Below are 72,089 nucleotides of genomic sequence, written 5' to 3' on the forward strand. Positions count from 1 at the left end.
ATCCAAGAGATCCAGAGGTTGGAATTGGGTAATTTGAAAAGAGGTGCTGCTCGTTTCTCTTTGAAGACATTGTTGGGTGATCTTGCTTTGTGTGAGGTGAAGAGGGCTTTCAAGCTGGGAGGATGGCGCTGGGTTAGACCAAGTGGTTGTAATCCTCTCTTCTATGACTTTTACTAATAAAGCTATTTGAGTTTTCCTCCATATTCTTGTGTATCTCTAAACATTGTGTTGTTATATGCATTTATATGGTTAATATATATCTGATCCTATATTGTTTACAGTGAAAGATCTCTATGCTTTGATGGTATTATGCTGCTGTGAATCTACAGGTCTCTTTGAAGCTGGACAAGTAAGGAAGTGATGGCGGGACTCTATCAAAGGGGAAAGGAAACAAGAAAGGAGCCAAGCGGAAGGCTGAGGTTGGTACTCTCTGCTTCTTTCTCTTCTCTCTCTCGTAAAGGAAAAACAAGTGACTTTAATCTGTTTGTTTCTAAGATAGCTATCCATCTTAGTGGGACTAGAAGCTCTGAATAGACACTAGTTTCCCGATAACACATGTGTACGACGCAAGTTATCTTTGTTTCTTTCATTTTCTTGCATGTCTGAGTAAAGAGTGTTCTTGTGCTTCAAAGCTACACGCAGTGTCACACAGCACCATGATAAGTCCACTGACTGCTCGTCATGCACTTGCACTCACTTAGGACTTATGGGCACTGTCAAACACGAAGTGTGGTTGTCCTCATTGTTATATCTTTTTTGTTTGCTAGTTCGCACAACTGGGTTGCTCGCAGACCAAGCCTTCACCAACATGGGTCTAATAGTGTGTCAGTGGCTGCATTGGAAATATCACTTCACGTGATCAGGCTCATGCACCATTAGTGTAGGAGTAGGAGTAGTGTTTGCTTTCAATCGGTTTTCTTGCATGCTTATTTGCTTATTCACTTTGTTCACTTTTTTGTCTACTTGCTTGTTTTCTTACTTGCTTCACTTTTGCTTTTGCTTCTACTTTTGCTTTTCTTTGATGTTTGTTAGTTCATTTGTTCTGTTCGTAGGTTAGTTTTGCATGAAATCATGTATGACTCTTGAAACGAGTTGGGTGAAGTACAAGAGGGCTTGTAGAACTATCACTACTTGGTTATTTGTCATCTTGCCTTTGTATGAAGAGCTTGTTACTTTCATTCCATGATACGGAGAAGGAAGATACGTACTGTTCGAAGCGAACCTTCGTGAAAACACAATGCTTGCACGCTAACTACTGTTACCTTCTCTAGTCGGTTGTTTTTGGGTTAACCCTTATCAGCTCAGACAAGTAGAGTAAGGTGAGGGGGAAAACCTTAACAGGCACGTCAGAGATACAATAAACCACTTCTCTGTTGGAAAAACCTCTTCTAATCTCAATAAGTCAGGATCCCTCTTCCGCCTCTAAAATGAATAAGTGTTATGAATAGTTGAAAAAATGAAAAATGAAAAAAAAATGAAAATGAATAAGGCGAAAGAAGAGAAAGGCTTCCTACACAAGGAGGTGATGCAAGTAACTCTTTCGGGGTACTCACCAGGCTCACTGGCAACAGAGCCATGCTTTTGTTCCTATTGACTCTGCCAGGGTACTAACTAGGCTTGCTGACAGTTGAGAAACACTAGAGATGAAACTAAGGCTCTGACGACTATACTGCTTATGCACCTATATACCTCTCAACCCCAATCGAAACAATGGTGTTTCCTTGGATTGGAATGTGTGTCAATCGACCAAGAGCTTGGCATATGCTACATCTTAAAATCAAGCTAGTGTGAAACCAAGATGAGCTGAGAGCTGAACAATACTTACGGAGGTGTAAGGCTTTCTTTTCACGAACAAGATACATTCGGAGGGCTGGAGTTCGACCAATGTGTCGCCAAGTGTTGTAGCGGCTACAAGCACCCTCCAAAATTTTTCCATAGCCCGTTTTGGAGCCTCCCTACCAACCTTACACAACACTTTGTCTTACTTCATCAAGTACACAAGATTCAAAAATTTTCATGAACAAAGGCAGCCTGTCGAGCATAGTTTGATCCATTCCCTTCACAGTTTGTTCACTTGAACTTAGTCCAGCTGCAGGCTGAGAAACTTCCCCTAGAAAATTGCACATTTCTGTAGGGAAACCAGCCTTCCCTCCAGAAATTTTGCAATCCTCTCTGGCAGCTTGTTGGGCTCTAGGATTGCGCAATCCAGCTAGTCAACACTCGCAGCAAGATTTGCGCAAATTTCCCCAATAGGGCTGCTCAACCCAGAATTTGTGCAAATCTAGGTAGCAGTCAGCTGCTTAGCAAGGAAATTGTGCAAACCTCTTGGGCAATTAGCCCATCTCCCAGCCAGAAATGCACATTTTCCTCAAGCAGTTGAGTAGTTGCATGCATGAGCCGTTTGGTTGACCAGTTCCACCCAAGACTGAAGAAACTTGACTTGCATGCATGCATGACTGGTTCTTCCTAGAATAGCAAAAGGAAACATGAAAAAGGCATCCCATGATTCATGGAGCTATTTTTAACAGTTGGGGGTTACATGCAAAGTTGTTTTAGAAGTTTCCCTCCAAGTGTCACTTTTTCCTAGATTTGTGGCATGTGCGTCATGAACCCAAACTTATTTATTCGACACATTAGAGGTCATTATTTCACATCGATCTTAGAGCTCTGACATCCCATAGAACGTCCAAGACTCTTCGACACATCTGGATCATCTATTCACGGGTAAGTGGCCTCAACTTGTCTTTCTTAGCATTTTTGTCACTTTTTGTGTATTTTCTTGTATGAGTGTTGTTTTCTTGATTTCTTTGAATGCTTGTTGTTGTTTACATGTATACTAGCTTATCCTAGCTATGTTTTAGTTTTCGTCGCTATCTCACTGTTGTCGCATGAATTGAACTGTTTTGCACAAATGTTCACCCAAACAGAGAACTGCTTCATCCACATGCATGTTGATCTATTTGTTGAATCTTTCATTCATATTTTGTATGCATTGTAAATCACTTCTGATATCACTTAGTGTCTCCATGCATTCACTGTCTTATTTTCTTTCAGTTTCCCGTCGGCGAGTCGGGTCAACCTTGGCCTTGAATCTGCCTCACTGAGACTACTTTGCGCAATTCGAGGAAGGAAGGTCCTGCCTTCCTCTCCATAAATGCAGATTTTTTCCCAGCATTAGCCTCCAGGACTGATTTTCACATTTATGGAGGAGAGTGACTATTAGCCCAGGAAACTGAGAAAATTTGTCCCTGGGCCTGTAGTCCTTCCCAGCTGGAATTGCGCATTGCACAATCCCAGCAACCAGCAATGAGTCCGGATTCCGCATTGCGCAGATCCATCAACCAGTCCTACCTCCTAGATAGCATAGACTTCCTTTCGCGCGGTTCTAGCAGCCAGTCACCTAGCCTCCCAAAAGAAATTGCACAATATTGCTCATCTGTTTTCCAGGTATGTGTTGTGTCATTCCCTAGAATTTTCTTTGTTTTTGCTGATAGATTTCTTGCCATGCATGTTGCTTGTCTCCAGATATTTCAGGTGTTCATCTGTCTCAATGGATTCCAAGAGAATAGGATCTCAGGACACTGATGGAAATGTAGTTGGAGCAACAACTGAGAAAATGTCCTTTTGTCTTTCGATCTATGAAGATAAAAAGTTGTATCTAGACAAGGACATCAAACTGGTGTGGCAAGAAGTCAATGAAAGCTTTGCGGGCACTTTTGGGGAACACCTAGAACACCATCGGGTGTACGCGAGCATTCACAAGTCTAGCTTATATCGGATTTCATGCATATATCCCGTGTTCCCATGCACGGACATGATACACTGGATCATCTCTCACACTGATCCCTAGACGATGACCTTGAGAAGTGCTAGTGGGACAAAACTTGCGACCTTCTGGGAACAGGATTATGATGAGATGTATCAGATGTCAAAGCTCGTGACTGTCATGGAGACTCCATTCATCTTATCCAACAATAGTGCTAACTCCAAAGACATTATGAAGGATTGGGTAAAGGATCTAGCTCGTTTCAGGATGACACCCAACCAAGTCTATAAGACAAAGATACTTAGGAAGGCGTACCAATACTTGATCATATTTTCTTGTCAATTGTATGGCCAAGAAAGCACAAAAACCTTCCCACAGATTTGGGTGGTTGCACTGGACCAAGTGGCTTGAGAAGGAAAACCATGTAACTGGTTTGGCATACTGGCTCATCAGCTGAAGGAGCAAGTCACGAAGGCTCTACAGTCACCCGGAGGTATGCATGCATAGATATACATGTCCACCTACATCCTAAATGCAGTTTGTGCCTGACATGAGTTCCCAAGCTTGGAGTGGGCATGGTCACCGGCGGAGACTGCTGTGAACACATATTTCAAGTTGTTGTCCGAATGCAGCTTCAAAGGAGTAATCACACAGCTGTCTGATCATTTTTTCGTCCCTTTGTACAAAATGATATTTGAACAAGATCCACCCTGCATGTCAAAGGAAGCAATGGAGGCATTGATAGGTATTGCATATTGGTATGCCTCACCATCCGACACTTTCATCTGAATGTTCAGTGCGGAGAAGCCTCCGCATGTTCTGCCAAAGTTTGCCTTGGACGTACTTGTCATGCAGGAAGTAGCCTATCACATCTCAGCAGGATTGATAGCTAGACTGCAGCGGAAGAAGAAGGCACCTTGGCCCACTCTTCCATTACGGATTGGGTTATATGAGATCCAGAGTATCAAGCAAGCGAATGTTGAAGTAGAACTGATGAAGAAATACCCATTCAACCTTCGAAGCTACAATCATATGACCCACATTGCATTGTGAAGGATCACAGCATGAGAGTTCAGTTCAATTGGATCTATGGGGCATTTCATTGTTCCGAGGAGGACACATGGAGATATTGCTACAATTTCTCCATACCCAATGAACCAGTCAAATTTGTTGTGGAGTGGTTAGCGAAGCAGTGTGAAGCAGCATCACAAAGAGCACCAACAGTAGCAGTAGTGGCAGCAAAGCCTAGCGTACTAGTGCATGAAAAAGGGAAGAGGAAGATTGTCGATCACATGGAGGAGGAGCAAAACTGCAAGTTTTGAGTAGATCCACCTATAGAGAAAGCAGCTATGGCTATAAAGGCAAAGAGGCAGCAACGTGACAAGTGAATCGCGTGAAGCAAGAAGGATAAGAAGAGAATGGAAGAAGAAGAGAAGGAGTTGCATGAGTTTAGAGAGGAACTCTAACAGGAACAAGAGATGTTCAAACAGGAGAGGGAAGCACAAAAGCAACAAATACAGCAGGGGAAGCAACACGTGCAAATAAACGAAGCAGCGCCTATACAAGAATTCGATTCATCTGAACAACTGGCATCAGGAGAACAAGGTGAACCATCGCAAGGGAAATACTTTGCTCATCAGATAGAACATGCACTTCAACAGTTGGATGCAGACATGGAGGAATAGGAGTTGGAACAGGACATCGACCTCATGCCTCACCACAAAGAGGTCGACTCACCCACTTCCATGCATCCAGAAGAAGAGAAAGTCTCGAACGACCAAGGAGGCACTGAGATCCTTGTTGATCAGTGAGAAGAAGAGATGGACAACATCTCATTTGATGAATCCGAACATAGATTTGTGCAGTCTCACAGAGTGTTAACTTCGAAGGATCAAATATCCCTTGTGCAAGTTGAAGAACGAGTGATCATTATTGATGTGCGCAAGCATCCAGCTACTTTGGCTGATGCAACCAGAGTGTATGTTGAAGCCACTAGCTCAAGTGTTTATCTTCTTATAGTTGAGAATTAGCGAATGGCGAAGGAACTACAGGTGGCCAAGAAAGCAGGAGACTTGGTGACAATGTCCGCCCGAGCTAAATTCAAGGAAGCAATACTAGATGAAGTATTTTCCCTTGACATAGTTGTGTGACCATTGTACTCCAAGTTTGGTACCGTGCACAAGGAAATCATCCATCTCAATAGATGGCAGTAACGATGTGCTAGCAGAGCACACATATTAATGAACATACATGCTGATGTTGACGACATGCAAACATGGATGATGAAGTACAAGGGACCCCCACTTCACTTGCCAAAGATGATGAGGCCAAATGCAGTCGAGCTGAAAGCACATATCTAGAGTCAGATCCAAAACTATGAGGACCTCCCGCAACTCATCACTAGCTTACAAGCTTTTCATGCATGAGTATTCAAGAGCATGGATGTTGTGGTGCACACACATGCGATCCCATCACTTAGGACTCTCACCCAGGTGAATACCAAGAAGCATGTCCAACTAGAGCTTGACTCGTACTTTGACAATTTGATGCGAATCGCCACCAGCCTAGACTTGCTTATCAGTGCAGACATCATGCACAAGCATGTTGTTGGCCCGGCCACATTCAAGACAATGATGCGAATGCTATCAGACGAGTTGGACATAGGAGCCCGAGAAGTGTACTCGGCTATTATGGAGGCGAAGGTCAAGTTTCAGATGGATGTCACTGTGGAACACACAGACACTATCAGAGACTACAGAGCTTGGCATCAATATGCTACTGTTGATCAGCATGAGGATGTTGAGAAGTTGGACTTCTATAGTTGTCTAAGTCAGAGTGATGTCTATTTTAGCTTGCTTGAGCCATTGTGCTCACATGGGTACATGTGCATTGTAATTTGAGTCATGTCAAGTGTAAGTCAAGTTTCAATAGTGAATGTAACAGTCATAGAGTTGGTGAAGAGTCATGAGGATAGTTGAAAAGTCACAAAGAGGAATGTCAAGGCCACCCCACCCTTTGCTATAAATAGTCCCTCATAACTCATTGTATAGGCTTTTCGTTAGCCAAGCTTATGTTAAGACTATCTTGAAGAAAGCTTGGATAATATTGTAATGCGCCTTGGCTTCTCCACTTCACAGAGCTATTACATCTCTTTGGAGGAGCAGGCAGATGTGGCTGTAACATTTCACTATTTAGGCTAGCAGGTTTACATGGATGTACTGTATGATTAGAACTCACACTTCTTTATATAATAAGAGCCAGCAAATTTTCATGCATATGTTGTTATTATAGTTGGACTATTCCATTTGCTTTAATTATGTATGTTGTTTAACTTACGTATTTTTGTATGAATTGCTTCGTATGCAATTACATGAATCTTGTTGCAGATGTGTTGTTGGTTTAACTATCACTTTGGATTTTCGACTGATCTGTTTTCCAGCTTGTGACGTATCTTCACTGATGTGTTCCCTTCCCAGCTGAGTATTGATACAGGTTGTCAAGGGGCACACTCATCCCAACACACTTGTGCTAGAACCTCTCATTCACCTTCCTTAACTCACTGCAGCAATCACACCTTTGCTACTGAAGGAGTTACCTTACTTGCCTCTATGCGACATTTCGGTCAAAGAATTACCTTCGAGCCACTACTGGGACTCCTACACCAAATGGTCTGAGGTCTAATTGGTATTCTTGGAGAAATTTTCACTGTAGATCAACAGTTTATGCAATAGACTAAAGTAAAATACAAGTTCTACTTCTACAAAAAACTCTGTGGAAGCTTAATCGAATTGATCAAGATCAATGAGAACACATATAACTGAGAATGAGAAATCAATCACACATAACACAGAAGAAATAACCCAGGGAAAGCCTCAGCCTAAAACCCCAATCTCTGTATTATCATACAAGTGGAAATCTTGTTCAAGTTACAAAAAGAATCAACTCTCAAGCTATCATACTCTCTCTGCAATCAAACAATACAGATCATAGACTGAATAGACACTGTATATGTCCTCCTCAAGCCCTCCAAGCCTCCTATTTCATTGTGTAGTTTTTCTTAGGGTCCAGTGAAGCCACATGTGTGAATTGGCCTCATCACACTCACAAAACCTGAAGAAGTATCTGTGCAATCCTCAAGGAAAGAATTCCTTATGCATGCAAGAAATATTCACAATGGAATATTCTAGCAACTAATAGTACACTGCCCCTCCTAATCTCAACTGGGTCTCTGTCTTAACTAACATGCATGAGTTATTTATGAGAGAATATTCAGTTATCTGAAGTGCAGTAGTTACATGCAAGCATGCATTAACTAACTGAACTCTCAATTAATTCAACGAACTGTTTGAATTAATCTAACTAGACTTGACTCAGTTAACTAAGTCAACTAATTACAACTCATCCTTATCTCTTTAACTGATGGATAAATTCCTCAATTAATGGAGAAACTGTTTCATGTCCCCACATAGACTTCATGTTTGATTTTATACAACTAATTAACTCATGTTGAATTAATTAATTATTTTACAAACAGCTACTAAGGTCAAATTCGAATTTTTACTTCTCTATTTTAGTTCAGTGACTAAATAAAATAGGAAGGTATCCCGAAATGCTATTTATAGTAGTACTAAATTTAGCACTTCTATATTTATCATTTCTTGCTTCTATTTTCAATAATTCTTACCGAGGATATCCCCTTGACATGTTGGCAGGTCCAGCACCGTCAACAGTTCCCAAACGTGAACCTCATGTTAGATGTTATCCTTTAAAGTCCCTATGAAGACATTACTCTTATACTCCCCTGGAATATCACTTGATATTCAATTTTTGGAAGTCCTCAATGTGCTCCGCCATTGAACCCTTTTGTTTGAGATTTATCAATTGGCTAAAGGCGGTGTTGCTCTTTGTATCTTCATAATGTTCTATCATTTCCTCCATAAAAATTGACCAAGTGAAAAGTGTTTTACAAGAACAAATTCGTTGATACCATACAAAATGATTGGGTTCTAAATATAAATATGCAATGCGTACCTTTCATGTGTGTTGCACATAATGTAGATCAAAATATTGCTCCATTTGTAGTATCCATGTTACCAAATCATTTCCATCAAACTTCTTCATATAGATCTTTCAAATATGTTTGATCTTCAACCCAAAGTTAAATTCTCTAAAATCATGATTAGCATTCCTTCTATTCCCATCATGAGTTTCACAGAATAGCTTGTTTCCATTAGGAAGTATTCCTTATAGCACCTTTGTCAAACCTTCCTTCAAACCTTCTATTTCTGCTTTTAAATCATTCTTCAAACCTTCCATACCTACTTTTATTTTTTATTCTAATCCATCCATCTTGACATTCATCATCACTTCCAATTCATTTTTGGTTACTCTTTGTCAAAGCAAAATTTGTTGCACTTGGACTTGTAATTTTGATATATCATGTTGCATTTCAACCTCTTATTCATGTGTCATAGTAGAGCTTGTCGGTTTCTTATTTGGAGTACCCATTTTTTTTTCGAGGCATATTGGAACCAAATAATGATATGTGTGCTTTAATATGCCCTTTGAATTACTTCAGATTGATTTTTCAAATAAAACTTATGCAAATTTTAAAAAATACACACTTTTAATTTCTTGATTTTTTGAGCTCAATATTGAAATTGTTGTACCTCTATAAATTCAGCCTCCTAAGGTCTGAAATTCGATCATAGGGTAGCCCTCTGAGTCTTCTTTTCAATGCCACAAGTCAAACCAAGATCGGATTCTTCCACGAGGGATTCACTCAATGAACCTCTCACATATCATGTGTGTTTGTGGCATACTAAACAATACCCCTAATTTGACTACATATTGGAAAAAATCTCTTAAAATAACATTATTTAACCCCCTACCAATGCAAACCCAATACACATTCCCAATTTAAAAAACACCTACTTTCACTAGATATTGTAGGTATCCATTTTTTCATTAACATTTTTTTATACCTCTTCATATTTTTTCATTAAATTTGAGCTCCATTTTTTATACCCGCCAATATAAAAACCCTTTACCCCAAATATATCCCCCAATATATTATGTCATTTTTTCCTCAATATATATTCCCCAATATGAACCCATGTGGTATGGTATTGCTCCCCAGTGAAGCCACCGTGGATTCTTCAAGATAAATTTATACCCCATGATGACTTGATTATGGAATGGTTCAGTAGAGAAAACTTGTACGGGATGCCATGTGTCACTGTTTCAAACTTCAACACTAAAATTGATTCACGAGAACTAAATTTCATGCAATTTTAGTTAGTTTTTACATATTTCAAATCCAATGCTTGAAATGAAATTTATGATTGAATTCTAGAGCATGCAAAAGCCCTAAATTATTTGGACCGAGTCTCAAAAAATATAGCGAACCAAGATCTGAAATTTTTACATGAAGTTCACCTAGACTTCAACTCCATTGGGTCGAAATTTCAACTTTGAAATCTCATAGAAAAAAATTTATAGTGAAAATTCCAATATGACCTGTTTGAAGCAACGAAACCCTAGAATCCAAAGCTCTAATAGCAAATGTTATGCGACCAGATCACAAAATAGAAGAAAAGATAGAACAATGACTTGAAAATTAACATCTTCGAGGGAGAAACCTCCTTTAAATCATATAAATTAACAATTCTTGGATGATACAAATGACAAGACCTCCTTGGTATATATAGGAGTCTAAGGGGTCAAAATATAATCAAAGCCTACATAACAATAATAATGTAAGGGCACATCAATAACAACAGTGGGCTTCTATGGGGCACAACAATAACAATATTACTAAGTTTTCTTAAGAGATCATACCAAAGGGAAGAACGAAGAGTGCTATTAATAAGGGAATCATTGAGATAGGTGGAAAACAACTTGCTTTTTTGGAAGCCTAATAATCTATAAATGTGATTTTGCATTGTCACAGGGGTGTTGAAGAAGAAAATATGGTATTCAGAGTTATTGATGTCCATGCCAAAATCTTGGGCAAAGTCCTCGAAGACTCTGTGGATTCCTTGAGCATCTTGAACGATGGGAGTATCCATGCACATTGTGTCGTCCAAAAATTGTTGGTGGGAAATGAGAAGGTCCTCTGAAAGGGCGAAAACCTTTAATAGTTTGGTTGGTTATAATAGTGGCTTTAAAAGCGTGACCAAGTCCTTTAGTTACCATAATGAAAAGGAAGGGTGAGAGGGGGTCTCCTTGATGAATCCCTTAAGAATAGGTGAAAGGTTGGGAGGGAGAGCGATTGAGGAGGATTCTGAAGAGGAAGGAGGATATGAGGGCTCTAACCTAAGCGAACTAGTCATAAGTGAAGCCAAAAGTGGAGAGAACGTTGAAAAGGTATGACCAATTAAGTTTATCAAAAATCCTAGAAAGGTCTAATTTGAGAATCATAAAAGTTTTTTGGAAATAAATTTGTCCTTAATTTACTTTTTTTTTTTCAAAATTTTAATAACATGACTCATCATAAAATGGACCAAAACTTTTAAGAACAAAGTTCCATAATCAAAATTCTCATTGATTAAATATAAATATATCTTTTGACAATTTTTTTATAAATTTAGAAAATAATTTCATTAAAAAAAATAAAATTATAAACTACCTACTCCGTTTATTATATACAGAGAGTTATGACATTATCACCATATTAACACAATGCAAGTTATATTTTCGTTATATATTAACGGGTTGTAAATCACCATATTAACACAATGCAAGTTATATTTTCGTTATATATTAACGGGTTTTAAAGGCAAATCTGCATCAAGATTAAATTAGTAAACCTTAATATTATGGGTCACAATTTTAATAAACTTTACCAATAATATGATAACAACCAACTCTAATATTGTGAATCACAATTTTAATAAACTTGACAAATAATATAATAACATTTTTCAATTTTCATAATTTTTAAAGAAAATATAAAAAAATAGAATCACAAACTTTTAGTATATAAATATTTTTATATTATTATCTAAAATTAACTTTATTTTATTAATACAAAATAATTATTTAATTTTTTTAATGAACAAAGGCAACTCTATACTCTTTATAATATTTTTTTCTTTTTCAAGCCATTTCATATTTTACTAATATAATATTACTATTCTAAGTACATTGTAAACATTAAAATAACAACACCAACAAAAAACCAAAGCACACAAGTTGTCCCATGATATCTTTGTTAATAAAAAAAAATCATCGGAATAATACATCAATAAGTGAGCCAATCTCGTCGAAGATAATAAATGTTATAATTCATTAATGTTAATGTATTTTATCAAGATAATACAATGAGGATATTTTATCATATGATGACGACCTATACACTTATATGTTATGTTTTGAAATTTTGGATACTCATGTTACCTATCATCGTGTTGGTAGTTGTTGTGTCTATACTTTGTACTAAATCTTGGTGGGCACTCACAATTTCTTAACCTCTCCTCCATGTTCCTAAGTTGTCCTATCATGGTCCCTACAAATAGTTGTTATTCTATCTCCCATTGTGCTTTTTAAAACACTTAAATTAGAGCATGTTCCACTCATTTCTTTGGTCAAAGTGATGTGTACCCCACAGTGTCCATAATATTTCCTCCCTCTTGTCTAAGTGGAAAATATTAATATTACAAAATACAATCACTCCACCTACTCGAGATAGCAACTAAATGCTAGCCAAGAACTCTCACAATCATGGGGTCTACATACTTTTTCAATCCTTAAGGATTAAACGTTTAATCAAGTGATAAAATATTGAAACAAATGTAACACCTATGATCCTATGATCATTTTCAATAACATAGGGTGTTTGGTATTTGTATAAAGTATGATTAAATGCATATAATTGATATTTTATTATAATTGAGATGAGTTAGAGGTTTATCTTTATATTAATAATAAATTAATAATAATTTAATGTTTAAATTATTATTGATTTTCAATAACCTACGGTATTTGGTATCGCAAAGAAGATTTAGAAAGTACGCTTAAATGCATATAACTGATATTTCATTATAGTTGAATTGAGTTAGATGCGAAATCTTATTTTTATATTAATAATAATTTAATGTTTAAATTATTATATTTTTTTATTTTGGTTAAAAAAAATTAAACTAAATTTATGAAGTTTATTAAAGTTTTGAAAAAAATTAAATTGAATATTTTAAAAATTAAAAAATAAATTTTAATTTTTTAGATGGAAAATATTTTTTTAATGGGTTGATGGTTATTTTATGTGGTTTTAAATTAAATTATAAAATATAAAAATTATATTAAAAATAATAAAAATATATAAAAAGAGTTGTTATTCAATGTCATAACTTGCACAACATAATGTCATATGGATAGTTGTCCACCATTTTTTATGCAAGAATGTCATGCCGATAGTTGCCCACCATATTTTAAATGTTTGCATAAAAATGGTGGGCAACTATCCACATCGCATTTGTTGTAAAGGAATTCCTAATTACATTTATTTTCACCATATGTCTACTAGTTGCAAAGGAGTTTCAAAATATGTTAAAGCTCTCATATAATAAAATGTTAATAACTAATAAACTTTCGATATTTCTATACTTTTAATAAAATCCATTAATTGCTCTATTGGTTTGGAATTAATAAAATTTTAAAAAGTGTTTTGAATACTAATTTCTTAAGTGTGTGTGTGTGTAACCTTTGTCATCAATAATTTTGGTTGTCAAATACTTTTTGCATAAGAGGCAGGTACTAAGAAGCAATATTGCATATTAGACGTGTTTAAACATTATATTCATATGAATCTTCCTTTCATGAAATAAAAATATTATAATGTAAACTTATTTGATAGTGAGGTTGTTACACAGCAAAAACACAAAGGCACATATCAAGAGCGTGGAGGTCATTGAAAGGTCGATCACAGATGAATGGGTCTTGTGGTATATTTTTGTGGTGGACAGACTCATTGAAGGCCTAGTCGACATGCTGAGGAGCCCTCTAACAATGACAGTGGGTTTGAAGGCCCTTTTGGTGGTCTATTCAATTGGGAAAAATCACGTTGAGGTCGTGGAGGTCGTGGCCATTGAGGGTCTGGTGGATATTCTCATGGAATGAGACACGAGTGTGGATGAGCGTTTCCTTTTCCCCCTCAAGTCACTTTGCCAATTCGCAGAGGGTTGGGCAATCGTTGCCAGTCACGCCCTGGTGGTTTTTGTTATTATGAATAAAATGTCGACATTGTCACCGTTGGCAACAAAGTATGCATTGGTGGCGTTGTCGTCTGTCTGTGGGCAATGTCGGAGTGATAATGTGTACTGCTACATTGCCAAATCAGGAGTTTTCTCCAAGTTGTTCAACTTCTACAGGTAGATTGCACCCCCAAGGACAAGCTAAAGGCCAAGAATCTTATCAGATTGAGACAAAACACTTGCATGGATTTCCCTTGCTGTTACACGAATTCCTTATTGCATAATGTAGCTTTGATCAGGATCTCAAAATTTGCCAAAAAATCAAAGTTGTCATAATAGTGTGGAACTTGAATGATCCCATAGATCCCATCGTCCTAATTCTGGCACAACTTGTTTTGCAAAAAACCGATATCATATGCTCAAGATATTGTGTTCTAATCATTTTGTCAAACAGGTGAATTTAAAAAAAAAGGAAAGCCCAGTCAGCAGTCCGTATTGCTAACATGGTGTTGACTAGGCAAGTGAGGTGGATGTTGACTTGGTCAATGCATTCTCTGGTGAATTGGGTGGTGCCAATTGGCACCTTGTTAGTGGTTCAAGTGGTAAGTTAATAGTGGTCCGCATGTTTTTGTGGTGGCCAACCACGGACTGACACGTGGCCCAGCCGAAGGTCGCCACGTAGTAGCCCGGGAGGCCACCAAAAGTTTTTTATCGATAGGGAGGACACAAAAAAATCCATTACCATTGCACCACATAAGAAGTTCCTAACTTATTATGGTTGCGCCCATTACTTAAACGTTATTGTCGCTCGATGTGGGAGGTTGGGCGGACTTAACCGCCCCCCATGTGAAAGTCGGCATGACCACCAGCCTTAAACACCATCGCTAACCATCGTCGTCTAACCGTCAACATCTAAACGTTGAAGTTATCCGCCATGTGAACACCCATCGCCGACGATTATGCTAACCACCAAATCTGGCGGTCTCCAAACCACCATTTGTTGGGTTGTGTTATATTCTTTCCACGACCAGCCCATGTAGTTAATTGGGGGCTAGAGGGGGGGACGGTTCACATGGGGTTTGAGGTGTACCCGTAACCCCACTTTATGGGGCCTGGGGCAGTGCCCCGGAAAATTTTGGTTTTGGACCCTATGTTAGGATGGGTGGACCCACCTATGGTTTTGTGCATGATTTTCGCACATGTTTTTGGACGCGATGGTTTTCGGTCCACGGTATAGATGCTTCGGCATGTATAAATATGTATTATAACATTGAAAGGAACATAATGAAAAATCAAGTTGGTAGTCCCGGTTTTGGGATCCAGGGGAAAATCTCTGTGTATATGTGTTTTATGTGTTATGCTCTCGCATTGTTTATTTTCTGCGTTTTAGAATTCGTATGCAGGTAATTTTTGTACGGGTTTAAAACCTACATTTGGTATCAGAGTTGTTTTGGCTTCAAGGGGATGCCTTTGTTGCTGAGGGGTTTCGCTTAGGCTTGTGGTCGACCCTGTTCAGTGGGAGATCTGCGAGATCAATTTTGGTGGTGAAAGAAGATGGCAAGCAGTGGAAAGATAGAGATTGAGAAATTTAATGGTCAAAGTTTTGAGTTGTGGAAACTCAAGATGGAGGATCTATTGGTGGATAAAGATCAGTGGATCGCGGTAGATCCAGTGATTCGAATCGGATCCATAAACGACTGTCATAGAACCATGACTAAATCAGGTCGAACAAATCCTTGAAGAATCAAAAACAGCAATCGAAAAACACCTTGAACCAGTGGCAATGGCAGCCGGCGTGGAACGACGAGGACCTCGGTCAAAGCACGCTGATCGAGGCCCATGGAGACTGTGCAGGAGGTCAAAATAGCCCCTGGGAGCCTCAGAATGGGAAAAGGAGTTGGTTTTCGATGTGCAAACAGGGCCAAAATGGTAGGGCTTAAGCACTCAGTCACATCGGGGAGCCAGAGGACCGCGGGCGGAAAAAGGAAAAAAGCGCCAATGTACGATGGTGGGACCCACGACCTGGAAACCGACGGTTTGATCGGGACGCCCTTGAACGGTAAGAGGTTTTGGAGAAAGCGGAGCGATCACAATCAGTGATCGACGCGTGGCAGCGGAGGAGAGAGAGAAACCGCTGCGATCGCGCATTATCGATCGAGCAAGTCAACTGTGCTCGACGTGGAGGAAGCAATGAATCGACAAGCAGGCTGGCGCAGTTCCGATGAAGACACGTGGCTACTTCCTGAGCATTATGCTGACACCGAACAAGGAATTCCAAGCACACAGGCGACAGGCGAATCGACGCAGGAAGAAGAGGAAATGAACAGGGCAAGGATCGAATGATTAAAACCATGAACGGAGGCAGTCGAATGGGAGATCAGAGATCAGAAGGGAGATTCAGATCGAAGAGTCCAAGTGACCAAGAGAGACAGTGAACAGTGAACCCTGAGAGGAGGACTGAGCACAGAGAGCAGTAAAGCCAAGAAGAGGAGACAGAAGGTCGAGCTGACCACAGGCAGCATCGAGCACCAGAGAGCTCGAAGAATCAAGCCTTCCCATAGAGGAATCTATCCGGATTGAGCATCACAGTTGGCCCTTTCCACTGTAGACCGAGGGTCACAGAGCTGGTAGGAAGAATAAGAATCTGTGTACTCCAAGTGGCTTGGGGAATCCAAGAATCACCCTGCCAAGCAGAATCTGCTTCAGGAGAACTCATATTGAGTCCCTGTATTGTAATTTCTCTACTCAAATACATAATAAAACAAGGCCACCACTGAAGCTGGACCGGAGATGTAGCCCTGGAGAATAGGGTGAACTCCTTATTAAAAAATTGCTTCTGTCTTTGTGTCTGCTTACTGCATTTAACTGTTGTCTTTCCATTCAAAATGTCTGTGTATTGACAATCTGATCGATCAGTTGTTTCAATAACACAGAACACACACACCAGCACATGAGTCTGTAATACCTTCTATTAAATAAATCTTTACTGAGGTCACTCATCGAGCGATTATCAGATCATCCAGGTACTAAACCAACGGGAGTGTCGAATGAAGAATGGAAGAATTTAGATCGGAAGGCAAAGAGTACAATACGATTGTGTGTCTCAGATTCAGTATTGCTGAATGTATCAGGGGAAGCTACGACGAAGGCTTTGTGGGACAAGTTAGGGACTTTTTACCAATCTAAGTCTCTGGTGAATAAATTGTTCTTGCGGAAAAAGTTGTATAACCTGAGGATGAAAGATGGAGACTTGGTGACAGAGCATCTAAACGCATTTAATACTGTGGTAAGTCAGTTAGCATCTGTTGATATTAAAATTTCAGATGAAGATAAGTGCATCAGTTTTTTGTGTTCTCTACCAAATTCGTGGGATAGTCTGGTTATTGCAATAGATAGCAATGCAACTGCCTTGCACTTTGATGAAATAGTCTCATCCTTTCTGACGGAGGAGATGAGATGGAAAAATATGGAGAGCCAGAATGGTGATGCCTTGTCTATACAAGGATGGTCCCAGAACAGAAACAAAAATAAGTCATCGAGTGGGAGATCTAAATCTCCAGGAAAACATGTAAAGGTGGTGTGCTGGAAATGCGGAAAGGAAGGGCACTTCAAAAGGGACTGTAAATCTAAAGCTCCTGATAAAGGAAAGGGATCTGATGATGCTCCTTCTGTAGAGGTGAAAACCACCTCAGATGAAGGTGGGGATGTGTATTAGGCTTCTTCAAGTACACATGTAGATCATGAGGCATGGTTGATTGACTTAGGTGCATCCTTTCACTTAACTCCCCATAGAGAGTGGTTTTGCGAGTACAAGAAATACGATGGTGGTGATTTCTTCTTAGGGGATGATAGGAAGGCTAGAATCATTGGTCGTGGAAAAGTAAAGTTGAAGTTGCAAGGTGGAAGAGTTAGAACACTTCCGGGTGTTTTGCATATTCCTGCATTGGCCAGAAATCTGATTTCTGTAAGAAAGTTGGATGATGCAGGTGTAAAAATAGTGTTTTGATAAGGGTTAACTCATTTTTCGCGCAGATTTGGTTGTGAGTCCTTCATCCATTCTGGGCTCTTCACTTGTTGTGAATGAGGAACAACCCATTGACGGAGTTGGTGTTGCACAACCGACATGCACTGTCATTCATGAAGAGTATGAGTGGGAGCTTGAGCATCAATACTCGGCAAAGGATGACCCCCTTCAGTCTGAGCCCCCTCTGTTCTTTCCTAACATCTTTGATGAACTTGCCATCCATGATTTCGCATGTGTGTCTTCATCCACGAATGCACCCATTGTTTATCAATCACAGGACTCACCGGATGTTGGTCCATAATTCGAAAACAGAGAGGATAAGCTATTCATTGAAAATCCGCTTGATCTTTCATCTGTCTTTTCCACAAACATAGAGGATGATTTTGTTCGCTTCTCATCTACCCCTCTGTTCCATTCATCTAATCATGAGGATGTCAATGAAATCATTGATTTTTCTGATCATGGCAATCATGATCCATTTACTCCCATATTTGATCATGATCATGAATCTATCACAGTTTGATCTTTCGAAGTTCCTAAGTTGTCACATCATAGTCCCTACAAACAGTTATTATTCAATCTCCCATTGTGCTTTTTAAAACAGTTAAATAGTTGTTACTCAATCTCCCATTGTGCATGTTCCACTCATTTCTGGTCAAAGTGATGTGTACCCCACATTGTCCATAATATTTCCTCCCTCTTGTCTAAGTGGAAAATATCAATATTACAAAATACAATGACTCCACCTACTCGAGATAGCCAAGAACTCTCACAATCATGGGGTTTACATACTTTTTCAATCCTTGAGGATTAAACGTTTAATTAAGTGATAAAATATTGAAACAAATGTCTCTCCATGATATACTTGTAACACCTATGATCCTATGATCATTTTCAATAACATAGCGTGTTTGTTATTTGTATAAAGTATGATTAAATGCATATAATTGATATTTTATTATAATTGAGATGAGTTAGAGGGTTATCTTTTTATTAATAATAATTTAATGTTTAAATTATTATTGATTTTCAATAACCTACGGTATTTGGTATCGCAAAGAAGATTTAGAAAGTATGATTAAATGCATATAATTGATATTTCATTATAATTGAATTGAGTTAGACGCGAAAATTGAGTTAGACGCGAAATCTTATTTTTATATTAATAATAATTTAATGTTTAAATTATTATATTTTTTTATTTTGGTTAAAAAAATTAAACTAAATTTATGAAGTTTATTAAAGTTTTGAAAAAAAATAAATTGAATATTTTAAAAATTAAAAAATAAATTTTAATTTTTTAGATGGAAAATATTTTTTTAATTGGTTGATGGTTATTTTATGTGGTTTTAAATTAAATTATAAAATATAAAAATTATATTAAAAATAATAAAAATATATAAAAATAGTTGTTATTCAATGTCATAACTTGCACAACATAATGTCATATGGATAGTTGTCCACCATTTTTTATGCAAGAATGTCATGCCGATAGTTGCCCACCATATTTTAAATGTTTGCATAAAAAATGGTGGGCAACTATCCACATCGCATTTGTTGTAAAGGAATTCCTAATTACATTTATTTTCACCATATGTCTACTAGTTGCAAAGGAGTTTCAAAATATGTTAAAGCTCTCATATAATAAAATGTTAATAACTAATAAACTTTCGATATTTCTATACTTTTAATAAAATCCATTAATTGCTCTATTGGTTTGGAATTAATAAAATTTTAAAAAGTGTTTTGAACACTGATTTCTTAAGTGTGTGTGTGTGTGTAACCTTTGTCATCAATAATTTTGGTTTTCAAATACTTTTTGCATAAGAGGCAGGTACTAAGAAGCAATATTGCATATTAGATGTGTTTAAACATTATATTCATATGAATCTTCCTTTCATGAAATAAAAATATTATAATGTAAACTTATTTGATAGTGGGGTTACTACACAGCAAAAACACGAAGGCACATATCAAGAGCGTGGAGGTCATTGAAAGGTCGATCACAGATGAATGGGTCTTGTGGTATATTTTTGTGGTGGATAGACTCATTGAAGGCCTAGTCGACATGTTGAGGGGCCCTCTAACAATGACGGTGGGTTTGAAGGCCCTTTTGGTGGTCTATTCAATTGGGAAAAATCACGTTGAGGTCGTGGAGGTCGCGGCCATTGAGGGTCTAGTGGATATTCTCATGGAATGAGACGTGAGTGTGGATGAGCGTTTCCTTTGCCCCCTCAAGTCGCTTTGCCGATTCGCAGAGGGTTGGGGAATCGTTGCCAGTCACGCCCTGGTGGTTTTTGTTATTATGAATAAAATGTCGAGATTGTCACCGTTGGAAACAAAGTATGCATTGGTGGCATTGTCGTCTGTCTGCGGGCAATGTCGGAGTGATAATGTGTATTGCTACATTGCCAAATCAGGCGTTTTCTCCAAGTTGTTCAACTTCTACAAGTAGATTGCACCCCCAAGGACAAGCTAAAGGCCAAGAATCTTATAATATTGAGACACACTACTTGCATGGATTTCCCTTGTTGTTACACGAATTCCTTATTGCATAATGTAGCTTTGATCAGGATCTCAAAATTTTCCAAAAAATCAAAGTTGTCATAATAGTGTGGAACCTGAATGATCCCGTAGATCCCATCGTCCTAATTCTGGCGCAACTTGTTTTGCAAAAAACCGATATCATATGCTCAAGATATTGCATTCTAATCGTTTTTTCAAACAGGTGAATTTAAGAAAAAGGAAAGCCCAGCCAACAGTCCGTACTGCTAACATGGTGTTGACTAGGCAAGTGAGGTGGATGTTGACTTGGTCAATGCATTCTCTGGTGAATTGGGTGGTGCCAATTGGCACCTTGTTAGTGGTTCAAGTGGTAAGTTAATAGTGGTCCGCATGTTTTTGTGGTGGCCAACCACAGACTGACACGTGGCCCAGCCAGAGGTCGCCACGTGGTAGCCCGGGAGGCCACCAAAATTTTGTTATCGATAGGGCAGACACAAAAAAATCCATTACCATTGCACCACATAAGAAGTTCCTAACTTATTATGGTTGCGCCCATTACTTAAACGTTATTGTCGCTCGATGTGGGAGGTTAGGCGGACTTAACCGCCCCCCATGTGAAAGTCGGCATGACCGCCAGCCTTAAACACCATCGCTAACCATCGTCACCTAACCGTCAACATCTAAACGTCGAAGTTATCTGCCATGTGAACACCCATCGCCGACGATTATGCTAACCACCAAATCTAGCGATCTCCAAACCACCATTTGTTGGGTTGTGTTATATTATTTCCACGACTAGCCCATGTAGTTAATCGGGGACTAGAGGGGGGGACGGTTCACATGGGGTTTGAGGTGTACCCGTAACCCCACTTTATGGGGCCTGGGGCAGTGCCCCGGAAAATTTTGGTTCTGGACCCTATGTTAGGTTGGGTGGACCCACCTATGGTTTTGTGCATGATTTTCGCACATGTTTTTGGACGTGATGGTTTTCGGTCCATGGTATAGACACTTCGGCATGTATAAATATGTATTATAACATTGAAAGGAACATAATGAAAAATCAAGCTGGTAGTCCCGGTTTTGGGATCCAGGGGAAAACCTCTATGTATATGTGTTTTATGTGTTATGCTCTCGCATTATTTATTTTCTACGTTTTAGAATTAGTATGCAGGTAATTTCTGTATGGGGTTAAAACCTACATTTGGTATCAAAGCTGTTTTGGCTTCAAGGGGATGCCTTTGTTGCTGAGGAGTTTTGCTTAGGCCTGTGATAGACCCTGTTCAGTGGGAGATCTGCGAGATCGATTCTGTTGGTGAAAGAAGATGGCAAGCAGTGGAAAGATAGAGATTGAGAAATTTAATGGTCAGAGTTTTGAGTTGTGGAAACTCAAGATGGAGGATCTTTTGGTGGATAAAGATCAGTTGATCGCGGTAGATCCAGTGATCTGAATCGGATCCATAAACAACTGTCAGAGAACCGTGAATAAATCAGGTCGAAAAAATCCTTGAAGAATCCAAAACAGCAATCGAAAAACACCCTGAACCAGTGGCCATGGCAGACGGCGTGGAACGACGAGGACCTCGGTTAAAGCACGCTGATCGAGGCCCATGGAGACTGCGCAGGAGGTCAAAATAGCCCCTGGGAGCCCTGGAATGGGAAAAGGAGCTGGTTTTCGATGTGAAAACAGGGCCGAAATGGTAGGGCTTAAGCACTCAATCACATCGGGGAGCGAGAGGACCACGGGGGGAAAAAGGAAAAAAGCGCCAATGTACGATGGCAGGACCCACGACCTGGAAACCGGAGGTTTGATCGGGACGCCCTTGAATGGTAAGAGGTTTTGGAGAAACCGGAGCGATCACAATCAGTGATCGACGCATGGCAGCGGAGGAGAGAAACCGCTGCGATCGCGCATTATCGGTCGAGCAAGTCAACCGTGCTCGACGTGGAGGAAGCAATGAATCGACAAGAAGGCTGGCACAGTTCCGATGAAGACACGTGGCTACTTCCTGAGCATTATGTTGACACCAAACAAGGAATTCCAAGAACACAGGCGACAGGCGAATCGACGCAGGAAGAAGAGGAAACGAACAGGGCGAGGATCGAATGACTAAAACCATGAACGGAGGCAGTCGAATGGGAGATCAGAGATCAGAAGGGAGATTCAGATCGAAGAGTCCAAGTGACCAAGAGAGACAGTGAACCCTGAGAGGAGGATTGAGCACAGAGAGAAGTAAAGCCAAGCAGAGGAGACAGAAGGCCGAGCTGACCACAGGTAGCATCGAGCACCAGAGAGCTTGAAGAATCAAGCCTTCCCGTAGAGGAATCTATCCGGATTGAGCATCACAGTTGGCCCTTTCCACTGTAGACCGAGGGTCATAGAGCTAGTAGGAAGAATAAGAGTCTGTGTACTCCAAGTGGCTTGGGGAATCCAAGAATCACCCTGCCAAGCAGAATCTGCTTCAGGAGAACTCATATTGAGTCCCTGTATTGTAATTTCTCTACTCAAATACATAATAAACAAGGCCACCACTGAAGCTGGACCGGAGACGTATCCCTGGAGAATAGGGTGAACTCCTTATTAAAAAATTGCTTGTGTCTTTGTGTCTGCTTACTGCATTTATCTGTTGTCTTTCCATTCAAAATGTCTGTGTATTGACAATCTGATCGATCAGTTGTTTCAATAACACAGAACACACACACCAGCACATGAGTCTGTAATACCTTCTATTAAATAAATCTTTACTGAGGTCACTCATCGGGTGATTATCAGATCATCCAGGTACTAAACCAACGGGAGTGTCGGATGAAGAATGGAAGAAGTTGGATCGGAAGGCAAAGAGTACAATACGAGTGTGTGTCTCAGATTCAGTATTGCTGAATGCATCAGGGGAAGCTACGGCGAAGGCTTTGTGGGACAAGTTAGGGACTTTGTACCAATCTAAGTCTCTGGTGAATAAATTGTTCTTGCGGAAAAAGTTGTATAACCTGAGGATGAAAGATGGAGACTTGGTGACAGAGCATCTAAACGCATTTAATACTGTGGTAAGTCAGTTAGCATCTGTTGATATTAAAATTTCAGATGAAGATAAGTGCATCAGTTTTTTGTGTTCTCTACCAAATTCGTGGGATAGTCTGGTTATTGCAATAGGTAGCAATGCAACTGCCTTTCATTTTGATGAAATAGTCTCATCCTTTCTGACGGAGGAGATGAGATGGAAAAATATGGAGAGCCAGAATGGTGATGCCTTGTCTATACAAGGATGGTCCCAGAACAGAAACAAAAATAAGTCATCGAGTGGGAGATCTAAATCTCCAGGAAAACATGTAAAGGTGGTGTGCTGGAAATGCGGAAAGGAAGGGCACTTCAAAAGGGACTGTAAATCTAAAGCTCCTGATAAAGAAAAGGGATTTGATGATGCTCCTTCTGTAGAGGCAAAAACCACCTCAGATGAAGGTGGGGATGTGTATTAGGCTTCTTCAAGTACACATGTAGATCATGAGGCATGGTTGATTGACACAGGTGCATCCTTTCACTTAACTCCCCATAGAGAGTGGTTTTGTGAGTACAAGAAATACGATGGTGGTGATGTCTTCTTAGGGGATGATAGGAAGGCTAGAATCATTGGTCGTGGAAAAGTAAAGTTGAAGTTGCAAGGTGGAAGGGTTAGAACACTTCCGGGTGTTTTGCATATTCCTGCATAGGCCAGAAATCTGATTTCTGTAAGAAAGTTGGATGATGCAGGTGTAAAAATAGTGTTTTGATAAGGGTTAACTCAATTTTCGCGCAGATTTGGTTGTGAGTCCTTCATCCATTCTGGGCTCTTCACTTGTTGTGAATGAGGAACAACCCATTGACGGAGTTGGTGTTGCACAACCGACATGCATTGTCATTCATGAAGAGTATGAGTGGGAGCTTGAGCATCAATACTCGGCAAAAGATGACCCCCTTCAGTCTGAGCCCCCTCTGTTCTTTCCTAACATCTTTGATGAACTTGCCATCCATGATTTCGCATGTGTGTCTTCATCCACGAATGCACCCATTGTTTATCACTCACAGGACTCACTGGATGTTGGTCCATAATTCGAAAACAGAGAGGATAAGCTATTCCTTGAAAATCCGCTTGATCTTTCATCTGTCTTTTCCACAAACATAGAGGATGATTTTGTTCGCTTCTCATCTACCCCTCTGTTCCATTCATTTAATCATGAGGATGTCAATGAAATCATTGATTTTTCTGATCATGGCAATCATGATCCATTTACTCCCATATTTGATCATGATCATGAATCTATCACAGTTGATCTTTCGAAGCCACCGATTTATGATGATCTACCTGATGATGAAGTCAAGACACCCAAGACTGTCGAGGCACTGCAATCTGAGCTGATGGTTATGTCAGGTCCTCACTCTCTTGGGGTGAGTCTCATTTCCGATCATGAAAATATTCAATCACCCAAGGATCCTCATCACTCATATGTTTGCATTGAAGATCCATCTCGCACACAAATCACATCTCCTCCACTCGAACTGCACGATCCCATCGCTCATGCATTGGAGGAACCTTACATTGCAAGCACATGTGTTATAGACATATTTGGGCACTGCAATCCCAATCACATATGTCTATAAACCAAGGGCTTCTAAGTTCCTAAAAGTGTTGCTTCATACCCTAAAGGAGCAAGGTCAGCTGATTACATCATCTCTCGAAAGTTCTCCATGAAAAGCTACTCAGAACTGGTCAAAGCAGGACCATACAGACTACCCAGTGCTAAAGGTGCGATGCATCTCACCTACCACATGAAAAAAGTGCGATGTATATTGGAAAGCCCTTCTATAGGGTGCGATTAGCGAGAGTAGAAAAATGGCACAAGCAGTTTGCTAGGTGGAAACCTAGAAAATATTCTAGAAACTACTCATTTAACACTTGCCTCTCTGATTTCGCCTAAGGATGAGTAAGAGATTTAAAATCTCCACGTGGAACTAAGAACTATCCAAGAGAAGACACTAATAAAAATCCCAGAAGCTGACTCACCCCCTGCAAATATCTATAAATGGATCCCTCTTCCAAGAGATCCAAAGGTTGGAATTGGGTAATTTGCAAAGAGGTGTTGTTGGTTTCTCTTTGAAGACATTGTTGGGTGATCTTGCTTTGTGTGAGGTGAAGAGGGCTTTCAAGCTGGGAGGATGGCGTTGGGTCAGACCAAGTGGTTGTAATCCTCTCTTCTATGACTTTTACTAATAAAGCTATTTGAGTTTTCCTCCATATTCTTGTGTATCTCTGAACATTGTGTTGTTATATGCATTTATATGGTCAATATATATATTTGATCCTATATTGTTTACAGTGAAAGATCTTTATGCTTTGATGGTATTATGTTGCTGTGAATCTACAGGTGCTCTTTGAAGCTGGACAAGTAAGGAAACGGTGGCGGGATTCTTTCAAAGGGGAAAGGAAACAAGCAAGGATCCAAGCGGAAGACTGAGGTTGGTACTCTTTGCTTCTTTCTCATCTCTCTCTCGTAAAGGAAAAACAAGTGACTTTAATCTGTTTGTTTCTAAGATAGCTGCCCGTCTTAATGGAACTAGTAGCTCTGAATAGACACTAGATTTCCCGATAACAAAATGGCGACTCTGCTGGGGAGCGATTAGTTTGATTGATTGTCACTATTTTTTTGATTCATAAACCACAGACAGAGCCTGAAGTTAAGCCAGCTAGCCTTCGAACTGCATTTGCTATGCAAGTGCAAAGTAGATCAACGTCGCTTCAGTCAATCTCTGGGTTTGTTTATGAACTGAACAATTGACTTGCAAACATCCTAAGTGCCCTAGAGGTAGCTTGAGTAACCTCATTAGATCAGCCCCTATACTTTGTAGTTACAGACTATCATTTGCTCCGCCTAAATTCCTAAACTAAACGGCAAATTGTGACCAAAAACCAAGTTAAAGTCTCATTCCTTGACCATCGCACCCTCTCCTTTAGGAAATCTGGATGCATCACACCTCCCTTGCGTAGTGGGTGAGATGCATCCCTGTTTCCCTGTGTTACAAGTGCGATGATCAGACAAGACTAGATCTGCCTCCAGATTTTGATTTTTTCTTCATTGTCTTCAGTTTTATTGAGGAGTTTTTTTGTTTGTGATCAGTAGACCACTGTTGAAACCCCCTTATTTGCATCATCCAACCTCTATTGTACAAAGAATTGTGAATGTTTTAATGTATTGTGTGCCATTTACAGTTCTCTTTTATAAAGAAGTAGCTTAATCGAACTGTCGTCTTTTGATTTGGAAGTGTTGCAAGTGTCATTTTTAGTCAAAGAAAAGAATCCCATTGTTCTTGATAGTCGATTATACTGTTACTCTTGTATTTGATCTGAATTAGTAGTATTTCAAGTGTCGACAGCATTTTTCAATTCAAAATTGTAAAAGTGTCATCTTGTCTCCTTTTCGTTTTTTGAAAAGAAAACCATTAGTATTGTCGCTTTGAAAGAAGGAATAGTTCAAATTTGTGCTTAGCATTCTTTTTGTCATTCACACATTAAGAAAGCGGAAAAAAAATACATGCACGTGCATTTGCATTTAGACTTCTTGTTGATTTTGATTTAGGAAAGTTTATCGTCTTAGATTGCATTTTAGGAATTGTATATCTACATCACGCGGTGAACCTGAAAGGCAAATTTCTTAAGAAAGATCAACTGTAAATAAATTTAATGAACATAAAAACACTTTGGAACCTAACGCACAACATCTAGAAGTCTAGGCTAGAGACGTATTCCGGCGTCGTAAATCCTGGTAACTGTCACTTTCATCGTAGGTTGGGTGATTCCTCCTCTTTGAGACGAAAAGTGCCAATACGGACTTGTGCTCCCACATACCGTCGAGTATATATTGGGAGACCACAATAGGCTATATCCTTTATCCTTAGAAAGCCATGTCTGCCACCCTATCGATCACAATGCACTGAACACAACATTCGGGATGATTGACTGCCGTACCATAAAAAGTATTCTGCAGTTTTGCGATTGGTTTGGTAATCCCTCTGTCTAGATTTCTAGAGTAGTCTCTTTCATTCCTTTTTAGACTCCTTAAAGGAAAAGGTCCATCTGAGCTCTTGTCACTTCAGGCTCATTAAAAATAGAAGGCAACTAGAGTCATCTTTAGCTTTTTCTTGACTCTTAAAAATTGAAAAAGCAAGTTGTGTCAAAGCGTCTAAAATTCATTTAATATGGAATAACATTTTCCCCTATTATTTTGAGTTGATCAAATAATCCGCAATCGTGGAAGAAAGTCAATCAAAACCCTGTCGTTCGCGGAGACTAACGAGTCAACCATCTTTGACTCCGGAAACCAAACCATTTCGGGTCAAGCGAACTCGTTTAACTGGGTCAAAGTCTCCTGGTTTGTTTGAAACTTGTGTTTCAACATCCTCTGAGACTCTAGTTACTCCAACCATTTCTGGTATCCCTGCCTCTACAGAAGAAGTTCCACAGTTACAAGAGGACATTAGAACTGATCCTAGTGTAACAGTAAACACTTCTATTCCTGAACCAGCTCCATCCAGGGTTGATTCAGAAGGTGTTACCTCTCCAACATCTGTCGCTGCAGAATCTATACCTTCTACGGCACCAGAAATATTTTACGGACCTGACGGTCTGCCTCTTCCACCTGGATTGATTGCTATAGAAGAGATTATAGAGGATCTTCCATCCAGTACTCCATCGCATTTTGGGACTAAGATCCACCTATATCCTTCTATTTCAGAAGTTAATACCCCTTCATCGCAAGTTCCTGTAGAAGCACTAGGAAGTCTTTTGGATAGACTCAATATGTCTGGACAACCATCAACATCTAGGATTGTCTTGTCCGATACAGCAGTAGTAGAACTTCCTGCCACCACTCCAACGATGTTCGCTAGTATACCATCTGTCCCAACTAGCTCTCAACCGCTAGAAGGAGTCCACCCAGGGACTATTTCGACAGTATGGTTTGTTCCCGTTTGTTCATCCAAAATAGTATCTGGAATATCTTATGTTGAATCTCAACAAATCGATCCTTCACAACAATGTCAATTTGGGCAGTCTAGTCTCCAAAGGCCGATCATTCCCTTGAGCACTGGATTGCCGCGATATGAGAGTTCACAACTAAATTCAGGTCAAATTGGAATCACATCCAGCGGTTGGGTGCCAATACTGCCTCAACAACCAAGAGTTGTATACTCAATGCAACCGAGTCTCCCTGTGTCAAACATCCCCACTACACCAGCTATTGTGATGGTGTCGCAAGTACAAACATTTCTTGTTATATGCCAACCTCAAGTTTCTCAGGTCGTTGTACAACAGCCTCTTGTCTCCACGACACAACCACAATTGCCAGTTAGTGGCTCCTTAACTGGAGCGACTCAAGCTCAAACGGGTACTATTACCCCTCATCTTGGTCAAATGTCTAGTATTGGACAACAACAAATGGTTTCACAACCATGGCTGGTGCAATATCAACAAGTGCAATTCCAACAAGCTTACCAAGGACATGAGCAGCAAAACTTTGCAAGTAATTGGCAGCCGTATATTCAAAACGGTTATAACCAATGGTCTCAAATTGGTTATTCCCAACCACCTTATCAAATTTATCAGCATCAAATTCATTATGCTGGTATGCAAAGACCCACTGCTCAGGTGATCCCATCTTATCCTGGGTACACTTCACCGAACCTGAATCAACAGTTTCCCTTCGTGGCGCTCTAGAGTTATAAGATCTAAATCGACTAACAAACGATCCAATTGCTTATGCCCCTTGGTGGCCGGTGATTCCTCATAAACTTCCGTCATATATTCCTAAATTTAATGGAAATCAGGATGAAGACCCGTCGAATCATGTGATGACATTTCATCTATGGTGTCCGTCCAACACTCTCAATGATGATTCGATTCGGCTTCCCCTTTTCCAGCGAACGTTAACTTGTCCGGCAGCAAAATGCTATATCGAGTTGCCTAGAGCTTCATTTGATAACTTCAGCGCCCTTGCCACAACCTTTTTAACCCATTTTCAATTACCAATAAGGTATGAAACAGGAACAGAGCTTCTTACCAATTTCAAGCAAACGACGGCCACTCACATATCCAATCATATTCATGAATGGCAACGTCGTCGTAGAATGGTGAAAACATATGTTCCTGATCAGCTGCTAGCTGAATGGTTTATTAAGTCATTGTTACCTTCTATTACAGAAGATGTGGCAAAGGGAGGGGTCGTCACTGAAGAGCAGGTTATTGCTCATGCGCAATATCTAGACTTGATCTATACTCAGTCTGGAACGCTCTACAACAAAATCCTCGATGCTCCCAGACCGGATTTTTTCGTTCCTCCTCCTCCTAAATTAAACAAAGACTCTCACGCCGGCAACGGCGTGATAGGTACGACGAGCACAAAATCGACAAAGGCTACATCTAAGAAAGCCCGTAAGATTTCTGATCAAAATGCAAATGAAGAAATTCTAGCCTCGAAGGTTAATGTCGTGTCGACTGACAAAGGCAAAGAACCGAAGCAACCAGGGGGCAAGAAGAAAGGGAAGAGAAAAAAGAAGAAATAGGATGATTCGTCTCCTAAAAAATCTTCTGCAAACCCTTTTGGGAAAAAGAAACCTACTCAGCCATGCCTCATATGTGATGAGGATCATTGGACAAGGGATTGTCCATATAAAGCTGAATTTAAGAAATTCTTTAAGAATTCAAAAACCTCAGCAATATTTACTGATCCATTTCCAAACCCAGGAACCAATCTGGTTGCTAGTGACAATGCTTCCCCATCCCAATTCCTTATGTTTTCCATTTCAAAATAGCAAAATGATGCTTTGATATCGACAAGGAATAAAGATTATGGGAATCCACAGCTGTCGAACAACAAGGCTACTAATCAACCTAGTAGTTCGACAACAACTTCGACCGAAGTTGTGCCACCCATCATTCCTGAGCTAACGATAAAGCTGCCAAAGGGAGTAGTACACAAATTGACATTTAATCCTCGTGCCAGAGCGGCACAGAATTATAATATAGTAGAGGACCTGGCCCAATCGCCGTCCGCTATGTCGACACTTGAGGTACTGCAAAATTTCCCCTCCCAAAAGCAAGCTTTATTATCAGCAATAGGTGGGATTGACCCAGCGGATTCCAATCTTGTGGCCTTTAATCATAAAGGATATGACCCACAGTTACCAGCTCAGCTCGCTTTCCTCATTCAAGTGAAATCCCTCAACAAAACTGTTCATCGAACAATTATCGATGAGGGGGCATCTACATGCATTATGTCGATGAGATGCTGGAAAACTTTAGGCTCACCACACTTGTCGCGATCGTCGATGACGTTAAAAGCATTTGATGGACGAACATACACTCCATACAGGACTTTAAGTAACTTGCAAGTCAAACTAGTGGGAAAAACAATAGAAATAGATGTGGAAGTTATCGATGGAAACCTCGATTACAACATCCTATTTGGAAGGCCCTGGATTTATGCTATGGCTACCATTGTTTCGACATACTTCAAAAAGATTGCATTTCCCTTCCAAGGGGAATTACAATCATCGATCAACAAACATTCCTCCCCAACAATTTGCAAGTTACAGGAAGCATTCTGATGATCCACGGAAGCTCTCAGTTGCTTCGAAATATCAGAGTAGGCCTACTAAAAGACCCTACATTGATGGGTACTTTTCCCCTACCACCTCCAAATGACATGGCAGAAGTGGCAACGATGGGAACCTGCAATATGGTATCTTTCATTCAGAAGATGTCTGAAAACGATATTAGCATGGATCATCACCAGGTGTTGCCTCCAAGCCCAATAGAAATATTGTATCAATCAATGTTCTCGACATGGGAGGAAAACCCTAATGAATGCTCATCAAGCGTTTGGGTAGATAGGTCTAAGGAGTATGGTACCTCTTCAGATCCTTGGTCGCATGTACATTCTATAGACGAAGGAATTGTTCAGTCAATGAACATACAGGGGGCACCATGGGAAGATTACCACCATCGTTCCCATCTTCTGGATTACAACGAAGATTACTCCAGTGACCTTAATCATCCATTAGTTTTTTATTTTCTATCAAATACTATAAATACGGTGGATTCTGAGCGAAATCTGTCCAATATTGAAGAAACTATCACCATAAATATCTCGACAAAACCAGATGTTGTAGAAAATATTCATGTTGGCAAATCTTGTTCTTCTTCAGAACTGGAAATATATTACGCTCTCTTTCGCAATTTTAGAGATGTCTTTGCATGGTCATATGAATAAATGCCAGACATTGACTCGAGCATAGTTGAACATGAAACTAAGATGTATCCAGATGTCAAACCAGTAAGACAACGGCTTCAACAGGTGCAACCAAAGAAAGCCACTGCCATTAAAACAGAAGTTGAAAAACTTCTCCATGCTGGTTTCATTTACCCAGTTCCACTAACTGATTGGGTATCGAACATTGTTCCTGTGATGAAAAAGCAAGGAACAATTAGAGTGTGTGTCAATTACAGGGATGTAAACCAAGATTTTCTAAAGGACAACTACCCTATACCCTTCATCGACCAGATAATTTATGAATGTGCCGAATGCGAAATATTTTCGTTTATGGATGGATTTTCTGGGTATAATCAAATAAATATCCACCCAACGGACCAGTCAAAGACTGCATTTATCTGTCCGTGGGGCACATTCACGTACCGTAAGCTACCTTTTGGGTTAAAGAACGCAGGGGCAACTTTTCAGAGGGCAATGAATTATGCCTTCCATGACATCTAGAACATCGTTCAACCATACCTCGACGATCTTCCGGCTCACTCGCGAAACCAGCCAGTAGTTGTTGTTGGTCCATTTGCCAAATGGGGCATCGATTTCATGTAATGTAACCCCACCTAGGCTGGGGGGCATGGGTATATCATAGTCACAGTTGACTATTTTACGAAATGGGCCGAGACGCTGCCTACATTAAACAACAGCGGCGGAACGACTTCTCTTTTCTTTTTTAATCATGTAGTCGCCAGGTTCGGCGTCCCACAAGCTATAGTCACAAATCATGGATCGCATTTCCACAATCACATGATGGTTGAATTGGCCGCCAAATTAGGACTATCCCACGACAACTCTACTCCGTATTATCCGCAAGTGAACGGGCAAGTTGAAGCAATCAACAAAGTCTTGAAACACATGCTGCAAAGGATGATTGGAGCCCATAAATGGAATTGGAACCTAATCCTATACTCAACCTTGTGAGCATACCAGACATCGGTGAGAAATGCGACTGGGTTTACACCCTTTCAACTGGTGTATGGCTTGGAAGCGATCTTACCAGTTCAGTGTGAGATTTCGTCTCTCAAGCTTGCAGTTGACCTCCACCCTGGGACTTCAGAGGAAGAAGCTCGTTTATTAGAATTAATCCAACTGGATGAAACTCATCGTGACGCCACCTTGGCTAACGAAGCGCATAAGAAACGAGTCAAAGCACAATTTGACAAGAACGTCAAACCCCGCGTTTTCTCACAAGGTGACCTGGTCTTGATCTATGATCAGGAATTCGATAAATTGGGAGCAGGTAAGTTCTAGTCTTTATGGATGGGTCCCTATATTTTTAAGCATGTATTAGAAAAAGGAGCCTACGAGCTAGTAGATTATGACGGGATTCCACTGTCGCAACCCCGAAATGGGTTTTACCTTAAACGTTACTATGCTTGACTCAGCATGGTAACCTCTTCATATGCTTTTTCTACATTTTTTGTTTTAGTTAAGAGTGATCGTTTTGGTTATGTAATCCACTTTTTCATTTTGTTGTAGATGTCGAACCCATTGGAATCATTTGTTGGATATGCTGACGGGGCGAGTCGTAGTACGCGGAACCTATCTTCTGCAGCTTGGGCCATCTTTGATCCAAGCGGTGAGTTAATGAGTTTCAGAGGGGTATGTATTGGTCAATCAATGAACAACATTGTTGAATATAGCGCGTTGATAGAACTCCTCTCCGATGCCATCACGCGTGGCATACGCCGACTTGTCGTCAGGCTAGACTCACAACTCATCATTCTACAACTTAAAGGCATCTATTCCGTTCAGAATCCATCCATCTATCATATGTTCCTAAGGTTCAAGATTTTGGAAAGGCAGTTCGATTCTATTCAATATCAACACATTAACCGATTCATTAGCAAATTATGTGTTAGATAGACATTTACAACATTTGTAAAAGAAAAGCATTTTATCAATAAACTGCATCAGGATAATATAACTTAACCAAAATAAAGCTCCGAAAATAATATATATATATATATATATATATATATATATATATATATATATATATATATATATAATTGTTTATAGTTTGTACATAGTGTTCTGTGTCCAAGAAAAAATCGGTCATATGACCCAAAAACTCAAAATGCAAGGGGGCACCCTAGTCTAATGGTGCTCGTGATAACTAGTCACCGCATATGCAATCATGCGTAAGAGCCTGGTCCATCGGCTCGAAACACCAGTGGTATGGCGTTGTAATCTCAGAGGAAGCTCATCGGTCCTCACATCCGGAATACCAAGGGTGAGACCCTCGATCTGATCCTGCAACATTGCAAGGGTCTCAGATACATCCAGGTCGCGAAGAATGGCCCTCCCTACAACCTCTCCTGCTGGAACGACAACTGCTCCTCTCAGACGCGCTGCTGGTCGCACTGGCCCAATATCTGCATAATCACATGAGTTTTGATTAGTCTTGATAAACATTTAAAAAACACAAGAACATTATGAAAACAATAAACAAAGATGTGGTCAGAGATTTTTACCTATGACACCCCACTGCTCGCCAGCCGGCAGCACCAAATCCGGGTCACCCCAGAAATCCATCCCAGCATATGGATACTCGGCATAAACCATTTGCTGACAGTTGAACCACTCAAAGAAGGCATCAGAGAATGAAACCTGCGGTTGACCAGCATGTCTAGCCATAAGGTCGACCCATCTCTGCATCCGTGGCTCAATCGGTGGTGGTAGGCCAAGTGAAATGTATTGTGGCTGCATCAGTGGGATCTTCTCCAAGGCGAAAGCAGTCAGAATAGAACCATAGCCAAAGTTCTTGGATCTTCCATTTTTCACCTTGGTGAGTTGTTCTTTGATAACTGGAAGTACTACATCACACCAGTTGAATACCTTGGGTTCAAGGCATTCCAAGGCATACTACATATAGGACCTGTTGGCCAAGTGAAGGGTTGCACTGCTAGCCAATCTAGAAAAGGTGAATAAAATAGTCCTCAAAGGCCAGTCGGTGACATCTCAGATGTTGATCTTACCATCCCTGCTCGGCTGAGATCCTTCCCTACAGTATCGGCGAATATAATCCCTCACAGATTCACCCCCACGGGCAGAACCTGAAAGTGAGAGAGGGGCACCATGCCTCGATAAACTGGTCAAAAAGTAGATGTCCTCAACAGTCATGGGGATGGATTTTCCTCTTATCTGGAACACTTGGTTGGTAGGATCCCATGCATCGAGGAAATATTGCAACAAATTGATTTGTTGCCTCATGCTAGAAATGCGGAAGAACTTGAGCAAGCCACAGTTCCGCAATGCAGTTACTGTACCCGAATCATGTAGGGAAACCATGTCCTCTTCTTCATGCTCATGTTCATGCCATGTAACGACCATTTTTCTCCGATGAATCTCTGAAAAACAAACAAGAGAAGAATCAGGATCCTGATTTGGCAAAATTTCATTGAAAAATCAGTGCAAAATTTTTCCTCCTTGTGCCCATCGCACTCTAGCTAAGTACACAGTGCGATGCATATATTCTGGCTAGTCGATAGCTTAAGATGCATCGCACATTTTGATATGCACTAAGTGTGATGGGGGCAGAACGAAATGTTGAAACCCTAGGGGCCCAGAAAAGCAGGAAAACATGCTCAGAATTCAAAAAGGAAAGAATGCAATTGAAGAGCTCAGGTTTAGCTCCTACCTGGTCCAGATAGCGCCGAAAATCGTCCATAGAATCTCCCAGAATCAGCTAGTGAAAATCAAAGGGGGAAACACCTCCAGAGCTCCAATAGTCACAACTCTGAATGAAATGGTAAAATGAGGGGTAAAAAACTATTTTTAAGTTACTTTTCACGTAATTTAAGTAGGGTATTAGGTTTTTAACTCATTTTTCAAGCATATGTCCTCATTTCTAATCAGTTTGATGGAGCAATTGAACAGGTAGTATGACCGTCAAAAGAACATAGTGTCAACGGTGAATCAAATATCAATGACCACTAGCACGAGCAGTTTTACGCGAAGTTCAAGCTCGTTAAAAATTAAACCTAGAAATGAGCATATGTTCCACCAGATTTTAAGCTCATTAAAAAATGAACCCACATTTGGTAAATAACCATTGTGAATGCATTATCATCAACTTTTGAGCCTTGGTCGTGTTCTTACCATCACCTCCACTCCGTTGTTTCCGATCATTCACCTCCATTTGATTGTTTACCCCTCTTAAGGAATAGCTGCGACGAGTGATCCTATTAGCCACCTTTTTACACTGTCGTGATTGGAAAGTTCCAAACCTTACCTGGAACCAAATGGTATCTAAAAACATCACTCGTTCCTAAAAAAATGAGTCTCCTTTAAGCTCTTTTCATCTGACTCATAAAATATGAAAATATTGCCGAGCAATTGGCCTCTCCAGCTCGTTAAAGTGATTGAAAGTGCTATCCCTCCTCTAGATTTTAATCTTTTTGGACCTAAGGGATTATTACACAAAAAGATCGAGTGTTTGTCTTAAAACTATCGAAAAGTCATCCCTTTCGCATTGTTTTATACTTTTTTAGACTTAGGGGATTATGTTACAAAAAAGGAATGTTGGAGTCTTCTTTCCGTCTCTTTTCAGACTCTCTAAAATTGAAAAGGACCGAGTTATCCTTGTCATTAAACTCGTTAAAACAGTAGCGACAAACTTGTCCATTCAGACAAGAACGAGTTTCACTGTCACTAGGCTCGTTAAAACATAGTGACGGGTTTGCCCGAAGGGCAAATTATAGAACAAGCATATGTTATCCTCCTCAAGCTTGACAAAAATAAAGAGGTACTGGTCAGAAATGATTGGGGAAAATTGGGAAGAAAACTTGAAGAAACTTTATTGGTAGCAGGTCGCTCTTGAACATGACACTTTCACTCCATCACAATGATTAAGTCGGGTTGGGTTATTCCGTTCACCGGTCATATCACCATTGGTCCACCGTACCATCCATTTTTGGGGTTAATGCTACCAATCCATTTCAGTGTCACTGATATGTTCAAGAGAAGTCGCTCAGAGAATTCACCTACCCAGCTTGTGTCTCATCTATTGCAATACCTTCACGCTTCATTCTTTCATGACCACCATCCTGAACCTTGTATCATCAAATCATTTTCACCTCTACAAACTCATTTTCTCCGTTCCGTGTCGTAGATGTGAGATCCATTAATTCCCTCCTACGACGGGTCACTTCTTGTCGACATCAGCTCATTATCCAAGAAGCTGACCTAAGGACAACCCTTCCAGTACTTTGAAGCGTGCATGCCTCAATGGCAAGTTTCTCACTTTCGGCGATAGGTTCACACTAATGGCCTTCGACCGAAATATTTTGCGTGGTGTTCGACATCAACTCATGTATTCACATCACGTGAATTGTACTGCAGTACCTTTAGGGTCATCATCATCATCGGTGATTCCTCTCACGTCTATTAACAACTTACATCATTGGCTGGTAATTAGGCGATGTCCTTCCATGTTCGACATCAGAACATCTTTTCACATGGATCGACTTGTACTTTTGGGCGAAGATCAAACGAGTTTTGAAGACCCCAGATCTAGTTTCATCCATTCGGGCTGCAATATAATCAGGAAAATAAAGACATCAAATGTACATCATTGCTGCACAGATAATCATCCAAACTAAGGGATGATGGCTCTACCAGAATCATCAGTCTGCACACAGACAGTTGTCTGTCCTATGTACATGAAAATGAATTTATCAAGCTGAGCATGGGAATGCCCGCCTCAGATATATCATGAAAATATTATGAAGATAATGTATTGTATTGTATATTATTACAGGTCACCTTCCAGTGCAAAAAACCTCGGATCCTCATTTTAAAGAATTTCACCCCACATTAAAAGATTTAGGACCTCATGCTTTAGGGGACAACTGTTATAGACATATTTGGGCACTGCAACCCCAATCATGTATGTCCATAAACCAAGGGCTTCTAAGTCCCTTAAAGTGTTTCTTCATACCCTAAAGGAGCAAAGTCAGCTGATTACATCATCTCCCAGAAGTTCTCCATGAAAAGCTACTCAGAACTGGTCAAAGCAAGACCATACAGACTGCCTGTGCTAAAGGTGCGATGCATCTCACCTACCACATTTAAAAAATGTGATGCATACTGGAAAGCCCTTATATAGGGTGCGATGACCGAGAGAAGACAAATGGCACAAGCAGTTTGCTAGGTGGAAACCCAGAGAATCTTCTAGAAACTGCTCATTTGACACTTGCCTCTCTGAGTTCGCCCAGGGATGAGTAAGAGCTCTAAAATCTCCATGTGGAACTAAGAACTATCAAAGAGAAGACATTAATCAAAATCCCAGAAGCTTACTCACCCCCTGCAAATATCTATAAATTGATCCCTCATCCAAGAGATCCAGAGGTTGGAATTGGGTAATTTGAAAAGAGGTGTTGCTCGTTTCTCTTTGAAGACATTGTTGGGTGATCTTGCTTTGTGTGAGGTGAAGAGGGATTTCAAGCTAGGAGGATGGCGCTGGGTCAGACCAAGTGGTTGTAATCCTCTCTTCTATGACTTTTACTAATAAAGCTATTTGAGTTTTCCTCCATATTCTTGTGTATCTCTAAACATTGTGTTGTTATATGCATTGATATGGTCAATATATATCTGATCCTATATTGTTTACAATGAAAGATCTCTATGCTTTGATGGTATTATGCTGTTGTGAATCTACAGGTTCTCTTTGAAGTTGGACAAGTAAGGAAGTGATGGCGCGACTCTATCAAAGGGGAAAGGAAACAAGAAAGGAGCCAAGCGGAAGACTGAGGTTGGTACTCTCTGCTTCTTTCTCGTCTCTCTCTCGTAAAGGAAAAACAAGCGATTTTAATCTGTTTGTTTCTAAGATAGCTACCCATCTTAGTGGGACTAGCAGCTCTTAATAGACACTAGTTTCCCAATAACACATGTGTACGACGCAAGTTATCTTTGTTTCTTTCGTTTGCTTGCATGTCTCAGTAAAGAGTGTTCTTATGCTTCAAAGCTACACGCAGTGTCACACAGCACCATGATAAGTCCACTGGCTGCTCGTCATACACTTGCACTCACTTAGGACTTATGGGCACTGTCAAACACGAAGTGTGGTTGTCCTCATTGTTATATATATATTTTTTTGCTAGTTCGCACAACTGGGTTGCTCGCGGACCAAGCCTTCACCAACATGGGTCTAATAGTGTGTCAATGGCTGCATTGGAAATATCACTTCACGTGATTAGGCTCATGCACCATTAGTGTAGGAGTAGGAGTAGTGTTTTCTTTCAGCCGGTTTTCTTGCATGCTTATTTGCTTATTCACTTTGTTCACTTTTTTGTCTACTTGCTTTTTTTCTTACTTGCTTCACTTTGGCTTTTGCTTCTACTTTTGCTTTTCTTTGATGTTTGTTAGTTCATTTGTTCTGTTCGTAGGTTAGTTTTGCATGAAATCATGTATGACTCTTGAAACGAGCTGGGTGAAGTACAAGAGGGCTTGTACAACTATCACTACTTGGTTATCTGTCATCTTGCCTTTGTATGAAGAGCTTGTTACTTTCAGTCCATGATACGTAGAAGGAAGATACGTACTGCTCGAAGTGAACCTTGGTGAAAACACAATGCTTGCACGCTAACTACTGTTACCTTCTCTAGTCGGTTGTTTTTGGGTTAACCCTTATCAGCTCAGACAAGTAGAGTAAGGTGAGGGGGAAAACGTTAACAGGCACGTCAGAGATACAATAAACCACTTCTCTGTTGGAAAAACCTCTTCTAATCTCAATAAGTCAGGATCCCTCTTCTGCCTCTAAAATGAATAAGTGTTATGAATAGTTGAAAAAATAAAAAATGAAAAAAAAATGAAAATGAATAAGGCGAAAGAAGAGAAAGGCTTCCTACACAAGGAGGTGATGCAAGTAACTCTTCTGGGGTACTCACCAGGCTCACTGGTAGCAGAGCCATGCTTGTGTTCCTATTGACTCCACCAGGGTACTAACTAGGCTTGCTGACAGTGGAGAAACACTAGAGATGAAACTAAGGCTCTGACGACTATACTGCTTATGCACCTATATACCTCTCAACCCCAATCGAAACAATGGTGTTTCCTTGGATTGGAATGTGTGTCAATCGACCAAGAGCTTGGCATATGCTACATCTTAAAATCAAGCTAGTGTGAAACCAAGATGAGCTGAGAGCTGAACAATACTTACAGAGGTGTAAGACTTTCTTTTCACGAACAAGATACATTCGGAGAGCTGGAGTTCGACCAATGTGTCGCCAAGTGTTGTAGCGGCTACAAACACCCTCCAAAATTTTTCCATAGCCTGTTTTGGAGCCTCCCTACCAACCTTACACAACACTTTGTCTTACTTCATCAAGTACACAAGATTCAAATTTTTTCATGAACAAAGGCAGCCTGTCGAGCATAGTTTGATCCATTCCCTTCACGAGTTGTTCACTCGAACTTAGTCCAGTTGCAGGCTGAGAAAATTCCCCTAGAAAATTGCACATTTCTGTAGTGAAACCAGCCTTCCCTCCAGAAATTATGCAATCCTCTCTGGCATCTTGTTGGGCTCTAGGATTGCGCAATCCGGCTAGTCAACACTCGCAGCAAGATTTGCGCAAATTTCCCCAATAGGGCTGCTCAACCCAGAATTTGTGCAAATCTAGGTAGCAGTCAGCTGCTTAGCCAAGAAATTGTGAAAACCTCTTGGGCAATTAGCCCATCTCCCAGCCAGAAATACGCATTTTCCTCAAGCAGTTGAGTAGTTGCATGCATGAGCCGTCTGGTTGACCAGTTCCACCCAGGACTGAAGAAACTTGACTTGCATGCATGCATGACTGGTTCTTCCTAGAATAGCAAAAGGAAACATGAAAAAGGCATCCCATGATTCATGGAGCTATTTTTAACAGTTGGGGGTTACATGCAAAGTTGTTTTAGAAGTTTCCCTCCAAGTGTCACTTTTTCCTAGATTTGTGGCATGCACTTCATGAACCCAAACTTATTTATTCGACACATTATAGGTCATTATTTCACATCGATCTTAGAGCTCTGACATCCCATAGCACATCCAGGACTCTTCGACACATCTGGATCATCTATTCACGGGTAAGTGGCCTCAACTTGTCTTTCTTAGCATTTTTGTCACTTTTTGTGTATTTTCTTGTATGAGTGTTGTTTTCTTGATTTCTTTGAATGCTTGTTGTTGTTTACATGTATACCAGCTTATCCTAGCTATGTTTTAGTTTTTGTCGCTATCTCACTGTTGTCGCATGCATTGAATTGTTTTGCACAAATGTTCACCCAACCGGAGCACTGCTTCACCCACATGCATGTTGATCTATTTCTTGAATCTTTCATTCATATTTTGTATGCATTGTAAATCACTTCTGATATCACTTAGTGTCTCCATGCATTCACTGTCTTATTTTCTTTCAGTTTCACGTCGGCGAGTCAGGTCAACCTTGGCCCTGACTCTGCCTCACTGAGACTACTTTGCACAATTCGAGGAAGGAAGGCCCTGCCTTCCTCTCCAGAAATGCAGATTTTTTCCCAGCATTAGCCTCCAGGACTGATTTGTGCATTTATGGAGGAGAGTGACTACTAGCCCAGGAAACTGAGAAAATTTGTCCCTGGGCCTGTAGTCCTTCCCAGCTGGAATTGCGCATTGCACAATCCTAGCAACCAGCAATTAGTCTGGATTCTGCATTGCGCAGATCCGTCAGCCAGTCCTACCTCCTAGATAGCATAGACTTCCTTTCACGCAGTTCTAGCAGCCAGTCACCTAGCCTCTCAGAAGAAATTGCACAATATTGCTCATCTGTTTTCTAGGTATGTGTTGTGTCATTCCCTAGAATTTTCTTTGTTTTTGTTGATAGATTTCTTGCCATGCATGTTGCTTGTCTCCAGATATTTCAGGTGTTCATCTGTCTCAATAGATTCCAAGAGAATAGGATCTCAGGACACTGATGGAAATGTAGTTGGAGCAACAACTGAGAAAATTTCCTTTAGTCATTCGATCTATGAAGATACAAAGTTGTATCTAGACAAGGACATCAAACTGGTGTGGCAAGAAGTCAATGAAACCTTTGCGGGCACTTTTTGGGAACACCTAGAACACCATCAGGTGTACGTGATCATTCACAAGTCTAGCTTATATCGGATTTCATGCATATATCCTGTGTTCCCATGCGCGGACATGATACACTGGATCATCTCTCACACTAATCCCTAGACGATGACCTTGAGAAGTGCTAGTGGGACAAAGCTTGCGACCTTCTGGGAACAGGATTATGATGAGATGTATCAGATGTCAAAGCTCGTGACTGTCATGGAGACTCCATTCATCTTATCCAACAATAGTGCTAACTTCAAAGACATTCTGAAGGATTGGGTAAAGGAGCTAGCTCGTTTCAGGATGACACCCAAGCAGGTCTATAAGACAAAGATACTTAGGAAGGCGTACCAATACTTGATCATATTTTCTTGTCAATTGCATGGCCAAGAAAGCACAAAAAACTTCCCACAGATTTGGGTGGTTGCACTGGACCAAGTGGCTTAAGAAGGAAAACCATGTAACTGGTTTGGCATACTGGCTCATCAGCTGAAGGAGCAAGTCACAAAGGCTCTACAGTCACCCGGAGGTATGCATGCATAGATATACATGTCCACCTACATCCGAAATGCAGTTTGTACCTGACATGAGTTCCCAAGCTTGGATTGGGCATGGTCACCGGTGGAGACTGATGTGAACACATATTTCAAGTTGTTATCCAAATGCAGCTTCAAAGGAGTAATCACACAGCTGTGTGATCATTTTTTCGTCCCTTTGTACAAAATGATATTTGAACAAGATCCACCCTGCATGTCAAAGGAAACAATGGAGGCATTGATAGGTATTGCATATTGGTATGCCTCACCATCCGACACTTTCATCTGAATGTTCAGAGCGGAGAATCCTCCGCATGTTCTGCCAAAGTGTGCCTTGGACTTACTTGTCATGCAGGAAGTAGCCTATCACATCTCAGCAGGATTGATAGCTAGACTGCAGCGGAAGAAGAAGGCACCTTAGCTTACTCTTCCGTTACGGATTGGGTTATATGAGATCAGGAGTATCAAGCAAGCGAATGTTGAAGCAGAACTGATGAAGAAATACCCATTCAACCTTCGAAGCTACAATCATATGACCCACATTGCATTGTGAAGGATCACAGCATGAGAGTTTAGTTCAATTGGATCTATGGGGCATTTCATTGTTCCAAGGAGGACACATGGAGATATTGCTACAATTTCTCCACACCCAATGAACCAGTCATATTTGTTGTGGAGTGCTTAGCGAAGCAGCGTGAAGCAGCATCACAAAGAGCACCAACAGTAGTAGTAGTGGCAGCAAAGCCTAGCGTACTAGTGCATGAAAAAGGGAAGAGGAAGATTGTCGATCACATGGAGGAGGAGAAAAGCTGCAAGTTTCGAGTAGATCCACCTATAGAGAAAGCAGTTATGGCTATAAAGGCAAAGAGGCAGCAACGTGACAAGTGAATCGCGTGAAGCAAGAAGGATAAGAAGAGAATGGAAGAAGAAGAGAAGGAGTTGCATGAGTTTAGAGAGAAACTCTAACAGGAACAAGAGATGTTCAAACAGGAGAGGGAAGCATAGAAGCAACAAATACAGCAGGGGAAGCAACACCTATACAAGAATTCGATTCATCTGAACAACTGGCATCAGGAGAACAAGGTGAACCATCGCAAGGGAAATACTTTGCTCATCAGATAGAACATGCACTTCAACAGTTGGATGCAGACATGGAGCAATAGGAGTTGGAACAGGACATCGACCTCATGCCTCACCACAAAGAGGTCGACTCACCCACTTCCATGCATCCAGAAGAAGAGAAATTCTCGAACGACCAAGGAGGCACTGAGATCCTTGTTGATCAGTGAGAATAAGAGATGGACAACATCTCATTTGATGAATCCGAACATAGATTTGTGCAGTCTCATAGAGTGTTAACTCCGAAGGATCAAATATCCCTTGTGCAACTTGAAGAACGAGTGATCATTAATGATGTGCGCAAGCATCTAGCTACTTTGGTTGATGCAACCAGAGTGTATGTTGAAGCCACTAGCTCAATTGTTTATCTTCTTATAGTTGAGAAATAGCGAATGGCGAAGGAACTACAAGTGGCCAAGAGAGGAGGAGACTTGGTGACAACGTCCGCCCGAGCTGAATTCAAGGAAGCAATACTAGATGAAGTATTTTCCCTTGACACAGTTGTGTGACCATTGTACTCCAAGTTTGGTACCGTGCACAAGGCAATCATCCATCTCAATAGATGGCAGCATCGATGTGCTAGAAGAGCACACATATTGATGAACATACATGCTGATGTTGACGACATGCAAACATGGATGATGAAGTACAAGGGACCCCCACTTCACTTGCCAAAGATGATGAGGGCAAATGCAGTCGAGCTGAAAGCACATATCTAGAGTCAGATCTAAAACTATGAGGACCTCCCGCAACTCATCACTAGCTTACAAGCTTTTCATGCATGAGTATTCAAGAGCATGGATGTTGTGGTGCACACACATGCGATCCCATCACTTAGGACTCTCACCCAGGTGAATACCAAGAAGTAGGTCCAACTAGAGCTTGAATCGTACTTTGACAAGTTGATGTGAATCGCCACCAGCCTAGACTTGCTTATCAGTGCAAACATCATGCACAAGTATGTTGTTGGTCCGGCCACATTCAAGACAACGATGCGAATGCTATCAGACGAGTTGGACATAGGAGCCCGAGAAGTGTACTCGGCTATTATGGAGGCGAAGGTCAAGTTTCAGATGGATGTCACTGTGGAACACACAGACACTATCAGAGACTACAAAGCTTGGCATCAATATGTTACTGTTGATCAGCATGAGGATGTTGAGCAGTTGGACTTCTATAGTTGTCTAAGTCAGAGTGATGTCTATTTTAGCCTGCTTGAGCCATTGTGCTCACATGGGTACATGTGCATTGTAATTTGAGTAATGTCAAGTGTAAGTCAAGTTTCAATAGTGAATGTAATAGTCATAGAGTTGGTGAAGAGTCATGAGGATAGTTGAACAGTCACAAAGAGGAATGTCAAGGGCCACCCCACCCTTTGCTATAATAGTCCCTCATAACTCATTGTATAGGATTTTGGTTAGCCAAGCTTATGTTAAGACTATCTTGAAGAAAGCTTGGATAGTATTGTAATGCGCCTTGGCTTCTCCACTTCACAAAGCTATTACATCTCTTTGGAGGAGCAGGCAGATGTGGCTATAACATTTCACTGTTTGGGCTAGCAGGTTTACATGGATGTACTGTATGATTGGAACTTACACTTCTTTATATAATAAGAGCCAGCAAATTTTCATGCATATGTTGTTATTATAGTTGGACTGCTCCATTTGCTTTAATTATGTATGTTGTTTAACTTACGTATTTGTGTATGAATTGCTTCGTATGCAATTACATGAATCTTGTTGCAGATGTGTTGTTGGTTTAACCATCACTTTGGATTTTCGACTGATCTGTTTTCCAGCTTGTGACGTATCTTCACTGATGTGTTCCCTTCCCAGCTGAGTATTGATACAGGTTGTCAAGGGACGCACTCATCCCAACACACTTGTGCTAGAACCTCTCATTCACCTTCCTTAACTCACTGTAGCAATCACACCTTTGCTACTGAAGGAGTTACCTTACTTGCCTCTATGCGACATTGCGGTCAAAGAATTACCTTCGAGCCACTGCTGGGACTCCTACACCAAATGGTCTGAGATCTAATTGGTATTCTTGGAGAAATTTTCACTGTAGATCAACAGGTTATGCAATAGACTAAAGTAAAATAGAAGTTCTACTTCTACAAAAAACTCTGTGGAAGCTTAATCGAGTTGATCAAGATCAATGAGAACACATATAACTGAGAATGAGAAATCAATCACACATAACACAGAAGAAATAACTCGGGGAAAGCCTCAGCCTAAAACCCCAATCTTTGTATTATCATACAAGTGGAAATCTTATTCAAGTTACAAAAATAATCAACTCTCAAGCTATCCTACTCTCTCTGCAATCAAACAATACAGGTCATAGACTGAATAGACACTGTATATGTCCTCCTCAAGCCCTCCAAGCCTCCTATTTCATTGTGCAGTTTTTCTTAGGGTCTAGTGAAGCCACATGTGTGAATTGACCTCATCACACTCACAAAACCTGAAGAAGTATCTGTGCAATCCTCAAGGAAAGAATTCCTTATGCATGCAAGAAATATTCACAATGGAATATTCTAGCAACTAATAGTACACTGCCCCTCCTAATCTCAACTGGGTCTCTGTCTTAACTGACATGCATGAGTTATTTATGAGAGAATATTCAGTTATCTGAAGTGCAGTAGTTACATGCAAGCATGCATTAACTAACTGAACTCTCAATTAATTCAACGAACTGGTGAATTAATCTAACTAGACTTGACTTAGTTAACTAAGTCAACTAATTACAACTCATCCTTATCTCTTTAACTGATGGATAAATTCCTCAATTAATGGAGAAATTGTTGCATGTCCCCACATAGACTTCATGTTTGATTTTATACAACTAATTAACTCATGTTGAATTAATTAATTATTTTACAAACAGCTGCTAAGGTCAAATTCAAATTTTTACTTCTCTATTTTAGTTCAGGGACTAAATAAAATAGGAAGGTATCCCGAAATGCTATTTATAGCAGTACTAAATTTAGCACTTCTATATTTAGCATTTCTTGCTTCTATTTTCAACAATTCTTACCGAGGATATCCCCTTGACATGTTGGCAGGTCCAGCACCGTCAACAGTTCCCAAACGTGAACCTCATGTTAGATGTTATCCTTTAAAGTCCCTATGAAGACATTAATCTTATACTCCCCTGGAATATCACTTACTTGATATTCAATTTTTGGAAGTCCTCAATGTGCTCCGCCATTGAACCATTTTGTTTGAGATTTATCAATTGGCTAAAGACGGTGTTGCTCTTTGTATCTTCATAATGTTCTATCATTTCCTCCATAAAAATTGACCAAGTGAAAAGTGTTTTACAAGAACAAATTCGTCGATACCATACAAAATGATTGGGTTCTAAATATAAATATGCAATGCGTACCTTTCATGTGTGTTGCACATAATGCAGATCAAAATATTGCTCCATTTGTAGTATCCATGTTACCAAATCATTGCCATCAAACTTCTTCATATAGATCTTTCAAATATGTTTGATCTTCAACCCAAAGTTAAATTCTCTAAAATCATGATTAGCATTCCTTCTATTCCCATCATGAGTTTCACAGAATACCTTGTTTCCATTAGGAAGTATTCCTTATAGCACCTTTGTCAAACCTTCCTTCAAATCTTATATTTCTGCTTTTAAATTATTCTTCGAACCTTCCATACCTACTTTTATTTTTTATTCTAATCCATCCATCTTGAAATTCATCATCACTTCCAATTCATTTTTGGTTACTCTTTGTCAAAGCAAAATTTGTTGCACTTGGACTTGTAATTTTGATATATCATGTTGCATTTCAACCTCTTTTGCATGTGTCATAGTAGAGCTTGTCGGTTTCTTATTTGGAATACCCATTTTTTTTTTCGAGGCATATTGGAACCAATTAATGATATGTGTGCTTTAATATGCCCTTTGAATTACTTCAGATTGAGTTTTCAAATAAAACTTATGCAAATTTTAAAAAATACACACTTTTAATTTCTTGATTTTTTGAGCTCAATATTGAAATTGTTGTACCTCTATAAATTCAGCCTCCTAAGGTCTGAAATTCGATCATAGGGTAGCCTCTGAGTCTTCTTTTCAATGCCACAAGTCAAAACAAGATCGGATTCTTCCACGAGGGATTCACTCAATGAACCTCTCACATATCATGTGTGTTTGTGGCATACTAAACAATACCCGTAATTTGACTACATATTGGAAAAAATCTCTTAAAATAACATTATTTAACCCCCTACCAATGCAAACCCAATACACATTCCCAATTTAAAAACCCCTACTTTCACTAGATATTGTAGGCATCCATTTTTTCATTAACATTTTTTATACCTCTTTATATTTTTTCATTAAATTTGAGCTCCATTATTTATACCTGCCAATGTAAAAACCCTTTACCCCCAATCTATTATGTCATTTTTTCCTCAATATATATTCCCCAATATGAACCCATGTGGTATAGTATTGCTCCCCAATGAAGCCACCATGGATTCTTCAAGATAAATTTATACCAAATCTCCCATGATGACTTGATTATGGAATGGTTCAGTAGAGAAAACTTGTACGGGATGCCATCTGTCACTATTTCAAACTTCAACACTAAAATTGATTCACGAGAACTAAATTTCATGCAATTTTAGTCAGTTTTTACATATTTCAAATCCAATGCTTGAAAAGAAATTTATGATTGAATTCTAGAGCATGCAGAAGCCCTAAATTCTTTGGACCAAGTCTCAAAAAATATAGCAAACCAAGATCTGAAATTTTTACATGAATTTCACCTAGATTTCAACTCCATGTGGTCGAAATTTCAACTTTGAAATCTCATAGAAAAAAAGTTATAGTGAAAATTCCAATATAACCTGTTTGAAGTAGCGAAACCCTAGAATCCAAAGCTCTAATAGCAAATGTTATGCGACCAGATCACAAAATAGAAGAAAAGATAGAACAATGACTTGAAAATTAACATCTTCGAGGGAGAAACCTCCTTTAAATCATATAAAATAACAATTCTTGGATGATACAAATGACAAGACCTCCTTGGTATATATAGGAGTCTAAGGGGTCAAAATATAATCAAAGCCTACATAACAATAATAATGTAAGGGCACATCAATAACAACAGTGAGCTTCTACGGGGCAAAACAATAACAATATTACTAAGTTTTCTTAAGAGATCATACGAAAGGGAAGAACGAAGAGAGCTATTAATAAGGGAATCATTGAGATAGGTGGAAAACAACTTGCTTTTTTGGAAGTCTAATAATCTATAAATGTGATTTTGCATTGTCACAGGGGTGTTGAAGAAGAAAATATGGTATTCAGAGTTATTGATGTCCATGCCAAAATCTTGGGCAAAGTCCTCGAAGACTCTGTGGATTCCTTGAGCATCTTGAACGGTGGGAGTATCCATGCACATCGTGTCGTCCAAAAATTGCTGGTGGGAAATGAGAAGGTCCTCTCTGAAAGGGCGAAAACCTTTAATAGTTTGGTTGGTTATAATAGTGGCTTTAAAAGCGTGACCAAGTCCTTTAGTTACCATAATGAAAAGGAAGGGTGAGAGGGGGTCTCCTTGATGAATCCCTTAAGAATAGGTGAAAGGTTGGGAGGGAGAGCAATTGAGGGGGATTCTGAAGAGGAAGGAGGATATGAGGGCTCTAACCTAAGCAAACTAGTCATAAGTGAAGCCAAAAGTGGAGAGAATGTTGAAAAGGTATGACCAATTAAGTTTATCAAAGATCCTAGAAAGGTCTAATTTGAAAATCGTAAGAGTTTTTTGAAATAAATTTGTCCTTGATTTACTCATTTTTTTTCAAAATTTTAATAACATGACTCATCTTAAAATGGGCCAAAACTTTTAAAAACAAAGTTCCCATTAATTAAATATAAATATATCTTTCAACAATTTTTTATAAATTTAAAAAATAATTTACTCGAGTTGTGACCTTATCACCATATCAACACAATGCAAGTTATATTTTTGTTATATATTAACGGGTTTTAAAGGCAAATCTTCATCCAGATTAAATTAGTAAACCTTAATATTATGGGTCACAATTTTGATAAACTTTACAAATAATATGATAACAACAAACTCTAATATTGTGAATCACAATTTTAATAAACTTGACAAATAATATAATAACATTTTTCAATTTTCATAATTTTTAAAGAAAATATAAAAAAATAGAATCACAAACTTTTATTATATAAATACATTTATATTATTATAATATTATTATCTCAAATTATTTTTATTTTATTAATACAAAATAATTATTTAATTTTTTTTTAATTAACAAAGGCAACTCTATAGTCTTTATAATATTTTTTTCTTTTTCATGGCATGCATATTTTACTAATATAATATTATTATTCTAAGTACTTTGTAAACATTAAAATAACAACACCAACAAAAAGCCAAAGCACACAAGTTGTCCCATGATATCTTTGTTAATAAAAAAACAAAATCATTGGAATAATACATCAATAGTGAGCCAATCTCGTCGAAGATAATAAATGTTATAATCCATTCATGTTAATGTATTTTATCAAGATAATACAATGAGGATATTTTATCATGTGATGACGACCTATACACTTTGATGTTATGTTTTGAAATTTTGGATACTCATGTTACCTATCATCGTGTTGGTAGTTGTTGTGTCTATACTTTGTACTAAATCTTGGTGGGCACTCACAATTTCTTAACCTCTCCTCCATGTTCCTAAGTTGTCCTATCATGGTCCCTACAAATAATTGTTATTCTATCTCCCATTGTGCTTTTTAAAACACTTAAATTTCTTTGGTCAAAGTGATGTGTACCCCACAGTGTCCATAATATTTCCTCCCTCTTGTCTAAGTGGAAAATATCAATATTACAAAATACAATCACTCCACCTACTCGAGATAGCAACTAAATGCTAGCCAAGAACTCTCTCAATCATGGGGTCTACATACTTTTTCAATCTTTAAGGATTAAATGTTTAATTAAGTGATAAAATATTGAAACAAATGTCTCTCCATGATATACTTGTAACACCTATAATCCTATGATCATTTTCAATAACATAGGGTGTTTGGTATTTGTATAAAGTATGATTAAATGCATATAATTGATATTTTATTATAATTGAGATGAGTTAGAGGCTTATCTTTATATTAATAATAATTTAATGTTTTAATTATTATTGATTTTCAATAACCTAGGGTATTTGGTATCGCAGAGAAGATTTAGAAAGTATGATTAAATGCATATAACTGATATTTCATTATAGTTGAATTGAGTTAGATGCGAAATCTTATTTTTATATTAATAATAATTTAATGTTTAAATTATTATATTTTTTTATTGTAGTTAAAAAAATAAAAAAACTAAATTTATAAAGTATTATGAGACAAGTGTTTTGGCATAAATCACATGATAGAGCATTTGTCGACGCGTTTCAAACCAACCAGTGTGGTTCATCGTCAAGACAAGTTGAAGAATCAGATCTAGCATTGCATATTAAATAGTCAGAGCAGAACATCCAATGGCTAAATTTCTTGACCAGGTAACGGCTATATTGACAAATGGCTATATTGACTAACGGCTAAATTTGACCGGGAAACGGTTAGTTGGACCAGATTAAGGGCATGACCTTTATTTTATTAATAAAGTTAATTCAATTGATTATTAAAATTGATAATTAATTATATTCTTATTAAAATAAAAGTTAAAGGGATTATTTTATAAACTTATAATCATAAATATATAAATAAATTAATAGTTAGTTACAAAATATAATAAATTATATATATATTTGAAATATATAAATATTATAGTAATTAATCATTAGTTATAAAATAAATATACATAGTTAGTTATATTCTTATTAAAATAAAAGTTAAAGGAGCTATTTTATACACTTATAATTCTAAATATGTATTAAAATAAATTAAATAAAATAAATTCATTTTAAATTAGAAGTTATTTATAAAATATTAGAGAAAATTTTAGGGGTTAGAAAGAACATTTTAATTATTTAAAAATAGTTTATTTAAAAGTTAAATTATCATATTATTACAGAATTTCAAGATATAGAATTATTAATTTTGAAAGGATTTATTGTATTGTTAATAGTGTTATCATAATGGTATTTAATTAATTTTATTAATAAAGACGTGTACTTATAACCTAACTATCATATTTAAATATTTTATAATAAATAGAATAACCCTGAAGAGGATCAAAGAACGAAGTCAAGAAAAAGAGGGTTAGAGGATGAGGGAGGAAAAATTAAGGAACAAGCTATAAAGAGAGGGGGCAGGATGGGGAGGAAACGACTAAGAGGCGAGGGCCGGGACCCAGCAACTACTGATTTTCCAACCATCCTCTCTATTGAGATTACTAGGTCTCCTCTCAATTTCGATGGCTTCCCTAAATTTCCGATGATGGAACTGCGAAATTCTAGCAATAACATTGGCATCTTCAATATAGACATGATGATTGGTCTTCTCCACATGTTCTGCTAGAGCGGAAGACTTGGTTCACCTATGCTTAAGATCAGCTACATGCTCACTAATCCTTTGATTAATGAAGCGCTCAGTCTCACCAATATAAGGGGTCCCACAGAAACAAAGAATAATCTCAAAATTGAGAACATGCATGTAGATCCATTTTCTTCTAATTATCTTCCTTACCTCCTAGCTAAACTTGAGTTAGAGTTATAGTGCTCGTGGTCAAAACCAAGAGATAAATGTCAAGGTGATTAAGTTTATATTTCTTATATATCGATGTTTTCCCGTTATACTTGAACTCCACGAAATTGGCCTTGTGTGTGATCCGGGGTAATGGAACCGGATATGCCTCTATTTCTTCTGTAGTTAGGATCCAGATATCTATCAACTCAACTGTATGTTTCATGGCCCAGATATCACCCTTTTCCTTTGATCTTATTCTCCAAGCCCGGATGCCTTTTCCACCAAATATATGTTCGATGAATTTATATATATGAGAGGTGGGAACCGAGCATTATAAAGCGTCGAGTGACACAGCCAGATTTCATGAATTGAGCCCAAAAACCTTTATAAAGGAAATTAACACTTTACCTCGGCCCGATGGGCCCTGCCAAGAGTTTATTTGGATATATCTGTTAGCTCGATTGGGATTCAAAAGTCTCAATAACTTATATTCCTTTGCAGGGCCTGAATAGACTCGGATCCTAATTTACTTACTCTGGGTCCCACGATAGATGTTTAAATTTTGCCCTTTCGTTCATTTTCTTCCTTCCACCTTCCAACAATCATACCTGCAACTCCTTATGACTTAATTGATCTGGTGACCACCTGCCTACGCAGTTGTAGCCATTGTTAGCTTTACGAGTATGAATGGTCAACTATATGCATGAAAACTCAAACCCATACAATTATTTGGCTTTAAAAAAGGTAATAACATGCAATATTTTAAAGGGTCATCTCATACAAGCAACTAGAGGGAAAATACAAGCAACAATTAACAACAAATTTAATTCTATTCATAAAGAAATTGCAGTGAAAATAAATATTTGCAGTGATCCCTTTGATTTGTCTCTCACTCAAACATCAAATAAGCCTATGGATTACACACTTTATTTACAAAAGAGAAATGAAATATTTGATAACATAAGGGGAAGTTGCTTGCCACAAACACCTCTCCTGAAGTAACTTCTGCTTATATCTAGAACATATATTAACTATTTTAGAATAGTTATCCCATAAATAACACATAAGCACAACAAAAAAAACACATGTAAGTGCAATTTTCCCTTAAAGGACACATAATCATAACAAAAACATATATTTGGCAGTAAGTATATAAAAGGAATTTTTCCCTCATGGGGAAAAACAAAATCTGTTATGATGCTCCTACATCAGTCTCCCTTGTAAAAAAAAGTTTTCATGGACTCTTGTCCATGAGATATTCAACAATTTGACCATGCCTTTGGATCTCATTAGCATTCATCCATGTTGCATCTCCTCTTGGGAGTCATTTCCATTTAACCAAATATTCATAATGATACTTATTCCTGGTCCTTTTGAGAAGATTTTAGTCAAGGATCATCTCCATCTATAACTTCTAGGTTATAGGTAACCAGTTCTTCCACTAAATCTTCTCTTGATTTTATCTATCCTCTACTTCACGTTCTTTGTAGGGATATAGGTTTGCAACATTAAATATAGGTGAAATTCTGATCTCAAGTGGCAATTCAATTTCATAAGCATTGGCTAAAAAATTCCTTAAGATTTTACAAGGTCCTATCTTCTTCAGCTTCAATTTTTTATATTCATTTCTTGGGAATCTCTCTTTCCTCAAATGAGCTAGCACCATATCCCCAACTTCAAAATTTACTTCTCGTTTCTTAAGGTTTTCTCTTTGCTTGTACTTTTGGTTGTTGTCCTTAACTTGTTCATGGAAGTCTTGCACTGTTGTAGTAAACTCCTATTCATCAGCACTTCTAAATTCTTCTTTTCCCAAATTCCCGAGTTTAGTAATGCCTCTAGGGTGCATTCCATATACAATTTGGAACAGGCTCATGCATGTGCTCCTGTTGGACGAATCATTGTAGGAAAATTCAGCCTGTGAGAGAACTTGGTCCCACTAATTTTTTTGTTCATTTACCAAACTCCTCAACAACTTTCCTACATTGATGATAACTAGTTAGATATTTTCATGTGTTTGAGGATGATATGTTGCCATATTGAAGGTTTGTCCCAAGCTTCCTCCACAAAGTCCTCCAAAATTATCCAAAAAAAATTGTGTCTTAGTCTAAGGCAATGCTCCTCGGTAGCCCATGCAATCTCACAATTTCTCTAAAATACAAATTTGCAATGTGTGTGACATCACTTGTTTTTTAAAATGGTATAAATTGTGCCATCTTTGAGAATCTGTCCACCACTACAAAAACTAAATCATTATTTCTCTGAGTTTTAGGCAAATCCAAAACAAAATACATACTAATGGCTTCCCATGGTTTGTTTGGTATGGGTAGTGGCTAATATAACCCAACATTTTCTATTTTGCTTTGGCATATTGACAGATTCTACATTTGTACACAAACTTCTTGTCGCCATTTCTCATACTTGGCCGATAATGAAAAGAGACAAGTTGAGCATATGTTTTATCATGGCTAAAGTGGCTAGCAAGTCTTCCATATTATTTTTCTTTCCACAAATTATCTCTCATCAAACCCTTTGGGATGCACAATTAGTTGCCCTTGAACAACAGTCCCTCCTAAATCATATATTTGATCCAATGATGTATATCTCATAGTCTTGGGTTCTCGCATGCTTCATAGGCTTCTATAAACTATGGGTCCTCCTTGCACATTTCTCTAATACTTTTAAATCCCAAAGTGCCCACTTGGAATTCCTACAAAACCAAGCACCTCCTACTCAAAGGATCCACAACCTTGTTAACATTCCCAATGATAAGTTTAAGAAAAAAAGTAAAACCTTGCATGAACTCTTCCCATTTGGAATGCTTATGATTTAATTTCTCCTACTTGGTTATCAACTCCAAAGCATGATTGTCAGTATGTAAAATAAACTCCCTAGGCATGAGGAAATGTCTCCATTCTTTCAGGGCTTGTATCACTGCATAAAATTATTTATCATATGTGGAATACTTCTGTTTGGTTTCATTCAGATTCTCACTAAAATAAGCAATAGGTTTTTCCTCTTGACTGAGAATAAAACCAATGGCCAATCCGCTTGTATCACACTGGACTTGGAAAGGTTTTCAAATACCAAGCAAAGCTAAAATCGGCTCCTCTGTTATCTTCTCTTTCAACAATTAACATGATTTATAAGTTGTAGCATTCCATTTAAATGGTTGTTGCTTCTTTTTTATAGTCTCAACCATAGGAGCACATATTTTGTTGAAATTTCTAACAATCTTTCTATAAAATCTAGCCAACCCATGAAAACTTCTTACCTCATGAATATTCCTCAAGGCCATTCCTTGATAGATTTCAGCTTCTCTAAGTCCATCTTCAGTCCTTTTGAAGATATTATAAAACCCAGGTAGGTAACTTTGTCTTCATAAAGGAACATTTTTTTAATTTTATCAAGAGTTTATCCTGTTGAAACCTCTTCAACCAACTTTGAGAACCTCAAGTGTTCTTCCCTGGTTGCACTAAACACAAGAATCACATCCAAATATATACAATTACAAATTTTCTAATAAAATCCTTAAGGACTCTATTAGTCCTTACAATCTCCTAGGATAAAAAGGAAATCGACAAGGGTAACCTCAAACCACTTTAGCTCAGTAGCTAGCCCTACTGAGTGTGAGAGAGATCTCTCGAAGTCTCTTATGAGTGATATGAATTCAAAGCAAATGAATTTTAGGCTAGATATGTGTATTTGTTTGTTTGTTTGTGAAAATTTGATTTTTTAAGGATTTACTGAACTTGGGGTTTGGAGCCACAAGTAGGTCTAGGTTGTGGGAATGCAGGAGCAAACATAAGAAGGAGGTAGATGTCAGAATCCATGGTGTAATTTGAGTATTTTTCAGTGTAGTATAGAGGATACAGTGTGGAAGAAACTAATGAGCATAAATCAACATGATTTCATTAGCTTAGGAAGTCAAAACACATAACTATGAAAACCAGATAACAGAGCTTGAAAAACAAGAATTCTAAGTATTTTATCACAAGGCATTCATAGAAAGAAGAGATATTAATGTAGATAAAGATGTTTAGACCATGAGGGCAAAAAAAATGAAGTATAAGCACCATGAACTCATTGGGCTAGAGTTCCTTGAAAATAGCTGCAACCTATATCTGTATTAGCTGAAAGATGATTACAATGCAAGCCTCCTTCACCAAAAAGTTCAACCCTCTTCTCCTGAGGTGAAATAGTACTTACAAACTCTTCTAGACCACTTTCCTAGGCATTAGGTGAGTATGTGTATCTTTGTATGGAGTATTTAAGAAGGGCTTGTAGTTTTCAAGATCTAGACTCATTCCCTTAAACCAATATTCATCATTGTCTAATCAATTGCTAGTGAGATGGAGGCCACTGAAAATATAAACTCAATACCAGTGATGACAACAGTCTCTCCTTTCAGTTGTGTAGCTACCCAATTTGTCAGCTGCTCATAAAACCCTGCTTCACTTACCCTTTTACAAAATTCCAAGTAGTGAACATCCTCAAAGCATTGTTTGATGAAAGGATAGGAGTTGATTTGGTTGCAATCTGATGGTTCATATCTGAGAATCCTCCCTCCTTTGTGTTTTCTCTTTCTTTCTGGTGAAGATTCAACCTCCATAATGACACAAAGTCCTAGGAGCAAGAAGTGAAAATAGATGTGAGACGAGAATGGAAATGAAGTGATATGTGAGAGATTTTGACAAAATGACGGGAGGGGTTTTATGAAAGATGAGATGACTTTGAAAATTGATGGAAATGAGTGAGGAAAATAGTGAAAAAGATGTGGCTGCTTGCAGGTGAGACCAAGAAGGTTTATGATGAGATTTGCCCAAAATAACTCTAGGAATGAGCTAGGGTTTTGTTTTTTTAGTGTTTAAACTTTGTTTGGAGGTGGATGAACTGGTCAAAATGACTCATCAGACATGTGTGCAGGTGTAGAATATCAATTTACATGTTTTGGAGATGAAAAGTTATGATGACCATTTCTACCCTAGCATTTCCCATGGAAATTTTGCTACAAACCCTAGCTTGAGAAATTATTGACATGGAATGAAATTGGGAAAGCAAATATAGAGGGAGATGATTTACTTACTTGTTCCTTAGCTTTAGAAAGCAATTTGACCGAGCTTGTAAGCAAAAATTTGGAATTTGGGAAAATTTGGGTGAGTTTCGAGTACTATGTCTTGCGCACAGCGCAGTTCTCCTATGCGCAGCGCCAAAGTGCAGAGCAGTTGATAGAAGCGCAACGCTTCCATCCTAAGCGCAACACAGTGTATCTATGCACAACACCTCCAATTTTTTGCCATTTTCTCCTAGGGAAACAAGTTTTTTTCTTTTTTGGGCTAGTGAGCTCGATGATGAGGAGTGAATAGGATATGAATGAAAAGGTTATGAGTCTTTTTGAGTTTAAATAGGGATAATTTCCTCACTTTTTCAAAAAAAGAAAAGAAACCAACCCTCCTTTGTGAACTGATTTCACTTTGTGAAGACAGATTTTACCTTTACCATTGCCAATGTGCTTTTTCTTTCCTGAGTGGTGGAGCTTCCTTGTTCTAAAACCTTTGATGTCATGAAAACCTTTGACTTTTTTTTTTTTTTTTATGGAAATGGTGGACCTTGGGGACCCTTGTGACCTAATGAATGACCTAAGACCTAATGGAATGATGATGATGTCGTGACCCATTTTCATGGTGAAACCTTCATAAACTATGATAAGCAACCAGCATGAGTGAAATTTCAAACAATGACTCCATCTTTGGACTGACCATACAATGACCAAATTTGTTGTGTAAACCTAGTAATAGAAAAATTTGATGGTGAAAGCCTTAAAAAACATGGTAAAACCATTGCTGATCAGGTGACAGGCTAACAAGACTGACACTAACGGACTCCATTCATGAGTCTCATGAATATACTGGATGCATTGGTCAAGCCAAAAGGCATAACCAACCACTGATATAAACCATAATTTATTTTGAAGGCAATCTTCCAGCCATCACCCTCTCTCATCCTAATTTGGTTATTGTAGGTTTTAACCCCGTACAGAAATTACTTGCATACGAATTCTAAGCACAGAAAATAAACAATGTGAGAGCATAAAAAAAAAACAGATATACACAAAGATTTTCCTCTAGATCCCAAAATCAAGACTGCCAGTTTGATTTTTCATTATGTTCCTTTCAATGTTACAATACATATTTATGCATGCCGAAACATCCAATACAATGGACCGAAAACCATCGCGTCCTAAACCATGTGTGGAAACCATGCACAAAACCATAGGTAGGTCCGGCCAACCTAATATAGGGTCCAAAAAAAATTCCCCAAGGCACTACCTCGAACCTCGTAGAAGGGGGCTACCTGCCCCCCTCAAACCCCCCTGTGACCCCCCCCCCCCCCCGACTCAACGAAAGGGGGGATCCACCCCCCCTCTAACCCCCCCTGTTAACTACATGGGCTAGTCGTGGATAGAATATAACACAACCCAACATTCTCCCACTTTTTGTTTTCTTTCCACAGGGGGCCACAAGAGAGCTTAGTCATTTATCCAGCCCTGCAACACCCATTGTTTCTCTACACCAAGGGAGCTTCTCAAAGCTCACAGCTTTTTTCAATGCATCCGCACTATTCTTCAAAGTGTCCACCTCTACCAGCAACACCTTTTTATATTCTAACATATCCCTCACAAAGTGACATTGAACATCAATGTACTTTGTCTTTGAATGGTAATTAGGGTTCTTTGCCAATAAAACTGCACTTTGGCTATCACGGTCTATCCTTATAGCTCCCTGTACTAACCCCATACTTGAACACACTCTCTACAACCAAACTACTTCCTTGCTTGTATGAGTGGTTGTCATGTATTCTACCTTTGTAGTTGATAGTGCCACTACAGATTGTTTCTTACTCATCCAACTGGCTGCACCTCCAAATAAGTTAAACACATACCCACTTGTAGATCTTCTCTGATCCAGATCTCTAGCCCAGTCTGCATCAACAAAGCCACGAATATCCAAAACTCTATCCAATCCTGGTCTTCCTTGGTAGCACAAACCATAATCACTAGTGCCACGCAAATACATGAAAACATGCTTCATTGTTTTCCAGTGCTCCTTACATGGTTTTGACATAAACCTACTCAATACTCCCATTGCATGTGAAATGTCTGGTCTAGTATAGACCATCGCATACATCAAGCTACCGACTGCACTTGCATATGGAACACGGGACATATCATTTTCCTCTTCTTGTGTCTTGTGACATTGTTCAAAAGATAACTTTACACCTACAAGAATATGAACCTTCACTGGTTTACTATCCTGGATATTAAACCTCTCCAGTATTGTCTCAACATACTTCCTCTGGTTTAACCAGAGCTTCCTCTTTTCCCGATCTCTTTTAATTTCCATGCCCAAAATATAGTTTGTAGCACCAAGATCTTTCATGTCGAATTTGGAAGACAATTGGGTCTTCAAATCCTAGATAATTTCTTTGTCATTTCCAACCAACAACATATCATCCACATACAAGACCAGATAAATAACACGGTCACCAATTAATTTAAAATACACACAGTGATCTGCCTTGCTTTTGGTGAAGCCAAGTTCCCTTATAAATGTATCAAATTTCTGATACCACATCCTTGGTGGTTATTTTAACCCATACAGAGACTTCTTTAACGTTCATACCAGTTCTTTCTTACCCTTCACCGCAAAGCCTTCAGGTTGCTTCATGTAGATCTCCTCTTGTAGATCACCGTGAAGAAATGTTGTCTTCGCATCCATCTATTCTACCTCAAAATCAAAAGCAACAGCAATAAATAAAAGTAATCTAATAGAAGCTACCTTTTCAACATGAGAAAAAATATCACCAAAATCAATGCCCGGTTCCTGGGAATAACCTTTTGCTACCAACCGAGATTTGTATTTCTCCACCTTTCCTTCTACATTTGTCTTCTTCTTGAACACCCCTTTTATGCCAATGGGTTTCCTTCTAGCTGACAACTCCAGCAGATCCCAAGCCTCAATTTTGTGCAAAGATTCCATTTCATCAACCATGGCCTCTTTCCAGAGTTTTCCATCCTCTGAATCTGCTGCTTCCTTCATAGTTCTGGGATCATCATCAATAATAGATAAAGCAAAATTTGAACAGAAAGTAGATGGATTATACCTTTCTGGCTGCCTTCTTTCTCGAATTGATCTTCTCACAATTAGATTTTGTGGCTCTTCATCTTTGAATTCCTCTTCTGCTGTAGAGTCTGGTTCTTCCTCCTTTAGCTCAAACTCTATCTTCTCAGGTTCCTTTGATGGGACTTCATGTTTAATAACTTTTTTTACCTCTCTGAACACCACATCTTGGTTGTACACAACCTTCCTTCTTACTGGGTTCCAAATTTTATAACTCTTTAAACCATCCTTATACCCAATAAAGATGCACTTTTCAGATTTACTATCCAACTTTGTTCTTTTCTCCTTTGGAACATGTACATATGCATCACATCCAAATACCCTCAAATGTGAAAGAGAGGGTTTCTTACCAGTCCATACCTCTTGTGGAGTCTTATCCTCCAACGTTGATGAAGGTGATCTGTTGACCATGTAACATGTTGTCTCCATCATCTCTGCCTAGAATTCATGTCCTAACCTGGGACCATTGAGCATGCTTCTTGCCCTTTCCATCAATGGCTTATTCATTCTTTCTACAACTCCATTTTGCTCAGGTGTGTATGGAGTAGTCTTTTGTTGTGTTATACCACACTTCTTATAGAATTCTTCAAATTCCTTGCTGCAAAACTCTCCATTGTTATCTGTCCTCAACACCTTTATCTTCTTCTCTGTCTGGTTTTCCACCAGAGACTTGAATTATTTAAACCTATCAAAGACTTTAGATTTCTTCTTGAGGAAATATATCCATGTATTCCTTGAGAAGTCATCTATAAATGATACATAGTACATAGACTTACCCAGTGATGGAACCTTCATAGGTCCAAACACATCATTGTGCATAAGCTCTAAAATATGTTTCACCCTCTTACCATGAGAGGGGAAACTCACCCGATTCTACTTCCCATATACACAATTTTAACATAAATCAAAATCCAGAAACTATTATTCATACCTTCTACCATACCTTTACCATGAAGTATTCAAAGGCCCTTCTCTCCAATATGTCAAAGCCTTTGATGTCATAGCATGGTCTTTTCTCCAGAGACCACTAGATTTTCTCCTCCACTTTCAGGAACCACAAAACTGTTGCACCCATCAATAACAGTGCTACCTTGCAGCTTGTATAGAGTTCCAATCCGAACTCCCCGTATCAATACTAGTGTTCCTCGAACCATCTTGCAGGTATCTTTCTCGCACACTGTTTTTACACCTGCATCATCCATCTTGCTTACAGAAATTAGATTTTTGGCTAATGCAGGAATATGCAGAACACCCGGAAGTGTTCTAACCCTTCCACCTTGCAACTTCAAATTTACTTTTCCACAACCAAAGGTTCTAGCCTTCCTGTCATCCCCCAAGAAGACATAACCACCATCATATTTCTCATACTCGCATAACCACTCTCTATAGGGAGTGAAGTGAAAGGATGCACCTAAGTCAATCAACCATGCCTCATGATCTACATGTGTAATTGAAGAAGCCAAGCACACATCCCCACCTTCATCTAAGGTGGTTTTCGCCTCTAAAGAAGGAGCATCATCAAATCCCTTTCCTTTGTCTGGAGCTTTAGATTTACAGTACCTTTTTGTAGTGTCCTTCCTTTCCGCATTTCCAGCACATCACCTTTACAGGTTTTCCTGGAGATTTAGATCTCCCACTCGATGACTTATTTTTGTTTATGTTCTAGGATAGTCATCGTACAGACAAGGCATCACCATTCTGGCTCTCCATATTTTTCTGTCTCATCTCCTTCATTAGCAAGGATGAGACTATTTCATCAAACTACAAGGCAGTTGCATTGCTATCTATTGCAATAACCAGACTATCCCACGAATCTGGTAGAGAACACAACAAACTAATGCACTTATCTTCATCTAAAATTTTAATATCAACAGACAATAACTGACTTACCATAGTTTTAAATGCGTTCAGATGCTCTGTCACTGAGTCTCCATCTTTCATCCTCAAGTTATACAGCTTTTTCCGTGGGAACAGTTTATTCACCAGAGACTTAGATTGGTACAAAGTCTCTGACTTGTCCCACAAAGCCTTCATTGTAGCTTCCCTTGATACATTCAACAATACTGAATCTGAGACACATAATCATATTGTGTTCGTTGCCTTCTGCTCACCCTTCTTCCATTCTTCATCGGACACTCTCGTTGGTTTAGTACCCGGATCTACTGTGATCCAATGATCTTTATCCACCAACAGATCCTCCATTTTGAGTTTCCACAACTCAAAACTCTGACCATTAAATTTCTCGATCTCTATCTTTCCACTGCTCGCCATCTTCTTTCACCACTAGAATCGTTCTCGCAGATCTCCCACTAAACAAGGTCTACCACAGGCCCGAGCGAAATCCCTCAACAATAAAGGCATTCCCTTGAAGCCAAAATAGCTCTGATACCAAATGTAGGTTTTAACCCCGTACAAAAATTACCTATATATGAATTCTAAGAACAGAAAATAAACAATTTGAGAGCATAACACATAAAACGCATATAAATAGAGATTTTCCCCTGGATCCCAAAAACGGGACTACCAGTTTTATTTTTCATTATGTTCCTTTCAATGTTACAATATATATTTATACATGCCGAAGCAACCAATACCATGGATCGAAAACCATCGCGTCCAAACCATGTGCGGAAACCATGCACAAAACCATAGTTAGGTCCACCCAACAAAATATAGGGTTAAAAAAAAATTCCCTGGGGCGTTGCCCCGGACCCCATACAGGGGGGCTACCCGCCCCCCTCAAACCCCCCTGTCACCCCCCGCTGCACAATCGGTGCAACAAAGGGGGGGCTCCACCCCCCCTCTAACCCCCTGGTTAACTATGTGGTCTAGTCGTGGAAAGAATATAACACAACCCAACAGTTATATTCATTTTTCAAAACTTTTTTAGAAAAGAATTTTGCACCACCTAAACAATCCATGAGATCATCCAAACAAGGTAAAAGAAATATGTGCCTTACCATTATCTTATTTATTTTTTTGTATTCCATACACATTCTCGAGCCTCCATCCTTCTTTGGACTCAATACTGCTAGTACAATGCACAGACTTAAGCTTTCTTGGATTAATCCTTTGTCCAACAACTCTTGGACTTGTTTCATGATTTCCTCATTCTCCTTGGGGGTCATCCTATAGGTTTCTTTGTTTAGTAAACTTGCACCTGAAATCATATATATGTGGTTATTGATGCTCCTTACATGTGGTGAGGCATTTGGAAACTCATATACAATGAGATCAACAAACTTATCTAATAATGCTTGAATTTCAACAGGCAATTCACTAAATTTTGTTTTTTGTAAGAAAAACTCTAGGTTAACCAATCAAAGAAAAATTTACCTCTTATTTCTTTTTGACTTCTTGCAGTAGTTCTTTATCAATCATTATCAGCACACTTGGGCCTACTTCACCTTTGACTCCCTTCTCTTTTAGAGGTAGCAACACATGTCTACAGTTGTCCTTTTAGAAGGTGTAAGTATTTCTCCTTTCATCATGAACAAATCCTTTGTCATATTTCCATGATATCCCCAACAATATGTGACAAACATCCATGGGCATAATGTCACACAACGCTTCATCTTAGTAGCTACCAATCTAGAATTTGACTCTAAATTATTCACTTACCAAAATACAATGTCCTTTATGCAACCAGGATACTTGGTTTGAAGTAGGATGTGCCACCCTATGCAATCCTAACTTCTCCATCATCTTTATAGATACTAGATTTCTAGTGCTACTATTTTCAATGACCATTTTGCAACATTTCCCTTTATATTTGCACATTTTTCTGAACAAACTTGTCCTTTGAGTTGGTTCATGGGGTTCCTTCTCAAATTTAACCAAGATTCTCTTCAACATTAGTGACTCACCCATCTCAAGAGCTTCTTCTTTTACCTCTGTTGTCTCATCTTTATCTTCTGTAATAGGATCCCCTCTTTGGTTTTCTAACTTGTTCTCGAGATAGTCCCATGACAAATGTCAGATTTTCCCACATATTTAGCGCCTGATTTCTCTTCCTCTACCTCTTGAGAAAAATATTATACCCCTCGTTTCTCCTCCTCTATGGGATTAGTTGCTAGAGATCCTTGTGTCTTCTCTTAGATATTGGAATCTTCCTCTGCTTGAAGGTCCTTTCCCTCTGGCTAGACTCGTGGGGAAAAATCACGAACGCAAAATCATGAGGAATCTAAAATACTCCCTAAGGGTCAAAATTTGACAGTGACAAAACCATATCAACTTTATACTCATTTTTCTCTATTTTTCACAAGGAATGCAGTGGTGAGGTCATATTCATCATCTGAGTAGTTGAATTCTAGTCAACCCGTAGGAAGGAATCTTTGAGATTCCTGGGAGTCCAAATTCTAATCGATGCAGAAAGGGCTCTATTTTACAATCATTTTTCAAAATTTTTCACAACGAATTCAATGGTGCAGTCCATTTCTTCAATAGAGGTGTGCAATTTCAGGCCATCCCCAGAAGTGGAGGTATAAGTTGCCTTTTTTTACATGTATGTAATTTGATTTCTCTAAATATTAATAAAAGAGGCCTCCCCACATTGAGCAAGGCCTGGAGACGTAACCCACATTGGGTGAACTCTGTTATCAACTTGTTTCTCATGGTTGTATTTTATTTCCACCTCTTTTATGTGTATGCATCTTATGGTTACATTTCTTTTAAATGCAATTTTGTATGCATCTTTGAAGTAAAAATATCTAGATCAAGTTTGATCAGAGCAGGTCTTTTGTTGATGTGGATTGCAAGTGTATGATAACCAGGGTAAAGATCCAAAGAGTGAAGGAAAAATTAATTCCTTTGATCTAGAAGTGAGTCGTGTAGCACGAAAAAGGAAAATAGCAGATGAAGATGGTTGGTTGGAGGAAGAGCGAAATTTTTGCAAGGTCTTCTACACCATGGAAGAAAAAGTTGACAAAATGTTTGTAGAATATGATAAGACAATGACGATGCAGGAGAAGAAAGAACCAGATGATCATGCCTCAATAAATCAATGAGGGGAAGAGCCTCCTAAACCCCCATCTCCATATGATAGAGAATGTTCTACTTCTTCCTCATCTTCTCATTGTTCTAAAACTAGAAAAGCTCAACAAAAGCCTTTTTCAAGTTGGAAGTCAATTTTAATTTGCCTATGTTTAATGGAGAATCTAATGCAAAAAAGCTAGATAATTGGATCATACAAGTTGAAGTATATTGCACATATAATGAATCAAAGAAGATGAGGCCAACATCTAGTTAGCATCCCTTCGATTGAGTGGAATTGCTCTCGTATGGTGGGAAGGCAAGTTGCAGAAAGGTGGTAAGAGTAATCATAAACTTCTTTCATCTTGGTCTAAGTTTGTTTCTGCTTTAAGAGGACAGCTTTACCCATTGGGCTACATACAGAAGGCCATGATGGAATGGAAACATTTGAAACAAAGTAAAGGTAAAAATGTTCAAAATTTTACAGAAGAGCTTAGGAAACAAACATTAGCATTGAATGTTCCATTAGACTCTCCTGAGATGTTGATGAAATATATTGGCTCTTTGCATAGCTATTTGCATCATTAATTGTTATTATTTGAATTTAAAACTCTTGATGAAGCTAGTGTGAAGGTTGTACATCTTGAAAACAAGGGGAATCATGAGCAAGATGACTGCCCAAAGCAAACAACAAAAACTAAGAGAAAGGAAGCAAATCCCTCTTGTACAAATTGTGGGAAAGAAGGACATGATGAGGAGAATTGTTGGAATTTTCATCTGGAATTGAGGCCAAAGAGGAATGGTAGAAAAGAGAAGCAGAAGATGGTCGCTACCATGCAACAAGACCAAGAATCTGAATCAGAGGATGAGGAGAAGATCACAACTACAAGATTTACAAGTCTTGGACCAATTGACTTGGGATCTAAATCAAGTGATGAGATGAAGATTGCAGCCCTCGAAATTGTGGGAGATGGACCTATTGACTTAGGTTCCAATTCCGACGATGAGACAAAGATTTTAGTAGATGTTTTGTCAAAGATGAAAAGTACAGGTCAAAGACTACATGGCTCCAAGAGATCAACCAAAGCATTCAAGCAGAGAATGATAGACTAAGGAGACTCCTAAAAGAAGTAGAGGAGAAGAAACAAAGGTTACGACATCAATTACAAGCTAGGGAGGAGGCCTTGGAAAATTTGCGGCATAACAAGCCTAAGGAAAAAAGTGATTCTTCAATTTCATGTTCTTTTTATGATGATGATTTCGTTGCTTTTGAGAAATATACCACAGGAATTGAATCAAAATTTTTGAAGAAAATGGGGTATCAAGGAAAGTGCATCGGTATTAATGGTCAGGGCATTGTGAATCCCATCAAAGTGGAGGAGTTGCCTCGCTATGCGGGACTTGGTTATGTTATAAAGGAGGTTGGATAATTCTCCAAGACAACCAGTAACCAACCAACGATGGATGAAGGGAACACATCACCACATTCCAGTGATAATGAGGATTCCATAAGAATTTCTCCTCATTAGGGATGCACCATGAACAAGCATCCCAAGACGATCCAAAAAGTTTGTAGGAGAAAGAATCATTGTAGTCACTGCAACAAGGATGGACATCAGAGAGCCACATGTCAAGTACTCCATGACTAGAAAGCATCTATGAAGGAACCAACTGGTGAAGTTGTTCAACAAGTGAATCAACCACAAGGAGATGACCCGTTCATTTTGTTGTGTGAGAGATAGTTATATTAGATATAGTAGTTTGTCATCAGTGAATTTTCTAAATCATATGTTGTGAAATGATTGTAAAAGTGATGATGTTTTCCATCACTTATGAAAGAAACATGATGATCTTTTTGGCCTTTTGTTGATAGTTAGGGTATTGGTTTTTGTTATGATCTTGATGTAAACTTGACCAAAGAGTGTGGAAAGTATGGGGTTTCTTGGGTCATGATAGATCATGTATTTAAACATGTATTTTGTAAGATGCACTTTAGATTTACAAAGATTATAGATTTCAGTTCATCACTTATGGCTACAAAGAACAAAGGTGAAAGAGAAGGAAGTGTGGCATGTTAGGGAACACCCACCCCTATTCAGAGGGATTACACAATTATTTGTCTTTAAAAAAGGAACCAAAATGCAATATTTTAAAGGGTCATCTGATACAAGAAAATAGAGAGAAAATATAGGCAACAATAAATAGCAAATTCAATTTTATTCATAAAGAAATTACAAAGTCACACTAAATATTTGTTGAGTGATCCTTTTGCTCTATCCCTTGCCCACGCACCCACGAGGCTTGCAAATTAAACACTTTATTTACAAAATAGAGAAAATATTTGATAACAGAAGGGGAGGTCACCTACCAACAACACCTCTCCTGAAGTAACATCTAGCTATTTCTAGAACATTTATTAACTACTTTAGAATATAATCAAATTTAGGCTTTTGTGATCCATATCTAGTTTCTGAGAAATATTTTTCGGTGATAATCACATCAAGATTCATTTGTCGACGCGTTTCGAACCAACCAATGTGGTTCATCATCAGGACAAGATGAAGAATCAGATCATGGCAACGAGTTAAATAGAGAGACAAATCATTCCAACGGCTAAAATGAAACAACTACTTTTGACTGGGTCAGAAATTAGGAGAAGGATTATTTACTTAATAATTTAATTAATCAAATAAAATATATCTATAATATTATTTTTATATATAAATTGGAAGTTACGATAAGATTTTACCCAATCCATAAAAGGAGGTTACGTTTGACTTGGACTAAGAATTAGGAAAAAACTAATTTTCATTTATAATATAAATAAATAACTAAATAAAATATATATAATTTAAGATAATCTTGGAATAATGATGAGATTTTACCCAATCCTCAATATGAGGCCTAGGATACTTTATTATAGATAAATTATAAATTGTAAAATAAATTATAGATAATGTGACATAATTATTTTAATTGCAAAGATTAATAAAAATAAATCCCAAAAAATATAATTTTTTCTTACCAAACTCAAAAGTTTGAAAATATGAATAAAAATAAATCAAGTTAAATAAAAATAAATAAATAAAAAGGGAAATAAAAAATAAATTAACAAAAGGAAAGGGGACCAAAAAGGAGTCAATAAACTCTAGGGGGAGATTTTTTTTTTAAGGAATCAGGGTGATACAGTTAAAATTAGAAACAAAAATACATAGGAAAAACAAAGAAATCGACACAACCACGGGAAATTAAGAAAGGAAAAAAGCTAAGAGGAAAGGGCAGGGGTCCAACAGTTGCTAATTTTCCAGTTAGCATTCCTGTTTAGCTTGGCCTCTTTTTCAATTTCAATGGCCTCCCTAAACTTACGTTGATGAAAGTGAGCAATCTTCACAATAACCTGGGTCTCCTTAATGTATATGTGATGCTTCATCTTATCCACATGTTTCGCCAAAGCTGAAGAGTGAGCCCTCCCATGCTTGATGTCAATTGTGTGCTCATTAATCCTTTGATGTATAGGGCGGCCAATTTCACCAATGTATGGGGTTCCACGAGAACAAGGGATAACATAAACACCTTTCATATCCTTGGGGTCCACTGGGTCTTTTACAGATTTTAAGGAACTTCAGATGGTGTTAAGAGGTATAAAGGATAAGATAGAATTATGCTTCTTCAGTATTCTCGCAATCTTGTTTGTGGTCCCTTGGATGAAAGGGAGATGCACCCCTAAAATCCGATCAATGGGGTCTTTCTTAACCTCAGGACCTTTGCTAGCTTTAAGGAAATATTTAATACCTTGGTGTCTACTATATACATTATTAATGAAAACATTAAGGAGACGGTTTTTCTCTTTAGAGACATGGTTTTCGTCAGAAATTCTTAGTGCATGAGTAGCTAACGTGTTGAGAACACCTAGCTTTTGAGTAGGGAAGTGATGAGACTTTGCATGAAGATACTACTCAGTATGAGTTTTCTTCTGAAATAACTGGTGAGAAAAAGATCCATCGTCCTTCTTTGAAATAAGGACATCAAGGAAAGGTAGGCAGGCATCAACTTCCTACTCCATAGTAAAATTTATGGAGTTGGATTGATTGTTGAGATGTTGGAAAAAGGCATCTAACTTTTCTTGACCATGCAGCCAAATGATGCAGGTGTCATCCACAAATATTTTTCAAAGCTTGGGCTAAAATCGAGCTGAGGCCAAAGCTTTTGATTCAAATTCTTCCATAAACATATTAGCTACAATAGAGGACAGGGGGGAGCCCATGGCTACACCAAGAATCTGTTCATAGAATTCCTCTTTAAAACAGAAAAAAGTAAGACAAATCTCGACTAATTTTGCAGTGTCGAGTTCAGTGAGGTGATTGATGACCTCAATAGCCTCTTGTCTCATAAGTTATACATAAGCATAATAAAAAAATGGATATAGGTGCAAATGTTCCCTAAGGGACACATAAGCATAACAAAAACAAATATTTTGTAGTAAGTGTATACAAGGAATTTTTCCCTCATGGGAAAAAACAAAATATATAAGGATGCTCCTCCATCAACCTTCAGGAGTTGTTCCCACCATTGGGGGTATGCGAAGAAGTTGCTTTGTTTTGTCCAAATTGCGGTCTAAGTCTATTAAGTAGAATTTGTTGTAGATTCACAAGCTCATACAATTTACTAAATCACAAAACAAGAATCTACTTCTACTTTCAACCAACGAAAGCCAATAGATCGATGAAAACAATATGAATAAGAAGAATATAAATCAATGGCACATAACATAATACGTTTTCTTGGGGAAAGCCACTACTCAAAATAAAATAAAATAAAATAACAAATTGATAATATATATATATATATATATATATATATATATATATATATATAATTAAAATAAAATAAAACAATTAATTAAAATTGTATTAAGAATTTATGTGATTTTAATCAATAATACAAAAAAATAAAAATAAATAATAATTAAAAAGGGGAACAGGGGTGATCAAGTAGGAGTTGGATTTCAGCGTTCGCTTCTTGATCCCCCAATTTCCCTTGTTTTTTTAATTATTATTTCTTTTTCTTTTTATATTATTGATTAAAAATTACATAAATTCTTAATACGATTTTAATTAATTGTTTTATTTTATGCTTGATTTTAAAGTTTTGTGATCCATATTGATTTTGATAAAGTATTTCGGATTAATGACATCATAAGTTGTTGGTATTCATTTCAAACCATCTAATGTGGTTCATCCTCAGGACGAAGGTGAAAAAATCACTTAAATAGCAAAGATGCATCTACCACGTTAGGAAATAGCTGTTAGGAATTAGCATATGCATCTTTGCTATTTAAGTGATTTTTTCACCTTTGTCCTGTCTCCTTTTAGTCGAGCGTTCGTTACCTCACCCTGCCGGACCTATATTTCTTCCCCTCAAAGCCTAAACGCGAAGGTATAGTCTCTGAATTGATGAATGCCGGCCAAGGCCCCCCACCAGATAAGTGACTTTTAAGTCACATTAGATGGTTCGAAATGCCTACCAACAACTTATAATGTCATTAATCCGAAATACTTTATCAAAATCAATATGGATCACAAAAGTTTAAAATCAAGCATAAAATAAAACAATTAATTAAAATTGTATTAAAAATTTATGTAATTTTTAATCAATAAAAAAAAAAAAACAATTAAACAATTAATTAAAATTGTATTAAGAATTTATGTAATTTTTAATCAATAATATAAAGAAAAAGAAATAATAATTAAAAAAAACAAGGGGAATTGGGGGATCAAGAAGCGAAGGTACTTGATCACCCCTATTCCCCTTTTTATTATTATTTATTTTTCTTTTTTGTATTATTGATTAAAAATTACATAAATTCTTAACACAATTTTAATTAATGGTTTTATTTTATTTTAATTCAATTTTAATATAAATATCATCTAAATACTAAAAATTTAAAAAAAAATTATATAAAATTATAAAATTAATTAATTAATTAAAATATTAAATTTATTCTAATGAATATTCTAATACTTTTTATGCAATTCAACCGCTGATAATATTATGGAATTTATTTAATTAATTCTTAAAATATTATAAATGAATTATATATATATATATATATATATATATAATTTCCAATAGCTAGTTTACTTAGAATAAGATTTCATACAAGTTTTATATGATTGGTCAAAGTGATTTTAACACGCGCTCTATTGAAGGTAAGAAATTTAAATTCTTTATTTGTTGAATAATTATATTGTAAGGTTTCTTTTTTGCCAGATAAATGTTTTGAAGTGATGGAAAAAAAAATTGTGAGTGATTAAAAGGTGTGAGTTTTAAAAGAAGTGGGTAAACTTTTGAAAACTTTTCCATTGTTATATTACAGATGTTGTGCACAATTTTTAGAGGCTTTTTCATTATTGATTATCATTTTTTTGGTGAATGCATTTTCTATCGTTTTATCTATTTAATAACTTTATACTAATTGCTCACACATATGGTTTTGTAATTTTGCATGGATAATATGTCAAGCACCACTCTGTTATTAAATAGGTGAGAGTTTGTCTATTACAAAATGATGTTGTCTTTCTCTTCAAAATTTATGTGGGCATAATTTAAAAAATCTATCAAATGGATGTGGGCATTATTACTTGGACGATAAATGATAGAGAATTGTTGTGAAGAAGATTACTCTTAGGAAT

Source organism: Pinus tabuliformis, chromosome 1_1 (genome assembly GCF_031772625.1).
Source record: "Pinus tabuliformis cultivar Carrire ecotype Pingquan chromosome 1_1, CPIR1, whole genome shotgun sequence".
NCBI classification, from domain to species: domain Eukaryota; kingdom Viridiplantae; phylum Streptophyta; class Pinopsida; order Pinales; family Pinaceae; genus Pinus; species Pinus tabuliformis.